This window comes from Hypanus sabinus, chromosome 5 (genome assembly GCF_030144855.1).
Source record: "Hypanus sabinus isolate sHypSab1 chromosome 5, sHypSab1.hap1, whole genome shotgun sequence".
In the NCBI taxonomy this organism is placed as follows: Eukaryota; Metazoa; Chordata; class Chondrichthyes; order Myliobatiformes; family Dasyatidae; genus Hypanus; species Hypanus sabinus.
Window position 1 is genome coordinate 71,542,257 of NC_082710.1, and position 72,089 is coordinate 71,614,345.

General features: G+C 42.3%; 1 protein-coding gene across 1 annotated transcript; it reads right to left on the bottom strand.

Annotated features, from left to right (window-relative positions):
- Positions 1 to 8,723: 8,723 nt before the first annotated feature.
- On the bottom strand, positions 8,724 to 57,548 carry npffr2a (neuropeptide FF receptor 2a). The gene is made up of 3 exons (XM_059971168.1): positions 57,218 to 57,548; positions 35,540 to 35,639; positions 8,724 to 9,582 (listed from the first exon to the last, which is right to left on the bottom strand). The coding sequence occupies exons 1-3, from the start codon at positions 57,546 to 57,548 to the stop codon at positions 8,724 to 8,726; spliced, it is 1,290 nt and encodes a 429-aa protein (XP_059827151.1).
- Positions 57,549 to 72,089: the final 14,541 nt, after the last annotated feature.

A 72,089-nucleotide genomic window follows, 5' to 3' on the forward strand; every position in this document is an offset into this window, starting at 1 on the left:
GCTATTTGCCTTTCCTAACTCTTGGCTTGCTAGCTCACATGGCTTAGTGTTTGTTCCTTTGATCTGTACTTGTTTAGCATGTTTTGGGCCCTTCTCAACAAAGGAGAGACTATATAACTCACTGAATTCTCTTTGTATACAATGTCACTGAACATAACACAATGGAATTTCTCCTCCCCATAGTTAACATGACACAAACTTTTAAGTATTAGCATTATTTAACAGACACTTCATCCATAAAAATTGACACTGCTTGCATGCATTGCAATTTGGTTTTGCTAACTGAAAGGCATTACAAGTGAAAAAACTTGCAGATAGGTTCACATCTTTTAAACACTCATAGAAACTATCACTAAGCACTAAGATCAAAATTAAGGTCCAGCTACTTCTCTAGAGTTAAACAGTGGAGATGTTTCTACATTGAGTACTAAGTATCACTTGGGAACAGCTGGGAAAGAGAAATACCTTAGGATGATTTGCACACCAACAATAACTTGTATTTGCATTTAGCTTTCAAACTGGGAAGGCATCCAAAGAAACGTCACAAGAGCAAATCAATGCAGATATATTAAGACACCATTAACAGCAAGATGCAAGGTGCAGAATATAACTCTTAGGTGTTTCAACCAGTTATTTTGAAGCTTCACAAGATGCCAGAAGAAGAGGAATGCAGAGTTCTAGGGTGATTGTAGGGACGAGAGGCATTACAGATAACAAAGTAGCAATGTCATGGATTTGTAGGGACATGAGAGTGAGAATTTAAAATCCATTGTGGTGATGGGTGACATAAGATCGTTTGTGCTAAGAATAGACAGCAAGAATAGAGATCATGGAAGGGGGGAAATAGAAAGCCAGGCCAGGTAAGCACTGGGACTGTTGAATATGGATGTCAGTGAAAGAGCCCATGTATGTCCCTGCCTAAATGAGCCCTTGGATTTTCTTTATTTGCTGATAAAGTAAATAACTGTCTCAAACTGCCATGTTCTGGATGGCATCCCTTGTGATATTAAGGAACAAATAAGAGCAAATATTACCAGTCAAAAATGAGTATTTTGGATTTTACTTTGTATTTTTCTGATCAAGGCAAGCAACATTTTGAAAAGTAGACATACAAGTAAGTACTTCCGTGTTGAAAATCTGGGTGAAGATTCATGTAAGAAATGATGTTAAAAACTTCATGGAAATAGAGAAGATTCCCGAGAGCAGGTATTTCAAGTGGCTCCCAATTAATGAGAAACATTGATCTCAGAAAGAGCTGGGAATATTCAGTAAAAAAAAATGGTGCAATGAATTCTCAGGCAAAGTACAGACAGGCAAACCTTTCATAGATTTTTAGATTATGCTTCCTCATAAACTATAAGTTATATTTAGAAATATTTTTAAAGCTGTGAAACTAATAATTTGTAAAATGTTGCACTCTATCTTTGTTTAATGAAGTAATATAATACAAAAATATGAAGTTGTATTGAAAAATTTTGCAGAAGTGAGGTAACTTTTTTGAGGAATAAGGAAGCCATCACTCATGGTTGTGCATTTCCGATATATGATGTTGGGACAGCTTCATGTAGTCAGTCTTTCTAAGCTGTAACAGGACACAATTCCGGACTTGGTGACCCTGTAACTTCAGGGTTTTCACTTGATTTATGATCAGAATTTTGGGCAAGGTGTAATTATGGACAGTTTATTTATAAAATAAGCATATTTTTCAATGAATGACATAAGGTGCATCAATTGTGAAATGTTATTTTATTTTATTGGGAAAAAGCACAGAGTGAGCCTTCCAGTCATTTGAGCCAAGCCACCCAGCAATCCTCCAATTTAACCCAAGCCTAATCACGGGACAATTTACAATGATCAATTATCCTATCAACCAGTACCCCTTTGGACTGTGGGGAAAACCAGAGCACCCAGAGGAAATCTCGGGGGAAACAGGGAGAACGTACAAACTCCTTGACAGGCAGCTGAGGGAAATGAACTGGTTTTGTAAAGCGTTGTGCTAACCACTACACTACCGTGTGATGGGAATTGAACCCGGGTCACTGGTTTTGTAAAGCGTTGTGCTAACCACTACACTACCGTGTGATGGGAATTGAACCCGGGTCACTGGTACTGTAAATCATTGTGCTAACCACTACACTACTGTGTGATGGGAATTGAACCTGGGTCACTGGTACTGTAAATCATTGTGCTAACCACTACACTACTGTGTGATGGGAATTGAACCCGAGTCACTGGTACTGTAAATCATTGTGCTAACCACTACACTACCGTGTGATGGGAATTGAACCCGGGTCACTGGTACTGTAAATCATTGTGCTAACCACTACACTACTGTGTGATGGGAATTGAACCTGGGTCACTGGTACTGTAGATCATTGTGCTAACCACTACACTACTGTGTGATGGGAACTGAACCCGAGTCACTGGTACTGTAAATCATTGTGCTAACCACTACACTACCGTGTGATGGGAATTGAACCCGGGTCACTGGTACTGTAAATCATTGTGCTAACCACTACACTACCGTGTGATGGGAATTGAACCCGGGTCACTGGTACTGTAAATTATTGTGCTAACCACTACACTACCGTGTGATGGGAATTGAACCCGGGTCACTGGTACTGTAAATCATTGTGCTAACCACTACACTACCGTGTGATGGGAATTGAACCCGAGACACTGGTACTGTAAATCATTGTGCTAACCACTACACTACTGTGCGATGGGAATTGAACCCGGGTCACTGGTTTTGTAAAGCGTTGTGCTAACCACTACACTACCGTGTGATGGGAATTGAACCCGGGTCACTGGTACTGTAAATCATTGTGCTAACCACTACACTACCGTGTGATGGGAATTGAACCCGGGTCACTGGTACTGTAAATCATTGTGCTAACCACTACACTACCGTGTGATGGGAATTGAACCCGGGTCACTGGTACTGTAAATCATTGTGCTAACCACTACACTACCGTGTGATGGGAATTGAACCCGGGTCACTGGTACTGTAAATCATTGTGCTAACCACTACACTACTGTGTGATGGGAATTGAACCCGGGTCACTGGTATTGTAAAGCATTGTGCTAACCACTACACTGGAAATAAACCCAGAAAATTATTTTAAATTAAGTTTATAAATTTTAAGCAGGTGATATTATTTCAAATTATAGAAATATTGATTTGAAAAATTGTATTAATAAGGTACTGCAGGAAGCAGAGTGATTTTTAAAATAAGCCAGTTATGATTAAGTAGGACATATTAGAGGAATGAACTTTGCAGTGAGATTCAAAATATTAGTTGGGCTGTTTACACAGAGTAATGCAGTTTGATGGATGACAGAATGCATACTTCAAACAGGAAGTGTAAATTAACCCTCCACTATCATTTGTGGTGTTGTCCACAGAATTAGCCATTCTCCCAGATCAAGCCATCCTATAGTACATAGCTGCCCAAAAGGGACAACGCAACTAGACAAGTTGTTGAACAAGACATATGGCATGCTTGTTTTCATTGGCTGTGGTATTGAGTATAAGAATTGATATATGATGGTACAGCTGCACAAAACTTTGGTTAGACTGCACCTGGAGTACTGAGTGCAGTTCTGTACAGAACTTTGGTTAGTCTGCACCTGGAGTACTGTGTGCAGTTCTGTACAGAACTTTGGTTAGTCTGCACCTGGAGTACTGTGTGCAGTTCTGTACAGAACTTTGGTTAGTCTGCACCTGGAGTACTGAGTGCAGTTCTGTACAGAACTTTGGTTAGTCTGCACCTGGAGTACTGTGTGCAGTTCTGTACAGAATATTGGTTAGTCTGCACCTGGAGTACTGTGTGCAGTTCTGTACAGAATATTGGTTAGTCTGCACCTGGAGTACTGTGTGCAGTTCTGTACAGAATATTGGTTAGTCTGCACCTGGAGTACTGTGTGCAGTTCTGTACAGACTATTGGTTAGTCTGCACCTGGAGTACTGTGTGCAGTTCTGTACAGAATATTGGTTAGTCTGCACCTGGAGTACTGTGTGCAGTTCTGTACTGAATATTGGTTAGACTGCACCTGGAGTACTGTGTTCAGTTCTGTACAGAACTTTGGTTAGTCTGCACCTGGAGTACTGTGTGCAGTTCTGTACAGAACTTTGGTTAGTCTGCACCTGGAGTACTGTGTGCAGTTCTGTTTGCCACCATATAGGAATTGTAGCATTACGACAAAGAGGGTGAGGAAAAGTTTCACAAGGATGTGACTGGGACTGGAGAGCTTGAGTTATAAGGAGAGTTTGAAGAGGCTAAGACTGTTTTCTCTTGTACAAAGGAGAATGAGGGATGCTTATATTGAGCAGGGCTTACCAACCAGGGGTCCATGAACCTCTTGCTCAATGGTATGGTCCCTGGTTGGGAAGCCCCGATCCAGAGATTTATAAAGTTATGAATGACATAGATAGAATCGAGTCACGGTATTTTTTTCCATGAGTATGTGAGTCTAAAGCTAGAAAGCACAGGTTTAAAGTGAAGGAAGGAGGACTCAAAGGGAAGCTGATGAGCAAGTATTTTACACTTGTGATGGTGGGGCGATGCAATGTCCTGCCGAAAGGGCTGGTAGATTCAACATTTAAAACACTTTGGAAGGTTCATGGATAGAAATGTTTTCAAATAGTCACTCAGAAAGATTTCTGCTCAGCATGGATGAACTGAACCAAAGGGCTTGTTTATGTGCTGTCTGCATCCATGAAAACCATGAACTGGACCAAAGGCAAACACGAGGAAATCTGCAGATGCTGTAAATTCAAGCAACACACACAAAATGCTGGTGGAACACAGCAGGCCAGGCAGCATCTATAGGAATAAGTACAGACGACATTTCGGGCCAAGACCCTTTGTCAGGACTAACTGAAAGAAGAGATAGTAAGAGATTGAAAAGTGGGAGTGGGAGGGGTGATCCAAAATGATAGGAGAAGACAGGAAGGGAGGAATGAAGCTATGATCTGGAAAGTTGATTGGCAAAAGGGATACACAGCTGGAGAAAAAGGGGATCATGGGATGGGGTATGAAGGGGAGGGGGACATTAATGGAAGTTAGAGAAGTCAATGTTCATGCCATCAGGTTGGAGGTACCGAGATGGAATATAAGGTGTTGTTCCTCCAACCTGAGTGTGGCTTTATCTTGACAGTAGAGGAGGCTGTGGATTGACATATCAGAATGGAAATGAGACGTGGAATTAAAATGTGTGGCCAAAAGGAGATCCTGCTTTCTCTGGCGGACAGAGCATAGGTGTTCAGTGAAATGGTCCCCCAGTCTGCGTTGAGCCTCACCAATATATAAAAGGCCACACCGGGAGCACCAGATGCAGTATACCACACCAGCTGACTCACAGGTGAAGTGTTGCCTCACCTGGAAGGACTGTCTGGGGCCCTGAATGGTGGTAAAGGAGAAAATGTAAGGGCAGGTGTAGCACTTGTTCCGCTTACAAGGATAAGTGCCAGGAGGGAGATCGGTGTGAAGGGATGGGGGGGACAAATGGACAAGGGAGTCGCATAGGATCCCTGCGGACCCGAAGGCTGGTGGGGTGATAGGTGAGGACAAGTGGAACCCTATCCTGAGTGGGGTGGCGGGCAGATGGGGTGAGCGCAGAGGTACGTGAAATGGGAGAGATGCGTTTGAGAGCAGCGTTGATGGTGGAGGAAGGGAAGCCCCTTTCTTTAAAAAGGGAAGACATCTCCTTCGTCCTGGAATGAAAAGCCTCATCCTGAGAGCAGATGCAGTGGAGATGGAGGAATTGTGAGAAGGGGATGGCGTTTTTGTAAGAGACAGGGTGGGAAGAGGAATAGTCCAGGTAGCTGTGAGACTCTGTAGGCTTATAGTAGATATTAGTAGATAGGCCGTCTCCAGAGGTGGAGTCAGAAGGATCAAGAAAGGGGAGGGAGGTGTCAGAAATGGACCAGGTAAATTTAAGGGCAGGGTGAAAGTTGGAGACAAAGTTAATGAAGTCAATGAGCTCAGCATGCGTGCAGGAAGCAGCACCAATGCAGTCGTCGATGTAGCAAAGGAAAAGTAGGGGACGGATACCAGCATAGGCTTGGAACATGGACTGTTCCACAAAGCCAACAAAAAGGCAGGCAGAGCTGGGACCCATACAGGTGCCCATGGCTACACCTTTGGTTTGGAGGAAGTGGGAGGAGCCAAAGGAGAAATTATTAAGAGTAAGAACTAATTCCACTAGACAGAGGAGAGCGGTGGTAGAGGGGAACTGGTTAGGTCTGGAATCCAAAACAAAGCAGAGAACTTTGAGACCTTCCTGGTGAGGGATGGATGAATTTAGAGACTGGACGTCCATGGTGAAGATAAGGTGGTGGGGACCAGGGAACAAAATCATTGAAAAAATTCAAAGCATGAGAAGTGTCATGAACATAGGTGTGAAGGGATTGAAGAAGTGGGTGTAAGACAGTGTCAAGATATGCAGAAATGAGTTCGGTGTGGCAGGAGCAAGCTGAGACAATAGGTCTATGTGGACAGGCAGGTTTGTGGATCTTGGGCAGGGGGTAGAAATGCAAAGTGTGGGTTGTGGGAACAATGAGGTTGCTGGCAGTGGATGGGAGATCCCCAGAGCTGATAAGGTAGGTGATGGTGTGGAAGACAATGGCCTGGTTAAGTGGGGTCATGGTCGAAGACCAAAATGCCTGTTTCTGTACTGTCTGACTCCATGGATACCGTGAACTGGACCAAAGGGCCTATTTCTGTGCCGTCTTACTCCACGGAAACCATGAACTGGACCAAAGGGCCTGTTTCTGTGCTGTCTGACTCTTTGGTAACCGTGAACTGGACCAAAGGGCCTGTTTCTGTGCCATCTGACTCCATGGTAACCATGAACTGGACCAAAGGGCCTGTTTCTGTGCCATCTGACTCCATGGTAACCATGAACTGGACCAAAGGGCCTGTTTCTGTACTGTCTGACTCCATGGTAACCATGAACTGGACCAAAGGGCCTGTTTCTGTACTGTCTGACTCCATGGATACTGTGAACTGGACCAAAGGGCCTGTTTCTGTGCCGTCTGACTCCATGGTAACGGTGAACGGGACCAAAGGGCCTGTTTCTGTGCCGTCTGACTCCATGGATACTGTGAACTGGAGCAAAGGGCCTGTTTCTGTGCTGTCTGACTCCATGGATACTGTGAACTGGACCAAAGGGCCTGTTTCTATGCCGTCTGACTCCATGGATACTGTGAACTGGACCAAAGGGCCTGTTTCTGTGCTGGCTGACTCCGTGGTAACCATGAACTGGACCAAAGGGCCTGTTTCTGTGCTGTCTGACTCCATGGATACTGTGAACTGGACCAAAGGGCCTGTTTCTGTACTGTCTGACTCCATGGATACTGTGAACTGGACCAAAGGGCCTGTTTCTGTGCTGTCTGACTCCATGGATACTGTGAACTGGACCAAAGGGCCTGTTTCTGTGCTGTCTGACTCTATGGTAACCATGAACTGGACCAAAGGGCCTGTTTCTGTGCCGTCTGACTCCATGGTAACCGTGAACTGGACTAAAGGGCCTGTTTCTGTGCCGTCTGACTCCATGGTAACCGTGAACTGGACCAAAGGGCCTGTTTCTGTGCTGTCTGACTCCATCAAAACAGAACAGCACAGGAACCAGCTCTTCAGCCCTCAGTGCTGTACTGAACCAATTAAACTAGCACAGTTTAAATTAAACCAGTTGGCCTCTGACCCCATTATGCCCATATCTAAACATGAGAAAATCTGCAAATGCTGGAAATCCAAAGCAACACACACAAAATACCTGAGCGATTCAGGAGGCTAGGTACTCAGAGTTAGTAGTCGATGCTTTGGGCAGAGACCCTTCTTCAGGACTGGGTCAGAACAATGAGTCTACCTGGACAGACAGGTTTATGGATCTTGGGTAGGAGGTAGAAAGGGGAGGTATGGAGTAGAGGAACTGTGAGTTGGTGGCAGTGGATGGGAGGTTAATAAGGTGGGTGATGGTACAGGAGATAAGGGCCTGGTGGTGCTTACTGAGGTCCTGTTCAAAGGTTAAGTAAGAGAAGGTGTCTGAGAGTTGTTGCCTGGCCAAGCTCAGTTCCTCAGACTACGATGGCATCTGCGGGTTTGATGGTGAGGTTAGGATTAGTGTGAAGACAGTGGAGAGCAACATTTTCAGAAGGACAGAGGTCAGAATTGGAGAGACAAGTGTTAAACTCAAGCTGGTTGATATCTTGTCAGCAGTTAGTAATAAAAAGATCCAGAGCAGGCAGAAGACCAGAGTGCAGTGCCCAGGAGAAGGATGAGGGTTGAATATGGGAGAAGGGGGTCATCAGTGTGGGTAATCACTGTCCATATTTTTCCATTTTCCTCCCATTCATGTGCCTAGGCAGTGCATTCCAGGCACCCACCACATTCTGTACATAAAAACTTGCTCCTCACATCTCGGTTGAAGTTATTCCTCCTCACCTTAAATACACATCCTCCGGTATTAGACTTTTTAGCCCTTGGAAAAAGATACCATCTGGCCACTTTGCCTATACTTCTGGAATCCGCTGATTGTAGACCAGCTTCTGTTTGAAAAAGGCCTCAAACGAATCTTTTAATCAGCAGATTGCACTAACAGTGAGACCTTTATAAATCTAGTAGTGATATAAATTAATACTGGTATTTTTTGCTTGGCCGGGCTTACTTTGTTCAGTGCGATTGAAAAACATAACTTCTGAATAATAACTGTTCTGTGCTTTACAATGAAACATTGTGATCACTGTAATTTATTCTATTGTCCAACTCTTCAAGAACCAGGTTTACATTCCATTTACCGACGTTTTTCACTGCCCGACTGGTGCTGCAGTCATCTATTACTTCCGAGTTACTTGTTGCAGGGTCCTGTCCGATCTTATTCTGGGCCGTTAAAATGAACTTGTTAGAAATTGGATGTGTGTTGATGTCTCTCTGCTTGACTTTTGAAGAGCACATCTGAAATTGAAAGGCAGCTTGAAAGCTTCGGCGAAAGTTCTTGTTGAAGTAACCGTAAATGATGGGGTTGACGCTGCTGTTGCAGAATGCCAGCCAGTGGGCAAAGGGATAAATGTAGAAATTGATTATTCTGAATTTGTTGTACGAAAGGTTGGTGTAGTCAGTCAACATTGTTACGGCCCAGAGTGGCAGCCATGACAGGGTGAACATCAGAGCTACTATTCCTAACATCTTGATGACTCGCCGCTTCTTTTGAGACACAGCGTTGCGATTTTCCTGTTGAACTGCTTCTCCAACAGGTGCGCTCATTTTATAAAGAGTCATCCCCATCCTTGCATACATAATCACAAGAAGGGACAAAGGAGCCAAGTAAATGTTGGAAAACAAAATGGTTGTGTAAATTTTTCTCATTTTCTGACTTGGCCATGCCTCGTAACACTGATAGCAAGCGTACGTAGTCTTGCTGCTGTGGACGATCCTTACATTGTCAGGCAACTTGGTCACCTTCAGCATGACTGCAGAAGGACACATGATGGAGATTGCAAGAAGCCAAATCACAGCAATGATGATGGTTGCAACAGTCATGTTCAGTTTTTGTTTGAAAGGATAAACAATACATCTGAATCTGTAAAAGAATTATATGAAGCAAATGCTAGTTTAATTATTTCCACAATGTATATAGTTGCTGTACATATGTTCACAGTCATATGGGATGTATTGAATTGGCAAAGCAACTTCTCAGCTGACTGTTGGATTCCTAGAAAAAGTGAAGAGCATTATATAACACTGCAGAGGTACCCCACCACTAATGTCAAGGGGATATTTTAGCACAGTTGAACAAAACTGATAGAAGTTCTTTGTTAATTTGTGCATATAGGAATATCTGGATTAGGTACAATGGTAGGATATCCAGCCTTTTCTGCATAAATTATCAAGATCAATCTAAATTTTCCTGCAATGTCTTGATATTCTTGATTCCCTTAATATCTGGAAATCCATCAATTTCCATTGTGAATGATCATAACGACCAGGTCTCTATTGTCCTTGGAACAGAGGATTCTGTGGAACAAGATTGACCAGAACGATGAACAAGGTATAGGTATAGGCATCCGTCAGTCTCAAGAGACCATGGAGTTGCACCCTTGAAAAATCTAACCACAGTAGTCTGCAGCGTTGATTGTCACTGAAGAGGCCCAGCAGGGAGTGACAGTCCTGTGATGAGTGGCCTGTAGGTCCACCTCTTGACGTTTCTGCTTTAGTGAACAGGGAAGGTGACGGATTGGAGAAACTGATAATATTGGTATTGAATATTTGAAAATGGTTTGTTTCAGGATTACAGATTCAAACACTGTGGGGCATCTGGGGGGAGGATAGTCAGTAAAATATTGCTTTTCGTACAGATGTTTTGGAATTCCCCACCTATAAAAGTGCTGGAAACAGTCAAACAGAACTTTCAAAGGGATGGGCACTTGTGGGAAGTGGTATTGAACAGATGGACCAAAAAACCTCCTTCTTTGCTATAACAATTCCATAACTCTACGGTTTTTATTTTATTACTAATAATGATAATGATTTCATCATAAGCACAACAGACTGGCCATTGCATCATTAATATGTTCAGGTCAAATTGAAATGAGTTACACCAAGAGTGACTTTTCCCTCAGATAATTGAGCCAGGAAATGGAATGATGGCAATATTTGATTTCAAGTTGCTGGCAGATAAGATTGAACTCAGACAAGAATGAAAAGATGTATATTGGGAAATGAAACCAGGCTGCAGTGAATGGCGGGCCCTGTGGAGTGTTGTTGAACAGGGTGACTGAGAGGTTCAAGGACATGCAGTACCTTGCAGTACATAGTGAAATTCTGTTCAATTCCTTTGGCGACACCAGTTTCATTGACATTAAATAACTCAGCATTGCCCATAATAAATAACTCACTTGTTCTGGACTCATTTTGCAACCCTACATTTTTATTCCCTCCACCACTGACTGACACAAAGTCTGCCAGACTGAAAAGGTATCACAACAATTGTCAAGGTGAAGACATCTTTGACAGTAATTTCTGAATTCATATCAACCACTAGGAAGAACAAAACATTAAATACCTTGGAGCTCATCAGGACTTGCACCATTCTGATGCATGTGGATCTCAATTCTGGAAATGCCTGGTCAGATACTTTGTAGGAATGACTTTTTCAGTTATACCATTGCAGTTCATAAGGCTTCTCACCATTTTGAGAGTAATAAATACTGTCCTTGCATCTCATAAGTTGTGATAATTCTGTGATTCATTGCATTTGTCAGAGGTGGGGAAAGTGTGCATTATTCCACTCCCTAAGGCTGCTGAAACTCTGCTAAAGATGCTTGAGTTAGAACGTCAAACTTTTGTTGGTTTGTGACAAGCCTCCAATCCAGTGACATCTTATCTGCAGAGTTTCACTTTAACACCACCAGATTGAAAGTGCATTTATCATTCAAGAATGTATAACTTATATAAGCTTGAAATTTGTTTGCTCACAGGTAGCCACAAAGCAAGAAACACGAAAGAAAAACAAAACTAAAAGACCAATACTTGATGTGCAAGAGAAAGAAAAAAAACACAAATCATACAAAGAATTGAAGTGAACAACAACATTCCGAAACACATTGAGTCCTCAGATCTGAACCCTGTAGCAGCCCACAATAGGCATAAAGCCACATATATCATACATTATTACTGTATTGATGTAAAAATGTTGTTATTTGTACAAATCACCTCCAAATTTTCATCTTTGCATGCTGCCTGATTCATGAATTTTTTTGGACTACCTTTGCTAGGAACTTGATGGTAGAAGGTTTCCAAACAGGTCATCCAAAAGGAACACAAAATGCTTTCAGATGTGATGTGTGCTTGTGAAGACTCACTTGCCAAAACCCAACATGGTCATTGATCACTGGAACCTGTGCAGACTTTAGCATGTCTTGTATGTTGTCATTCTCAACAGTTAATAGAGAATCGTCCCCCTGTTTATAGTAAAGTCCAGAATTTGAATCTATGCAGATATAGAAAGAAGTACACATTTTGGAAATGTGAGCCTAATTCACAAGGCCACATGAATCGTTTGATGAGCTTTTGCTTCTGTATTCTTTTGAATCATATGTGTGCTAGCTTTTGTTAAAGCTCCATTGCAAGTCAATAACATTTTCAATCTCTTAAAAATCTCCTCAAATTTCCTGTGCGTGTGGGCTGAACTACTGAGAGCCAGAGATGTACCACCTCACCTCATTTTGCAATGGCTTTAGTTTTTGAGTGGTGCTTAAAACCATACCAGTTACAGAACTGGCCAACACATCATGTTCTTACATCTTTCAATGTCAGGTGTATTTGTGAATTGCCTGAAAGAGTGAGGATTAAATATTAATTCACACTACTCTCCAGAAAATAATGCTTTGCTGTCTAAAATTGTGTTCACCTAGAACTGAACATTTTTACACAAATTACACTCTGCATTAGTGTCTTTTGGAAAAATTTGTCCCCCTGTCTTTTTGTTTTTCCTAGTAATTTTTCCCAAAATAATGTGACACTGGCATAACATACAGTATAAAAATATTATCTCCAGTAAGATTTTCAAGTTCACAGGTCTAAAAAAATCATGATTCTTATTTGCTTAAAGAATAACTAGGCCCCATCAGTACTATTTCCTGGAAATTTAACATGCCTCAGCTACCCGGTCTCAGTGTGCTTTGAACCTGTTGCTGTGATCTTTGCAATATTTCACAGCTGCTGAGAGATGACTGTGTAGATTGTGGTACTGTGCTGTGTGCTGACACTTTGCCATACATCTGGAGGGAACACAGTGCTAAACAGCACAATATGAATGTTTGTACATGGTTTTTCAGGGAAACATGCAAATTCTACAGTGAAGCCCACACCCAAGCTCCTGAAAATCATTTACATAAGCTTTCTAAATTGCTTCTTTGATCTGACTTTTCTAGTATTAAGATAACCCATAATGTCCTTTCTCTGACAAATGCTGAGAGATTTCTAAGATTCCATGTTTTAATCACATTTGAGGAGTGTGATTATAATATCTGCAGAAACTGTGAAAAACACATAGTGGGAAGAGGAAGGGAGGGAGAGAGAGAGCAGAAAGGAGAGAGACAGAAGAGAGAGAGAAAGGTAATGAGAGAGAGAGAGAGAGAAGACGGAATGAAAGGAGAGAAAAGAGAGCAAGGAGAGAGAGAAAGGTAATGAGAGAGAGGGGGAGAGACAGAGAGGGAGAGGGGGGAGAAAGGAGAGAAAGCAGGAGAGAAGAGGAGAGAGAAGAGGAGAGAGAGAAAGGTAATGGGAGAGAGGGAGAGAGGCAGAGAGAGAGGGATAGTGAGAGAGGGGAGAAAGGAGAGAGAGCAAGAGAGAAGAGGAGACAGAGAAAGGTAATGAGAGAGAGGTAGAGAAAGAGAGAAGGGGAGAAAGGGGTGAGAGAGGTGGAGAAAGGGGAGAGAGAGCAGGAGTAAACTTTCATAGTGTGATGACAGCAGCTGTGAATGGTTACACCTGTTACATTTAAGGATGTACACGCTTAGAAGGAAAGGAATGCAAGTGGAAATAAAAATATTGGAGCTTTCTGATCACGAGTGGGCATCAGGTAAGGAAACATTTTTCTATTCCCAAACTCATATCTATTATCAATCTGCTGTCACTTTTAATTCCCTGTCACATATTTCCAGGCAATTGGGCATCTCCAGAGCTGAATGAATATGACCCACAGTGGTTTAAGATGCAAATTCTGTTTAATGGCTTGATTTAAGAGTAATATTAGGAACATAAGTACTGGAAGTAAGAGTAAACTGTCTGGGAGTTCAAGGCCATTCTGTCATTCATCTAGAACCTGGCAAACCTTTTACCTTGCAATCATTTTTCAGCACTATTTCCACATCTGTTGATTCCCTTAAATTCAATCTCTTTGAAAGAACCCATTGGCAGTGTAGCATCTGGGGTGCAGAATTCCAAATGTTCATCAGTCTCTAAGTAAAGAAAAGTTTCCTCGTCACAGTATTGAACAACTTTGATGTTGTTTTTCAGGGACTGTGCCAGCATTTATCTCTCATCTCTGGTTGCTCCTTGAGAAGATGGTGCTGAGTTGCAGTTCATTCTTGAAAGGTTGCAGCCCTTCGAATGATGGCGTTCCCACAATGTTGCTGGGTGGGAATTCCAAGATACGGACCCGACTGTGCTGAAACACCAGAGATACTTTCCAGCTCATGTTTCCCCCATAGTCCAAAGACGTACTGGTTAATTGGCTATTGTAAATTGTCCTGTTATCAGGTTAAATAGGTGGGTTGCTGGGCAGTGCAGCTTGTTAGGCCAGAAGGACCTATTCTGCTTTGTATCTCTGATTAATATTGAATGTAGGCATTTTGAATGTTGAAAAGGTGTAGTAGAGTCAAGGTGGAGAAGCTGTTTCCTGTAGTCTAGGATGATAGGGCACAACCAAAGAATAGAGGGACATATTTTTAGAACGGAGATGAGGGGGAATTTCTTAAGTCAGAGGGTGGTGGATCTAAGGAATTCTTTGCCATAGGCAGCTCTGGAGGCCAAGTCATTGAGTTTATTTAAAGCAGAGGTTGATAGATTTTTGATAAGTCGGTTTGTGAAAGGTTATGGAGAGAAAGGAGGAGAATGCTGTTGAGAAGGAAATAGATCGGCCAAGATGGAATGATGGAGCAGACTTGATGGGCTGAATGTCCTAATTGTGCACCAGTGTCTTATGGTCTAAATAAATAGGAAGTGCATGACTTGAAGGGAGGTCATTCTTCGCATTTCATGAAGATAGAGGTAGTTGCTTTGGAAGGTGAGTAATTGCAGTACATTATTAGATGATACATACTTCATCTCCTGTGCCCCATGGTGGAGGGAATGAATATTTATAGGTGGTTAATGGGATATTGCTTTGTCATGGATGGTGTTGAGCATCTTGAGAATTGTTGGACTTGTATGCATCCCAGCAAGTGCAGAAGGTACCCGAGTCCTGATGGGAAGGCTCATTTCAAGCATTGCTAACCCCATGTACTGCCTTGAAGTTCCAAAAGAAGCCAGCTAGGCTCCATGTATCAGATGTTACAATAGCTGTGCCGCTGGGCCAGAGGACCAGTAGCCAAAAGAACCCCAAAGACAAGAACTTGCCAAATAATTTATTTGATTTTTACTGCCTGAAATCATAAGTGATTGCTATCTGTTATATGTTTTGGATAATCTGTGCAACCATTTTCCAAGTACAGAACACTAACACTCCTAACATTTTTATCCATCTTATTTATGAATATGCTTTGCATACTAACCAGTGGAGCTACTGCGCTTGTTCCAGAGTGCTTACACATTCAGGAGGCGGGTTGCCAATGCAACTCTGAGTTCAGTTCTATTTTTCTGAGAGAGGTTGACCAAGCTAGGCCTTTACTCTTTGGAGTATAAGGAAAAGATGGGCAACCTTATACAAGTTTTCATAATTATTGAGAGGTATAAAGTCTTTTCCCCAGAGTAGGGGAACCCATAACCAGGGGCCATAATTTGAAGGTGAGAAGGGGTAAAATTAAAAGGGATCTGAACTGTAACGTTCTTATGCAGAGGGTGGTGAGTATGGAGAAGTGCACGAGAGAGTGATTGAGGCAGGTAAATAGTATTATTTAAGAAGTACTAGCTGGGTGGACACTGTGGTCGGCAAGGACCTGTAGGACCCAGAGGCCTGTATTCAGGCTGTACTGCTTTATGACTCTGATGTTACAGCCATTATCAGCCCATCCCTGAATGTTGTCCAAGCATGCAGATATCGGCTGCTTCACATGCTTGGGTATGTAGCAAATGGAAATGATCATTGTGCAATTGACACAGAAGTTCACAGTTCTGTTTTAATATAGAACAGAATGCCATTAATAAAGCAGCTGGAGATGGTTGGGATTAGGACAGGGCCCTGAGAACCACCTGTAGAGATGTCTTGGGGCAGGAATGATTGACCTCCAACAAGCACAACTACAAACTCTTCTCAGACTTCCAGCCAGGTACAGGTATCGACTATAACTGATGTTTCAATGACAAACTCTGCATCTTCTTCAGGGATGATGCAAAGAATGCAAGAAGATGGCAGAGTTTGTCATTGAAACATCAGTTATAATGGATACCTGTATCTGGCTAGAATCCCAAGAAAAGTTTATTCAACAGATACGCAAGGAAAGAACTAGCTCCTTTTTAACCACAATTACCTTCCTTTGTGATTCAGTTTTACCAGAGCTCCTTGAGTCAAATCCTGCTTTGATATCAAGGGCAGTTACTTTCAAATCTTGCTTCTAGAATTTGGCTCCTAAGTCCATGTTCAGACCAACGCTATGATGAGGACTTGAGTGAGTGATCCTATTGAGATCCAAGCCAGGCTTCAGTGAGTGTGTTATTGGTGATTAAGTGGCAGATGGTGATGCTGTTAACAGTAGCTGATGATGATTGAGAGTTAGCTGATTAGGGCACCATGAACCAGACTGGATTTGTAACTGATTTTTTGGTGAACCTGAGCAACTTCACACAGTGTCAGGTTGACGTGTTGTAAATGTGCTTGAACAGATGAAATTGGACTGTGGCTGATTCTGAACCCATGGTGTTGGTACTGGTATGTTGCCTGGCCCTGCAGTCTTTGTTATATGTAGTTCTCTCAGGCTTTACTTCATCTCACATGGAGTTAACTGAGCTGGCTTCTGTGATCGTGAGGACTTCAGAAGAAACTTGAATTGGTTCAGCCACTATTTGTAAAGCTGTGAATGCTTTAGTCCTTTTCTTAGCTCTCAAGTGCTGGGCTCCAGCATCACAGAAGATGGGGATGTTTTGTTGAGCTTCCTCCTCCATTTCAATTTTTAATTGTCCACCTCCATTCATGGCAGATGTGGTCAAATCAGAGCTTTGAACTGTTCATGATTATGAGGTTGCATTACTCTGCTGTTGCATGTTGTTTGTGCTGTTCAGTATGAAAGAGGCCCTGTACTCCAGCTTCAATATGCTGCCTCCACATCACTTTGAGGTATGCCTTTAATGCTCACAGTGTAGCCTTCTTTGTTCTTCATTATTGACATACTCCGCAGACCAGGCCATTCCCACCCTTTGAGCTGCACAGCCCAGCAATCCCCCAGTTTTATCCTAGCCTGATCATGGGAAAATTTACAAAGACTAGTTAACCTACAGACTGGCATGAGTTACAGGGAAGTAGTCACCCCTAAGTTGCAGGAGGTGAATAGCTGGGAGACTGCCAGGAGGAATGGAAATGTGAATAGGCAGTTAGCACAGAGCACCCTGTGGCCATTCCCCTCAAAAATAAGTGTACCACTTTTGATACATTTGTGGGGGTTGACTGCCCGGGGGATTGCCATGGCGACCAGGTTTCAGGCACAGAGCATGGGACTGGTAGCGATAGTGATAGGGGACTCGATAGTGAGGAGAACAGACAGGAGATTTTCTGGATGTGAACGGGGCACCCAGAGGTCTGTTGTCTTCCAGGTGCCATAGTCAGGGGCATCTCAGATCACACCCACAATATTTTGGAGAGGGAGGAAGAACAGCCAGATGTCTTGGTACATATTGGTACCAATGACATAGGAAGGAAAAGCAAAAGAGATTTTAGAGAGCTAGGTAGAAAGCTGAGAAGATGGACCTCCCAGATAGTAATTTCTGGATTTCTGCCTGTGCCAAGCACCAGTGGGGGTAGAAACAGGACAATTTGGCAGATAAACGCGTGGCTGAGAAGCTGGTGAGTAAGCAGGGCTTCAGATTCTTTGATCATTAGAATCTCTTCTGCGGGAAATATGGCCTGTTCAAAAGTGATGGTTGCACCTGAACCCAAGGGGGACCATTGTAAGAGCTGTTGGGGAGGATTTAAACTAATTTGGCAGGAGGGTGGGAACCAGAGTGATGGGACTCAGGATATGATGGATGGATGGTAAAAAAGTAAGGATAGCATTCAGTCAGACTGTCAGAAAGGGCAGGCAGGTGATGGGACATTGTTGCAGTACAGGACAGTACATTAGGGATGCAAAATCAAAAAGGGTAGCAGATATGTTACTCAAGGTGTTGTATCTCAATACGGATTGTCAGGTATGATGTTGTGGCCATCACCGAATCGTGGCTGAAGGATGGTTGTAGTTGGGAGTTGAATGTCCAAGGTATCGTTGGTATGGAGGGATACGAAAATAGGCAGAAGGGGTGGTATGGTTCCACTGGTAAAGAATGACATCAAATCAGTAGAAAGGTGTGACATAGGATTGTGGTTTGAATTAAGAAACTGTAGGGGTAAAAGGACCCTGATGGCAGTTATAGACAGGCCTCCCACAGTGTCTGGGAGATGGACCACAGATTACAACAGGAAATAGAAAAGGCGAGTCAAAAGGGCAATGTTATGGTAGTCATGTGAAATTTTAACAAGCAGGTCAATTGGGAAAATCAAGTTGGTAATGGATCTCAAGAGAGTGAGTTTGTTGAATGCCTAAGAGATAGCTTTTTAGAGCAGTTTGTCGTTGAGCCTGCTAGGAGATCAGCTATACTGGATTGGGTGTTATGTAAGAACCAGACGTGATTAGGGAGTTTAAGATAAAAGAACCTTTAGGAACCAGTGATCACAATATGATTGAGTTCAGCTTGAAATTTGATAGGGAGAAAGTAACATCTGACGTAACAGTATTTCAGTGGAGTAAAGGAAATTACAGTCATATGAGAGAGGAGCTGGCCAAAGTAAATTGGAAGGAGCTGCTGGCAGAAATGCTAGCAGAGCAGCAGTGGCATCTGCTTCTGGGAAAAATGAGGAAGGTGCAGGACACGTGTATTCCAAAAATGAGGAAATACTCAAATGGCAAAATAGTACAACTATGGCAGACAAGGGATGTCAAAGCTAATGTAAAAACAAAAGGGAGGACATACAACAAAGCAAAAATTAGTGGGAAGACAGAGAATTGGAAAGTTTTTAAAAACCTACAGAGAGCAACTAAAAGAATCATTATGAGAGAAAAGATGAAATATGAAAGCAAGCTAGCAAATAATATCAAAGTGGATAGTAAAAGTTTTTTCAAATATGTAAAAAATAAGAGGGATGAGAGTGGACATAGGACAGCTAGAAAATGAGGCAGGAGATGGCCGATAAACAAAATGAGTATTTTAGATCAGTCTTCACTGTGGAAGACACTAGCAGTATGCCTGATGTTGTAGTGTGTGAAGAAAGAGAAGTGGGTGCAGTTACTATTACAAGGGAGAATGTGCTCAAAAAGCTAAAAGACCTAAAAGTATATAAGTCACCTGGACCAGATGAACTGCACCCTGGGTTCTGAAAGAGGTAGCATTAGAGATTGTGGTGGCATTAGCAATGATCATTCAAAAATCTTTGGACTCTGGCATGGTGCCAGAGGACTGGAAAATTGCAAAAGCTAATCCACTCCTAAAGAAAGGAGGAAGGCAGCAGAAAGGAAATTATTGACCATATAGACTGACCTCAGTGGTTGGGAAGATGTTAGAGCAAATTGTTAAGGATGATGTGTTGGAGTACTTGGTGACACAGGACAAGATAGGACAAAGTCAACATGGTTTCCTTAAAGGAAAATCTTGCCTGACAAACCTTTTGGAATTCTTTGAGGAAATTACAAGCAGGATAGATAAAGGGGACACAGTGGATGTTGTGTAGTTGGACTTTCAGAAGGCCTTGGACAAGGTGCAGCTTACCAAGTTAAGGGCCTGTGGTATTACAGGAAAGTTACAGATATGGTTAAAGCCTTGGTTGATTGGAAGAAGGCAGCAAGTGAGACTAAAGTGATCCTTATCCGGTAGGCTGCCAGCGACTAGTGGTGTTCTGCAGGGGTTGGTGCTGGGACCACTTCTTTTTAAGCTGTATATCAATGATGTAGATGATGGAATAGATGGCTATGTTGCCAGGTTTGCAGAAGATAAAAAAGATCAGTAGAAGCGCAGGTAGTGATGAGGAAACAGAGGCTGCAGAAGGACTCAGACAGATTTGGGGAATGGGCAAGAAAGTGGCAAATGAAATACAATGTTGCAAAATGCATGGCCATGCACTTTGGTAGTAAAAATAAATGGGCAGACTATTTTCTAAATGGGCGAAAACCCAGGAATCTGAGATGCAGAGAGACTTAGGAATTCTTGTGTAGAACAGCCTAAAGGTTAACTTGCAAGTTGATTTGGTAGTGAGGAAGGCAAATGTAATGTTAACATTTATTTCAAGAGGTCTAGAATACAAGAGCAGGGATGTGATGCTGAGTCCTTTGTAAGGCACTGGTGAGGCCTCACCTTGAATATTGTGAACAGGTTTGGGCTTCTCACCTTAGAAAAGATGTGCTGGAATTGGAGAGGGCCCAGAGGTGGTTCACAAGGGTGATTCCAGGGATGAAAGAGTTATCATACCAGGAACGTTTGATGGCTCTGAGTCTGAACTTGCTGGAATTTAAAAGGATGAGGGGGGACCTCATTGAAACCTTTTGAATGTTGAAAGGTCTAGACAGAGTAGATGTGAAAAGGATATTTCCCATAGAGAGAGAGTCTAGGACAAGAGGACACAGCCTCAAGGTAGAGGAGCATCCATTCAAAACAGAGATGCAGAGATACGTCTTTAGCTAAAGGGTAGTGAATTTGTGGAATTTGTTGCCACAGGCAACTGTGGAGGCCAGGTCATTGGGTGTATTTAAGGCAGAGATTGATAGGTTCTTGATTGGACATGGCATCAAAGGTTATGGGGAGAAGGCTGAGAAATGGGGTTGAGGAGGAGAAAATAAAGGATCAGCCATGATTGAATGGCAGAGCAGACTTGATGGGCCAAATTGCCTCATTCTGTTCCTATGTCTTATGGTACATATTTGTGAGGAAACTGGAGCACCCAGAGGAAATCCACGCAGACACAGAGAGAATTAGAGGCAGTGGTGAGAATCGAACCCGGATCGTTGGTACTGGAAAGTGTTTGCTAACCACGACGTTACCATGTTGTCCTTTAAAGAAGAGTTCATTCATAATTGTAGAGAGAGCCATGGGTTGTAGCCAGAGGAACCATCCTCCATGCATCTAGCCTGTTAAGCCTTGTTAGAATCTTGTAAGTTTCAAGGAGAACTATATGTACTTAGTCTTCTAAACACTGAAGAACACAGCTCCAGGTTACACAATCCCTCCTTGCACAACCAGCCTGCTCTTCCTGCTACCATCCACTGAACCTTTTCTGTAGTTCCTCAATGGTAAATATGTGAGAATGAGTGAAGACTGCACACAATTTGAATTATATGCATTCTTGATACAGGAGTAGAATTAGGCCATTTGTTCCATTGAGTCTGCTCCACCATTTCATCATGGCTGATCCAATTTTCTGCTCAGCCCCAATCTCCTGCGTTCTTCCTGTATCTCTTTGTCCACTGACCAATCAAGAATCTATCAGCCTCTGCCTTAAATATACATAAAGATGTGGCCTCACAGCTGCTTGTGTCAAAGAATTCCACAGATTCGCCACTCTCTGGCTAAAGAAATTCCTCCTCATCTCCATTCTAAAAGGATGCCCCTCTATTCTGAGGCTGTGTCCTCTGGTCTTAGACTCTCTGTGGAAGAAATTTTGTTACTTGCTAGATACTAAGGGGTATTAGAGTTTTTTTTCTTCACAGCAGTGTTCTGTACTTGAACTGTGGAAGAAAATACCCAGAGCTGACACTGTATTGAGCAAGGAAGGGTTAATGATCTTCATATGTAAAATCAAAGTCTACTGTGACTAATGTACTCTGTACTGCTGACAATGTGCCTTTCAGTCAGGCTGATTAAAACAGCTATGTTCCAAGAATCATCACATGTCTGATATACTCTTTTAGCCTGTCTGATATACTCCTGAGAAATTAACACTGAAGTAAATGTGTAACTGCTCAAGAAGACTACAGGGAGTTATGAAGGAAGTTGAAAAGCAGGACCTCAAAGGTAGCTATCTCAGGATTACTGCCTGTGCCACACGACAGTGAGAATAGGAATAGAATGAGGTGGAGGATAAATGCGTGGCTGAGGGATTGGAGCAGGGGGCAGAGATTCAGATTTCTGGATCACTGGGACCTCTTTTGGGGCGGGTGTGACCTGTACAAAAAGGACTGGTTGCACTTGAATCCCAGGGGGACCAATATCCTGGTGGGCAGGTTTGATAGAGCTGTTGGGGACAGTTTAAAGAGCAAACACGAGGAAATCGGCAGATGCTGGAAATTCAAACAACACACATAAAATACTGGTGGAACACAGCAGGCCAGGTGGCATCTATAGGGAGAAACACTGTCGATGTTTCGGTCTCAGCCCGAACCGTCGACTGCTTCACCCTATAGATGCCGCCTGGCCTGATGTGTTCCACCAGCATTTTGTGTGGGGGGACGGTTTAAACTAGTTTGGCAGGGGGGTGGGAATCAGAATGTGAATGCAGGAATTAAGGTAGAAGGACAAGGGCATGATGCTAAGAGTTCTGAGTTGATGAGGAAGGACCGGCAGGGGACAGAACATAATTGTAGCCAGTTAAAGGGGTTGAAATGTGTCTATTTCAATGCTAGGAGAATTAGGAACAAGGAGGATGAACTTAGAGCATGGATTAGTACATGGAATTATGATGTTGTAGCCATTACTGAAGCTTGGTTGGAGGAAGGGCAGGATTGGATGATGCAGTTCCCGGGCTTCAGGTGTTTTAAAAGGAATAGGTTGGGAGGTAGAAAAGGGTGGGAGCAGTGGCATTGCTGGTCAGGGATAGTATCACGGCTATAGAAAGGGATGACGCTGCAGAAGGCGTGTCCACGGAGTCAGTCTGGGTGGAAGTCAGAAATAGGAAGGGATCAATCACTGTGCTGGGAGTAGTCTATAGGCCCCCAAATAGCCCTCAGGACACCGAGGAGCAGATAAGCAGGCAGATTTTAGAATGGTGCAGGAAATACAGGGTAGTAGTTATGGGTGATTTCAACTTCCCTCATATTGACTGGCACCTCCTGAGTGCAAGGGGGATAGATGGGGCTGAATTTGTCAGGTGTGTTCAAGAAGGATTCCTGACACAGTATGTGGACTGGCCGATGAGAGGAGAGGCTATACTGGATCTAGTTCTGGGTATTGAACCTGGTCAGGTGACAGATCTTCTGGTGGGGGAGCATTTTGGTGAGAGTGACCACAACTCCCTTAGCTTCAGCATAGCTATGGAAAGGGAGAAAATCAGACAAAATGGTAAAGTGCTTAACTGGGGAAGGGCTAACTTTGAAGGGATGAGGCAGGAATTAGCGAGAGTAAATTGGAAACAGATGTTCAAAGGGGAAAGTACAGAAGTAATGTGGGAGAAGTTTAGGGACCATTTGAGCTGGGTTCAGGATAGGTTTGTCCCACTGAGGCAAGGAAAAAATGGTAGGAAAAGGGAACCTTGGCTGACGAAACATGTGAGGCAACTCGTCGAGAGGAAAAAGGAAGCATATGCTAGATATAAGAAGCAGGAAGCAGGAGGGGCTTATGAGAAATATAGGGTAGCCAGGAAGGAGCTAAAGAAAGGACTTAGGAGAGCTAGAAGGGGACATGAGAAGGCCTTGGCACGTAGAATTAAGGAGAACACCAAGGCGTTCGATGCTTATGTGAAGAATAGGAGGATGACGAGAATGAAGATAAGACCACTAAAGGATAAAGAGGGCAACATGTGCCTGGAGGCGGAGGAGGTTGGGGAGGTCCTAAATGAATACTTTGCTTCAGTATTCACAAGTGAAAAGGATCTTGATCAGGATGAGGTTGGAGTAGAGCAGGCCTGTGTACTGGACAATGTGGAGATTAGGGAAGAAGAAGTGTTGGATCTTCTTAAAAACATTAAAATTGCTAAATCCCCAGGGACGGATATGATACACCCCAGGTTGTTGTAGGAATTGAGAGAAGAGATCGCAGGAGCAGTAGCTATGATCTTTGAATCCTCTTTGGCTGCAGGGGAAGTGCTGGAGGACTGGAGAATGGCAAATGTAGTTCCCTTGTTTAAAAAAGGTAATAGGGAGAAACCTGGGAACTATAGACCGGTGAGTTTTACGTCAGTGGTCTGCAAACTACTGGAAAGGATTCTTAAGGATAGGATCTACGAGCATTTGGAGAAGTACAGTCTACTCCTGGATAGTCAACATGGTTTTGTGAAAGGAAGATCGTGCCTCACGAGCCTGATTGAGTTTTTGAAGAGGTAACAAAAGAAATTGATGAGGGTAGGGCAGTGGATGTGGTCTACATAGACTTCAGCAAAGCATTTGACAAGGTCCCTCATGAGAGACTCATCCAGAAAGTCATGAGGCATGGGATCAGTGGAACCTTGGCCGTCTGGATAAAAAATTGGCTTAAAGGAAGAAAGCAGAGGGTAGTTGTTTGGAAAGTATTCTGCCTGGAGGTTGGTGACTAGTGGAGTGCCGCAGGGATCTGTCCCCGGATTCCTGCTATTTGTGACTTTTATAAATGACCTGGATGTAGAGGCGGAAGGATGGGTGAGTAAGTTTGAGGATGACACGAAGATTGGAGGAGTTGTGGATGGAGCCGTAGGTTGTTGAAGGTTACAAGAGGATATAGACAGGCTGCAGAGTTGGGCTGAAAAATGGCAGATGGAGTTCAATCCGGACAAGTGTGAGGTGATATATTTTGGAAGGACAAACCAGAAGACTGAATGTAGGATTAATGGTCAGTTACTTATGAGTGTGGATGAACAAAGGGACCTTGGGGTTCAAATCCATACATCCATCAAGGTCGCTGCGCAGGTTGATAGGGTAGTTAAGAAGGTCTATGGGATGCTAGGCTTCATTAACAGGGGGATTGAGCTCAAGAGTAGAGAGGTCATGTTGCATCTCTACAAATCTCTGGTGAGACCACACTTAGAGTATTGTGTTCAATTCTGGTCACCTCATTATAGGAAGGATGTGGAAGCTATGGAGAGGGTGCAGAGGAGATATACCAGGATGTTGCCTGGATTGGAGAACAAGTCATATGAGGCAAGGTTAGCAGAGCTGGGACTTTTCTCTTTGGAGCATAGAAGAACGAGAGGGGACTTGATAGAGGTCTACAAGATTATGAGAGGCATAGATAGGGTGGATAGTCAGTACCTGTTTCCCAGGGCACCAATAGCAAACTCTAGAGGGCATATGTACAAAATTAAGGGAGGGAAGTTTAGGGGAGACATCAGGGGGTAAGGTTTTTACACAGAGGTTTGTGAGTGCCTGGAATGACTTGCCAGCGATGGTAGTGGAGGCTAAAACATTAGGGGTATTTAAGAGCCTCTTGGACAGGCACATGGATGAAAGAAAAATGGAGGGTTATGGGGTAGTGTGGGTTTAGTACTTTTTTTAAAGGATTATATGGGTTGGCACAACATGGAGGGCTGAAGGGCCTGTACTGTACTGTAGTGTTCTATGGTTCTATGGACATATCCTACAACTTTGCTACTCAGCAGAACTGCCATTGAAGTTCCTTCTTCTGATTTATGTGTTTTTCTCTTGTATGCTTGGGATATAAATAAGAGTGTGACCCATTGTCAGACAGAGTCTCTGAACTCTGCTTTCTGGAGGATGAGCTCTCCATGATATCATGTTACAATGAAGCATTTCTAAGGCGATCTCCTTTCGTGTCTGAATAATACCTTTTCTACAACAATCTGGCGATGAGGATGGAATCCTCATAGTGCTCTCCCACCCTTCAAGTTGGAAGGGAATTAGTGGAACGAGCAATTTAGCAGGATTAAAAAAAAGAACCCAAGTGGAATGAGGGAACTTTCCAAGTTAGGAAAGACACTGGCATCCCAGCTGTAAGGGGGAACGGCTGTAATTTTTCTGATGCCCTAGCTGAAAGTGGAGCTGACAATAGAGGTCCTAGCTGTAAGGGGGACTAAAAAGTAAGAAAAGGTAGCTACTGCACTGAAGATAAAGGAACGAAGGGACTGCTGATGAACTTCTGACACCGGTCAGTGCTGTAAATAGATTACCAGAAAACGTGTGGTGTAACTGTGCTCTTTTGCAAACAATGGGAAATTCTAGCAGTCAAATGGCTTCTGCTGCTCCTGCAACCCCGTCCCAACAAGCAAGATCGAAAGGGGCCTTGAAAGTAAGTAAGAAAACGGAGAAGCGAATGAGAATTGTGAAGATGGCTCAATAGAAGGTAGGAGACCCTCTGGTGCCTCCGGGATCAACTGCCAATATGGTGATCTGGGAAACTGGGGACGACCGATATGCAGTAACCTTTAGCAGTGATCTCTGTGGGTGGTCACAGGGAGACTGGCCGTACGGGGGATGTTTTAAAATTCCATTAATACAAACCTGGTGGGATGAGGTGGTGAATGGAAATGGAAACCCAAATTGGGATTTTGAATACATGATGGGGTGCTTTGGAAAATGGATGGAGGTAGCAAAAGACACCAACCTCTGAAAGAAAAAAGGAAGGAGAAGTCTTCTGAAACACAAGGTTCTCCTAAAAATCAGGGCCTCTGCAACACCTACCACTCCACCACCCGATCCCACCACGCCCGCTCCTGTGCTGCTATATCCCCAGATACCCCAAATGTGTGTCCCAGGCTAGGAGAGATTACGGTTCCAACATAGGACCAGACGGAATGATGGATGAGGTAATAGAAATGGTGGCTGCCTGGCATTAGCAGAATAATCGTGCACCAGGACAAGCAGCGCCACCCGCCTCAGTGGAGGAACAACCTCCTGAACCACAAGAGGGGACAGTGGGGGGAGGTCAGGTAGAAGAACAATTAGGAACTGCTATGTGAACTAGAAGCCAAACCTGACATCACTCACCTTCTCCTGTCCTTCTCGATTCTTCCTCTCACCCAGTTCAGCAAGCTCCAAAAATAATGACTGGGGAGACAGCAATATTAAAGCCGTGGACACTGCAGAGGCACGGGCCATGGTAGCAGAGGCACCTAACCCAGTTGCATTTCTTCATTGGCTGGAACAAGTGTGTGAGATTTATAAACCTCTCCCAGGTGATTTGTAAACCCTCCTGAAGTGTGCCTGTGGTAGTTCCCGGGCTGCGTTGAAGCATACAGTGCAGGCCCCACTTGGGAAAAATGGGGACCTAATGATGATCAGGAGGGCAATGAGTCTCTCGCACACTGGTTGCAACAGAGAGGAAAAGAAGCCATTATGAGGGCAGCACAGTGGCACGGGGATTGAGGAGAAGTTTCTAGATGTCTGCACAGAAAGGATGAGGGAGCCCCTGATTTTATAGTCTGATTCAGGAATGCTTGGGAAGAGTATGTCAGGGTCCCGTTGGAAGGAAATGGACCGCTGGCCATTCAGACCCTCCTCAATTGCATGCTGCCACAGCAGGCTCAGACTTTTAAAATGTGAAATTTGAAGTGGTAGACTGTCCTGGCCTGAGATAGTTACCACACTGGTAAACATGGATAGGGAGGGACTTTTTGTTGGGCCACGAGATGGCCCTAAGGCACATAAAGCACAGCTATATAGGCAGGACTGGGGAGAAGGAAATGAAAGAAAAAGTAGAAGGGGACAGAGAAGGGAACAGAGAAGGGATAAGTCCCAGGATATGATGTTGAAAGTGTGGGATGAAGGGGCATTGGACTAGGGAGTGTTGAAGCATCCCTTATAGAGAACCTACGCAGGCTGCCGAGTCAAATGAAAGGGTAAGTCCCTTCTTTACTTACAATCACCCTTTTCCATCAAAATAGGGGGGCCCAGGGGAGGTGGTGGTGGGGTGTCACTTTCCCAAGACTCCGAAGCACAACCCATGGTAACCCTTAGAATAGGAACCACTATTTACTGCACCCCACAGGGCATGTATGTGGACGTACCCTCACCCCAGACACACCAGTCCCTGCTCCTTACTTCTGAAGCTAAATCCGAGCCAATATTATACTGCTGGCTGCTCGGGGCAACCCCTATACTGTTAAGATGTGCTGCCTAAGGCAACAACTTAACAAACTGATGCCATCAGCTCACACTGAAGCTTTGTGGGGCCTATTGCAAGTGGTACAGTATCACTCCCGCTTGCACTGTGTTGCGTGGTATACAACAGAAGATAATCCTGAATATCGGGAAAAGATGCACACTCGTGAGGGGCAGGGAAGTAAAATACACCCAGAACCTTATCTCTACTTTGGGAAAGAAGGATTGGGTGTCCCGGTACGCCTGTCTGCGGAGAAACAATCCCTGTTTTGCCTTGACTCCATACCTCATTTGACTTTTGTCATGCGGACCCCCTAACAGGCAAAGTAGATGGGCCCGGTGATCAAGCAGTTACAATCTTCCCCCATTATTGACTGTATTGGGGATTTTGAGTGGTACAGGCCTGATGAAGGAAGAGTATATCTGCTGGTAATTTCCCATCAGTTGGAAGACCCCCTAACTGAGTTCCAGTGACAGCAACCGCCTGAGCCATTAGGTTCTACAGGTCCTTTAGCATTGGAAACAGTAGATGCTGACCTGTGGGCCCCCCACAAGACACACGTAGGCCGAGTACTCACTTCAAAAGACCACTGTGTCAAGCTAAAAAAGAATGCTGTGTTACCATGTGTCAGACCCCGTTTCGCCCCTGAGGCAGAAGAAGGTATAGCCCCTGTCATAGACTCTCTGCTACAACAAGGGGTTCTCAGATCTACTGTTAGCCCTTGTAACACATTGATACTGCCTATGCCCAAGGTAGGATGGCCTAATGAGTGGCACTTTGTGCAAGATCTAAGGGCTGTAAATAATATTGTAATTCCCATAGCCCCAGTGGTACCTGACATTAACATGGCTCTTTCATCTATTTCATTTGATGCTATTGACTACACTGCTGTTGACTTGTGTTCTGCCTTCTTTTCTGTTCCCCTCCACCCGGACAGCCAGCACCTATTTGCTTTCACCTACAAGGGGCAGCAGTACACCTGGACTCGGCTGCCCCAGGGATATACTGAAAGTCCAGCTGTGTGCGCCACTGCTATTAAACATGACTTGGATGAGTGCCACATGGAGGGAAATTCTATATTAATACAATATGCCGATGACCTTTTAGTGCATCATCTACCCTGACAGACTGTGTGAAAGACTCCTTGGCTCTGCTTCAATTCTTAGCTGCTCGGGGTCACAGAGTGTCCTGAACTAAGCTACAATTTTGTCAGCCCCAAGTACAGCATCTTGGGTTTACCCTGAAGGATGGAACTCAGGAGACAGGACCAGACCGGATCCAAGCCAACCTTCAGAAACCACCACCTAAAACAAAGAAAGAGGTCCTGTACTTTCTGGGGATGGTCAACTATTGTTGACAATGGATATACAAATATCGCCTGTATGGTGCAGTCCTCCGGAAAGGAAAGGAAAGACCCTTCCCCAATTGATATGAACCCCCTTATGAGGAAGAGGAGGAACTACCATGTGAGGAATCAAAATAGGACATACATGGTAAATGGAAGGGCATTGAGGAATGCAGTAGAACAGAATGATCTAGAAATGGTGCATAGTTCCCTAAAGGTGGAATCTCATGTGGATAGGGTGGTGAAGAAAGCTTTTGGTATGCTGGCCTTTATAAAGCAGAGCATTGAGTTTAGGAGTTGGGATGTAATGTTAAACTTGTTCAAGGCACTGGTGAGGCTAAATTTGGAGTATTGTGTACAGTTCTGGTCACCGAATTATAGGAAAGATGTCAACAAAATAGAGAGAGTACAAAGGAGATTTACTAGAATGTTACCTGGGTTTCAGCACCTAAGTTTCAGGGAAAGGTTGAACAAGTTAGGTCTTTATTCTTTTGAGTGTTGAAGGTTGAGGGGGGACTTGATAGAGGTATTTAAAATTATGAGGGGGATAGATAGAGTTGACGTGGATAGGCTTTTTCCATTGAGAGTAGGGGAGATTCAAACAAGAAGACATGAGTTGAGAGTTAGGTGGTGAAAGTTTAGGGGTAACATAAGGGGGAATTTCTTTACTCAGAGAGTGGTAGCTGGGTGGAACGAGCTTCCAGTTGAAGTGGTAGAGGCAGGTTCGATATTGTCATTTAAAGTAAAATTGGATAGATATATGGACAGAAAAGGAATGGAGAGTTATGGGCTGAGTGCAGGTAGGTGGGACTAGGTGAGAGTAAGCATTAGGCACGGACTAGAAGGGCTGAGATAGCCTGTTTCTGTACTGTAATTGTTATATGGTTATGTGGTTATATGGTCTTACCAACATCTACCTCCACGACCTCTCCATGAACTGTTCTGGTACTTTGATTCCCATCCCCCTGCAACTCTAGTTTAACCCCCCATGCCACATTAACAAACCTTCCCACTGGGATATTGGTCTCCCTTCAGTTCATGTGTAAACGGTCCCTTCTGTATGGGTCCCACCTTCCCTGGAAGAGAGCCCAATGATCCAAATTCTTATACCCTCCCTCCGACACCAACTCCTTAGCCAAGTATTAAACTGTATAACATTCCTGGTTCTGGCCTCACTAGCATGTGACACAGGTAGCAATCCTGAGATCACAACCCTGGAGGTCCTGTCCTTTAACTTAGCACCTAACTCTCTGAAGTCCCTGTGCAGAAGCTTGTCCCTTGTTCTACCCATGTCATTGCTACCTACATGGATCATGACCTCTGGCTGTTGCCCTCCCACGTAAGAATGCTGAGGACTCAGTCTGAGATGTCCCAGGCCCTGGCACCTGGGAGGCAATATACCATCAGTTATCTCGTTCTTGCTCACAGAACCTCCTGTCCATTCCCCTAACAAATCCCCAGTCACTACAGCATGCCTCCTCTGCCCCCTTTCCTTCTGCGTCAGAGAGGCAGACACAGTGCCAGAGACCCGACCATTGTTAGGTCACCACCCCCCACCACCCCACCGCCTCAACAGTATCCAGAGTGATTTACCTGTTGTTGAGGGGTACTCTGCACTGGCTCCTTAACCCCTTCCCCTTCCTTCCAGTCACCCTGTTTCCTGTGCCCTGTACCTTGGGTGTAACTATCTATCTGCCCTATCTATCATCCCTTCAACTTCCTGAATGATCTGGAGTGCATTCACTTCCCGCTCCAACCCCTTAACACGATTTGTTAGAAGCTGCAGCTGGATGCACCTCATAGCTGTGGTCATCAGGGATGCTGGAGGCCTTCCCACAACCTGAAAGAGGAGCATTGCACTGTCCTGCCTAACATCACTTCTGTCCTGCCTGAGCAGATAGGAAGAAGGTCTTTAGGTTTTCTTTCTTCTGCTTTCTCTGAGTGAAGCCTCTCCTCATTGAAGCCTCGAAGAGCTAAAGCCTTAAGATCACCACTCTGTCCACTCAGATGATGGCTGCTGGACTTGCCCCTGCCTTCCTTTAACTTGCCCTTACTAATCAATCCCAAATGCCAACTGGCCGCTGGTCAAAACTCTATTATGCTGCCAAGAACTGCTTTGTCTTTGGGCAGTGGACCTATTTGAAATCCCTTCTTCTCCAAACTTCTGATGTCTGATGTTCAATTGGCCTCTGGTTAAACCTCTATTACTTTGTTCATTCCATTTCAATACCAACACAGCAGCACATAGCTTGCCAGGTTGTGAGTAAGAGATGGCAACATTGATTAGCACAGTGTCAACATAAGAGCAGCAAGTGATGGGGGAATATGGTAGCAAGATGGCCACGTGTTGCCACCTACAATATCCTGCACTCTTACAATCCCAGCATACACTCTGTCCTGATCATTTTTTTTAAAGGAAAACCAACAAATTCATTGGTCCTTATGTGTAAAACACTAATCACATTCTTGAGTCATCTGAGGATAGGTAATTACTGTAATTAGCAGCCTGGAATTGAGTGGGGATTTGGAAGGATCCAATTATATTTGAACTTCAGAGCCAGAAGAGCACATAAGCCTCGAGCATTGGCCAGGTGTTGTGATAGCTACACTCTGATGTGAGTACAGGTACTTGGATTTTCAGAAGGCCTTTGACAAGATGCCATACAGGACTGCTTAACAAGTTAGGAGCCCATTGTGCTACAGGAGAGATCCTAGCATAGATAAAGCAGCAGCCAATTGGCAGGAAGCAAAGAATGGAAATAAAGGGAGCCTTTTCTTTTTTGCTACCGGTGATTTGTGGTATTCCACAGGGGTGTGTTGGGACCGATTCTTCTTATGTTAAACTGCAATAAATTGATAAGTTTGCTGATGGTACAAAGGCAGGTGGAGGGACAGGTAGTGTTGAGGAAGCATAGAGGCCGCAGAAAGGCTTAGACAGATTAGGAAAATGAGCAAAGAAGTGGCAGATGGAATACAAAGTTGGGTTATGAGTTTGGTCACAAAAATAAAAATGTAGACTATTTTCTAAATGGAAAGAAAATTCAAAAATTTGAGGTGCAAAGGCACTTGGGAGTTCTTATGCAGGATTCCCTAAAGGTTTATTTGTAGGTTGAGTTGGTGGTGAGGAAGGCAAATGAAATGTTAGCATTCATTTCAAGAGGACTAGAATATAAAATCAAGGATGTAATGTTGAGACTTTATAAAGCGCTGGTGAGGTGTCACTTGGACTATTGTGAGCAGTTCTGGGGCCCCTTATCTAAAAAAGGATGTGGTGACTTTGAAGAGGGTTCAGAGGACATTCGCAAGAATGAATCCAGGAATGAAAGGATTATCTTGCGAGGAACGTTTGATAGCTCTGGGTCTGAACTCACTGGAATTCAGAAGAACAAAGGAGTATCTCATTTAAACCTATGGAAGGTTGAAAGTCTTTGATAGGGTGGAAGTAGATAGGATTTTTCCTATAGTGAGGGAGTCCAGGACCAGAGGGCATAGCCTCAGAACAAAGGGACATCCATTTAGAATAGAGATGAGGAGGAATTTCTTTTGCCAGAGAGTGGTGAATCTGTGGAATTTGTGGCCATGGGTGGATGTAGAGGCCAAGTCATTGGGTATATTTATGGCAGAGGTTGATAGATTCTTGATTAGCCAGGATATGAAGAGATACAGGGAGAAGGCAGGAGATTGGGGCTGAGAGGGAAATGGATCAATCATGATGAAATGTCAGAGCAGACTCGATAGGCCAAATGGCCTAATTCTGTTCTTATGCCTTCTGGTCTTATGGTGATTCTGCAGACCTTTTGAGATGCCCTGGAATAATGATCTGGACATTTAAATACATGCTTGAAGTTAAGATCAAATAAAGAAAGGAAAGATGTATTTACGTACCTGCTAATGTCAGACCATTACAATTTTGCAGACAATAAATTGCTTTTATTTTTTTATTTTAAGGCCCATAGACATCAATGAAGCAATCAGCAATGATATTGTGGTTGTGGATTTAAATCCCAGTTTTGAACCCAAGTATTGTGCTGATGCTCCAATGTAGCAGTTGACAAAGACACTGCATTTTGACTCAGCTTTTTTTCAGGTAGTCATTTATAGGATGCATTCTGGTGTTGGGTTATCTGGCAAATATTAATTCCACCAGCAAACAATCTTCAGATCTGAACGTGGATTGCAGATTGGATTTAAAAAGCAGCTCAGAACAATTAGAATTCAGATGCCTGCATATGCCTGAATGCAGTCTAGAGTCAGTGGAGATTAACGTTCATTTTGGGTGTGAAGAAAGACGTGTGTAAAAGCTATAAGTAATTCAAAGGAAGCATTGTAGATACATTATAACCATAGAATTGTCCTACTATTATCTTTGATCTTTAGCAAATAAAAATGTCATGTAATGTCAAATCAAATCAAACAAGTTTAATTATCATTCAAACCATACATTGATACAGCTGAATGAGATACCGTTCCTCTGGTGCCAAGGTGTAAATGATTCAAAATAGCAAGCAAACCTTCAAAAGTAGTGAGTAATATAATTCAAAATGTCGAACAAAGAAGCACTCGAAGAGCGAACATATATAGTCCAAAATCCTGAGCGACAATGCCCAGCAAATGATGGTATGAGCTTGCAGCAGTGTACAGACACACACAATCCAGCATGTCATTCCACCACTCGAACACAGGAGGGCAGCACTGACAGGTGCCCCAGCCGAGCTCAAACACGCTGTAGTGCTTCTGCATCTCTCACCTGGTCTGCATCAGTAGGCAAGCCTGAGGCTTGAGCCTGTTCTTGCTACAACTGAGGCTACACAACTCCCATATCAGCTGTCCTACCACCAGGCACAGGTGAGACCTCACATATTGTGAGCAAGTTTGGGCCCCTTATTGTAGAAAGGATGTGCTGAAACTGGAGGAAGTCCAAAGGAAGTTCACAAGAATGATTCCAGGATTGAATGGCTTGCCAAATGAAAAACATCTGATGGCTCTGGGCTTGCATTCACTAGAGTTCACAAGAATGAGGGGTGACCTCACTGAAACCTAATGAATGGTGAAAGGCCTTGATAGAGAGGATGTGGAGAGGATGGTTCCTGTGGTGGGTGTGTCTAAGACCAGAATATAGGTGTATTTTTAGAATGGAGATGACGAGCAATTTCTTAATCTGTGGAATTTGTTGCCACAAGCAGCTGTGGAGACCAAGTCTTTATGTATATTTAAGGCAGAGGATAGATTCTTGATTGGTCAGGGCATGAAGAGATACGGAGAGAAGGAAGGAGATTGGGGCTGGGAGGAAAGTTGGAGCAACCATGATGAAATGGTGGAGCAAACTTAATGGGCCCAATGGCTTTACTCTGCTCCTATATCTTATGGTCTTCTGGTAACAAACCTGAGTCAATATACATTATCACAGTCCAACAGAGTCTTGTGATCACAAGTGAAACATCCAAGACAATCTCCCACAGCTATTCTACCCCAACCTCGATGCTTCTAAGTAGTGGGCAGCAGCAGCATGGTCTGCAGCCAGGTCAGCTCCCCCATAACCAAACTGGCTCCTCCGACACATCGGCAGGCTCCTCCATATCCAAAATGGCTCTTCCAATATCAAAAAGGGCTCCTCCATATCCCGACTGGCACTTCTGATATCCCGACTGTCTCTTCCGATATCCCAATGGGCTCCTCCATATCCCAAATGGCTCTTCCGATATCCCGACTGGCTCTTCAATATCCTAACCAGATCCTTCAACACCTCAGCTGGCCCCACCACTCACACCAGTCCAGCTACGAGCACCTCACTGATGGAGGAGCCCTGCTGTACCCAATGCTCTTGGAGTAAAATTGTCTTCCGATGATAAAAAAAATTACATTGAAAAACGTATCTTTGGTTGGCCCCCAAGTGGCCGCTGTTTTTGCAAGTACCACCATCTTACCAGAAATAAGAGACACTCTTCTTACAGGAGTGTCTCAACGTGATGCCTATTGCTTGTTTTGGCAGAATAAAACACTTCTATATCCACTCTTCAATGTCTCTCCGGTGAACATGCTGTTCATGTTACAGTAGTCATGAAGAGGCAAAAGAATTGTCTGAGTCAACGTATTTTTTTCCTTAACAGAGCAAAATTACTTTTGGGGAGAAGGGAGTAATATGTTTCCCATATTACAACAGTGACCAAAGGTTAAAGAGATTTCATTGGCTGGAAAGATCTGTGGGTCATTGTCATGCTATGAAAATGCAAACACAATGCAAATTGTCTTTCTTTAGGATCCAAACTGACATTGTACCAATGACTCCATGATGGCCAATCTCTGTCAAGTGTTTATAAATTCTCTCTGTCCATCTTACCTGTCAACAGCTATTGCAACAAGAGTAAAAACAGAGGCAGACACAGAGATTCCTTGAACCAAGCCACTCATCTTGCACACAAAGTTTCCGAAGGGCCACCCTGTAAAACAGAGTAAAACAGTTTGTTGTGTGTTGAACATCTGCACTGGGAAGTAGGTGGACAGATGATAAGCTTTGAAACATCAACCAAAGATCATCATTGATTCTAATTACAGATCAGCATAGGATGCAGTCTTATTTTACAGTGAAAAAGAGAATGATTCCATGGAATTCCATTACCCTAAACAGTAGTAGTATTAATTCTACATTCATTCTTTTCATCCTTCTCTCTGCTCATTTTTAAGGTAAAATGTGTGATATATTCCAATGACATTTACAGTTTCCCTCCTGTGTATTTGTCATTAATATTCCATAATCTTGCTCCACTGTTTATCAGTAATTGGTAGATTGTGTGAAGTTCTAGGAATTGTGTCAAGTGCCATGTAATCATGTTAGGGTGAGTAAACTGATCAGTCCTTCACTCCGAACTTTATTCTCCTTTGGAGTAGTTACAAAAATGTGTTTTTATTCATACATCTTCCTGTTCATACTTGTGAGTTTTGCACAGACACTGCAACCTATTAGTTCAATATAAACAATCCCACCCCACCCTTTTCTCATCAATGTTCGTGTTTGGTTATTAGCAAAGTGGATGTAATTTATAACCATATAACCATATAACAATCACAGCACGGAAACAGGCCATCTCGGCCCTCCTAGTCCGTGCCGAACTCTTAATCTCACCTAGTCCCACCTACCCGCACTCAGCCCATAACCCTCCACTCCTTTCCTGTCCATATACCTATCCAATTTTACCTTAAATGACACAACTGAACTGGCCTCTACTACTTCTACAGGAAGCTCATTCCACACAGCTATCACTCTCTGAGTAAAGAAATACCCCCTCGTGTTTCCCTTAAACTTCTGCCCCCTAACTCTCAAATCATGTCCTCTCGTTTGAATCTCCCCTACTCTCAATGGAAACAGCCTATTCACGTCAACTCTATCTATCCCTCTCAAAATTTTAAATACCTCGATCAAATCCCCCCTCAACCTTCTACGCTCCAATGAATAGAGACCTAACTTGTTCAACCTTTCTCTGTAACTTAAGTGCTGAAACCCAGGTAACATCCCAGTAAATCGTCTCTGCACTCTCTCTAATTTATTGATATCTTTCCTATAATTCGGTGACCAGAACTGTACACAATATTCCAAATTTGGCCTTACCAATGCCTTGTACAATTTTAACATTACATCCCAACTTCTGTACTCAATGCTCTGATTTATAAAGGCCAGTGTTCCAAAAGCCTTCTTCACCACCCTATCTACATGAGACTCCACCTTCAGGGAACTATGCACTGTTATTCCCAGATCTCTCTGTTCCACTGCATTCCTCAATGCCCTACCATTTACCCTGTATGTTCTATTTGGATTATTCCTGCCAAAATGTAGAACCTCACACTTCTCAGCATTAAACTCCATCTGCCAATGTTCAGCCCATTCTTCTAACTGGCATAAATCTCCCTGCAAGCTTTGAAAACCCACCTCATTATCCACAACACCTCCTACCTTAGTATCATCAGCATACTTACTAATCTAATTTACCACCCCATCATCCAGATCATTTATGTATATTACAAACAACATTGGGCCCAAAACAGATCCCTGAGGCACCCCGCTAGTCACCGGCCTCCATCCCGATAAACAATTATCCACCACTACTCTCTGGCATCTCCCATCTAGCCACTGTTGAATCTATTTTATTACTCCAGCATTAATACCTAACGACTGAACCTTCTTAACTAACCTTCCATGTGGAACTTTGTCAAAAGCCTTGTTGAAGTCCATATAGACTACATCCACTGCCTTACCCTCGTCAACATTCCTCGTAACTTCTTCAAAAAATTCAATAAGGTTTGTCAAACATGACCTTCCATGCACAAATCCATGCTGGCTACTCCTAATCAGATCCTGTCTATCCAGATAATTATAAATACTATCTCTAAGAATACTTTCCACTAATTTACACACCACTGATGTCCAACTGACAGGTCTATAATTGCTAGGCTTACTTCTAGAACCCGTTTTAAACAATGGAACCACATGAGCAATACGCCAATCCTCCAGCACAATCCCCGTTTCTAATGACATCTGAAAGATCTCCGTCAGAGCTCCTGCTATCTCTACACAAACTTCCCTCAAGGTCCTGGGGAATATCCTGTCAGGACCCGGAGATTTATCCACTTTTAAATTTCTTAAAAGTGCCAGTACTTCCACCTCTTTAATTGTCATAGGTTCCATAACTTCCTTACTTGTTTCCCACACCTTACACAATTCAATATCCTTCTCCTTAGTGAATACCGAAGAGAAGAAATCATTCAAAATCTCTCCCATCTCCCTCGGCTCCACACATAGCTGACCACCCTGATTCTCTAAGGGACCAATTTTATCCCTCACTATCCTCTTGCTTTTAATACAACTGTAGAAATCTTTCAGATTTACTTTCACCTTATTTGCCAAACCAACCTCATATCTTCTTTTAGCTTTTCTAATCTCTTTCTTAAGATTCCTTTTACATTCTTTATATTCCTCGAGCAATTCCTTTACTCCATGCTGCCTATATCTATTGTAGACATCCCTCTTTTTCCGAACCAAGTTTCTAATATCCCTTGAAAACCAAGGTGCTTTCAAACCTTTAACCTTTCCTTTCAACCTAACAGGAACATAAAGATTCTGTACCCTCATAATTTCACCCTTAAATGACCTCCATTTCTCTATTGCATCCTTCCCATAAAACAACTTGACCCAATCCACTCTCTCTAAATCCCTTCGCATCTCCTCAAAGTTAGCCTTTCTCCAATCAAAAATCTCAACTCTAGGTCCTATCCTGTCCTTCTCCATAATTATATTGAAGCTAAATCTATTGTGATCACTGGACCCAAAGTGCTCCCCAACAGATACATCTGTCAGCTGACCTATCGCATTCCCTAATAGGAGATCCAACACTGCCCCATCTCTAGTCAGTACTTCTATGTATTGTTGCAAAAAACTATCCTGCACACATTTCACAAACTCTAAACCATCCAGCCCTTTTACAGAATGAGCTTCCCAATCTACGTGTGGAAAATTAAAATCTCCCACAATCACCACCTTGTGTTTACTACAAATATCTGCTATCTCCTTACACATTTGCTCTTCCAACTCACGCTCCCCATTAGGTGGCCTAAAAACACTCCTATCAGTGTCACTACACCTTTCCCATTCCTCAATTCCACCCAAATAGCCTCCCTAGAGGAGCTCTCTAATCTATCCTTCCAAAGCACCGCCATAAGATTTTCTCGGACAAGCAATGCAACACCTCCTCCTCTGGCCCCTCCTACTCTATCACACCTGAAGCAACTAAATCCAGGAATATTTAGTTAATTTGTTGATCATTGTTCTGGTCAAAGTGGAAACAGCCATTTTTTGTTCTCTAACTCTTGCCTCTGCTGTAATAGCAAAAGAACTTGGAAACTCAATGTACAATTATATGGAAACACAGCAGCTAATTTGTGTTTAATAAGGTCCTGCAAATATTGAAAAATTTCAAATAATTAACTTTTATTTTTACTAGTTGAGGAATAAATTTGTTCAGCATAGTTCATCCTCAAGGTTTTCTGACTGAATAATATCTAAGCATTTTTCCTCCTTGTAGGAAAGGACTTCTAATTTCTGAGTCATCAGCTCTGGGTCTGGGTCTGGGTCTGAAAATGCAAAATAACAACTTGTAAGTAGCATACATCGGAGAGCTCAACTGTGCTTCTATGTACATAAGTTTTCCCTTGCTACTACAGTACTGGCAGATTTATAGATTTAAGTTATTAGCAAGGATCTTGAGCTGAGAATCTTCTGTCAGATCCTGTGCCACTGCACTACGAGTTCCTGGTATATGGCCTTCTTGCATTTGAATGCCTCCTCAGTCTGGTCTTCCCAAGGGCTGTCAGAACTGTCAGTTCTACCATGTCACCTGCTTTAATGTTTTGGACAGAATGACCATGTCAGGCCTCAGTGATGATGATGCAATGAAAACTGGCAATTTTAATTGCTTAAAAAACACAAAATGCTGGCAGAACTCAGCAGGCCAGACAGCATCTATGGGAGGAGGTAGTGATGACGTTTCGGGCTGAAACCCTTCATCAGGGGGGTTATTTATTTATTTCCAGCATCTGCAGATTCACTGGCGTTAATTTTAATTGCTTGCCCATATTGACTTTCAGTTGCCAGTCAGACATCACGGTGAACAGGCCTGCTGGTGATCTGGGCTGAGCTGGAGATTGGTCTCCAGCTTTGACAAAAGCTATGGGGTGTATTTAAAGTGGATGTTGATAGGTTCATGATTAGTCAGAGGGACTGTTTCTACTGACAAGAGAAGGGGCAAATACAGGTTACTGGAACTTTAAAACTAGACACTTCAGGTAGATGGGGTTCATCAGCACCTCATCTAGGAGAAGAGGAAAATCTCTGATCTATAACCTCTGCCGCCTTGCAGCTATACTCACTCATGGGGAAGGTTTTGAAAGTAAAACTTGATGGAAAAATCTGGAGCTGGACTCCCTAAGGCAGTCCTATATTGAGTTTAATGCTGATTGGCAACTTCTGTGATGCTGCTGGAACCAAACTGTATCGGTCACTGCCCTTCCTTGGGTTGATCAGATGCGTGGGGAGGGGGAGCTTGCTACATGGGCAGCAGCTTGCTCTCCAGATCGTACTGCCAGGCTTGTGAACCTAGACGGCCTCAGCAGCAGCAGCAGCAGGGTTCAATTGCTAATCAGAGAGACCAAGTCCCTAGTTCTCTGAAAGTGGCAACCAGGTTTGGCTGGGGAGGGGTAGGGTAAAGGTGGCAAATGGCATGCTAGCCTTTGTCAATCAGGGCACAGAATGTGAAAGTAAAGCTGGTGGTGCAGTGCACAGTTGAACACCTCTCAGCTTTTAATTCCTATGGACTTTGCGACAATGCTGGGGAGCTCTCCCATAAAGGAACTGATTTCATCAAGAGCTCTACTGTTCTGTAGCACTGATATTCTGGTTTACGTAATATGAAAAGGATACATAAAAAAATAGATTTTTCTCTTCAGTTCCCAGTCAGAATGACACTTCTCATAAATAAACCAGGAAATAGTGGAATTTCCTGACCACATCATCACTCTTGTAACAGCAATATATTTACCAAGCTAAGCCATACATCTACTATTTATTAAACCACACAGCACAATCACATTTTTGATTAGTAAGCCTTATTGTGATGAGAGACCTAGGTGAGGATGGTTCTGACCCAAGTACTGGAGTATCTGAGACTAGAATTGAGACACGAAACAGGACTGAAACGAAGACAGTGTTCTAAACTAGACACAAGACAATATTCCAAAACTGAGCTGATGTTTGATGACTGACCCTTAGTTCAGGTGCTCTTTAAATATTAAATTCTGGTGCCAAAAAATGGCTGCCAATTAGCAGGGCAGCCTGAATCTTTAAAGGGGCCATGCCAGCCATCCATATTCCGGAGGGTTAGAGCGTTTAAATCCCAGAAGCTGCTGCAGTTGGGCGTGTGTCATAACAGGATTGCTTCCCCCATGGCCAACTCCTGACAGCCCTGGCTGCTTGGAGAGATAATGATTATAGTGCTGTACGAGAGCCACATCCAAGATGTCCCTTTCAGGAACACAGCACTGTTCTGTGGGTCCAAATCCTTCCCAGTCTACAAAGAACTGCTGAACACCCCAAACAGTCTGTGAATCCGAAATTCTTCTGACGGTGAAGACCTCTTCCCCATCGACAAACCTGGGTGGCAGCCGGGCTGATGGTGTTGGGGCTAATGGGCTGGTGTTCACAGGCTTTAACTTGGAAACTGGAAAGTCCGATTGATCTTGAGAGTCTCGGGGAGTTGCAAGGTATAAGCCATCGGGTTTACCTTCTTGAGAAGGTGAAAGGTCCAATGAACTTGGGTGCCAATTTCCAAGACTCCGCCCAGAGAGTCGACAGCCAGACCTGTTGCCCAGGCTGCAAAGCTGACCCCTGTCTTCTCTTGTGGTTAGCCCTTATTTCAGCCTTCCAGGTAGAGGCTAACAAAATCTCCCTTGCCTGATCCATCACTCCTTGCAGTGTTGGATGAGATATTCAGCCCACAGGAACCCCAGCCACGAACTCCTGCTCAGGAAAGAGTGGTGGAGAATACCCAAATTGGTATTCAAAAGGAGATACCTCATGTGCTGAATGCTGTAAAGAGTTGTGGGCAACCTCTGACCACATCAAATGGTCACACCACTCGTCTGGTCTTTAAGAGGCCAGACATCTGAGGGAATGTTCCATATCTTGGTTCACTCATTCCGTCTTGCTGATGGATTGCAGAGGAATCTCAGAGGAAAGACTCACTGTTGCCTCAGTCAGCTTACAGAATGTCCTCCAAAAGCATGACAAGAATTGCAGAACAAGATCTGGCACAATATCCATTGGAAAACCATGGATCCTGAAGACCTGGGCTGTCTCTGCAACAGATGGTAATCTGTCCAAAGCATTGAATTTGCAGTCCTTCGAAAAATGATCCATAATTACCATGATAACCGTCTTCCCTTTGGAAGGAGGAAGACCCGTGACAAAGTCCATGGGGATGTGAGCCCATGGGCAGAGGGTAAAGGAGCCCTTGAGGGTGGGTGTTCTGGGTGCACACTTCGCATGCCTGTCTGTATTGATGGACCTTTCTTGCCATTCCAGGCCACCTGTCACCAGGTTCGGGTATGGCACAAGTGCGGAGTGAGAGACATTGAAGCAGGTCGATAGTTCACAGACTTTAATGTGAATAGTGTTAAAGGGAAAAGAAAACAATAAACACTAGGCCAAACAGGGCTGTCAATTAAAATGCACAATTGAAAATGAAGCCTACACTGCGGCTGAAAAGAACCAGTAAAAATAAAACGAATACCACTGGTCTTCAGAGTCAGTGACTCGACAGTCCAATTTCTCAGGCAAGGCCGAATGCAGGCAGGCAGCGAAGCATTGCTGTGTCCTGGGTTCAAGTCTTGACAAACACTATGACGGAACGAATGGAATTTAAATACCACTACAATGAAATAATAACTAGCTGGCATGTGCATATTCACAAGCGCAATTGCTGAATCTGCTGCTCTGCTGAATCTGTGGTTGTGGCACAACCAGTATTTCCTCTTAATGAACTCGAGGGTCTAGGCAACCCCTGGGTGAGCTGTCATTCTCGATGCATATCCTCATTGAAGAACCCAAGACCAGACAGAGCTAGGAATGAACAGCCAACCCAAAGAGCTGTTCTGAGGAATCTCCCCTTGCAAACAAGTGTGTCAAGTCCTCAACAAACTGGTGCTATCAATCTGCTTTGGGGCAAAGTGATAGATAGATAGATAGATAGATAGATAGATAGATAGATACTTTATTCATCCCCAAGTGGAAATTCAACATTTTTCCAGTGTCCCATACACTTATTGTAGCAAAACTAATTACATACAGTATTTAACTCAGTATAAATATGATATGCAGTGGTGTAGGCTGCTCCCTTTGTTCGGGTTTGTTGAACTGATGGGTGGGACAAGTCATCTGGTTTCTGGTCCTTTTACCCTGGTCAATAGGTCAAGATGAAATTAAAGTAGTTAAAGAAAAGAGCCCACCTGGCTTGCCTGCAATTCAGTCTTTTGGCCTTCTGAATACAAGCCATGTTCTTGTGGACTGTCCAACACTAAAATGATTCAAGCCTGTGACACCATTCCTCCAGAGCCAGCTTGATCACGAGCAGCTCTCTATTTCTGATGTCTTAGTTCACCTCTGCTGGGGATAGTCGCCTGGATACAGTTATTGCCTGAAAGTGTTCATCGAGACAAAACTGCACCCACTCCAAGGCAAGGCATCCACCTCTGTGATGTAACTATATAACCATATAACAATTACAGCACGGAAACAGGCCATCTCGGCCCTCCTAGTCCATGCCGTACACTTACTCTCACCTAGTCCCACCGACCTGCACTCAGCCCATAACCCTCCATTCCTTTCCTGTCCATATACCTATCCAATTTTACTTTAAATGACAATATCGAACCTGATGAAGGTAAGGTCAGGCTTAGGTGAGACCAAAATGGGAGCTGTTGTGAACCACTGTTTGAGTTCTGCAAAAACAAAAGGGTAGTCCAAACAAAAGCCCCGTGGATCTCTTGGTTAGTGCTGTCAGCCATGCCGCCACTGAGCCGAAGTTCCTGATAAACTTTTGGTAAAAGTTGGCAAACTACAGGAATTGTTGGACCTGTTTCACACTGGATGGTTGTGGCCAATCTCTGACTACCTGTGTCCGTCCTGAGATTGCCATTAGAGATGATGGAACATAGAAACATAGAGAATAGGTGCAGGAGTAGGCCATTCGGCCCTTCGAGCCTGCACCGCCATTCAATATGATCATGGCTGATCATCCAACTCAGAACCCTGTACCTACTTTCTCTCCATGCCCCCTGATCCCTTTAGCCACAAGGGTCATATCTAACTTCCTCTTAAGTATAGCCAATGAACCGGCCTCAAATGTTTCCTGTGGCAGAGAATTCCACAGATTCTCCACTCTCCGTGTGAAGTTTTTCCTCATCTTGGTCCTAAAAGGCTTCCCCTTTATCCTTAAACTGTGACCCCGCATTCTGGACTTCCCCAACATCGGAAACAATCTTCCTGCATCTAGCCTGTCCAATCCCTTTAGAATTTTATACATTGCAATAAGATCCCCCCTCAATCTTCTAAATTCCAGTGAGTATAAGCCTAGTCGATCCAGTCTTTCTTCATATGAAAGTCCTGCCATCCCAGGAATCAATCTGGTGAACCTTCTTTGTACTCCCTCTATGGCAAGAATGTCTTTCCTCAGATTAGGGGACCAAAACCGCACACAATATTCTAGGTGCGGTCTCACCAAGGCCTTGTACAACTGCAGTAGAACTTCCCTTCTCCTGTACTCAGATCCTTTTGCTATGAATGCCAACGTACCATTTGCCTTTTTCATCGCCTGCTGTACCTGCATGCCCACCTTCAATGACTGGTGTACAATGACACCCTGGTCTCGTTGCATCTCCCCTTTTCCTAATCGGCCACCATTCAGATAATAATCTGTTTTCCTGTTCTTGCAACCAAAGTGGATAACCTCACATTTATCCACATTAAATTGCATCTGCCATGAATCTGTCCACTCACCTAACCTATCCAAGTCACCCTGCATCCTCTTAGCATCCTCCTCACAGCTAACACCACCGCCCAGCTTCGTGTCATCTGCAAACTTGGAGATGCTGCATTTAATTCCCTTGTCTAAATCATTAATATATATTGTAAACAACTGGGGTCCCAGCACTGAGCCTTGCGGTACCCCACTAGTCACTGCCTGCCATTCTGAAAAGGTCAGTTTACTCCCACTCTTTGCTTCCTGTCTGCCAACCAATTCTCTATCCACATCAATACCATACATCCAATACCGTGTGCTTTAAGTTTGCACGCTAATCTCCTGTGTGGGACCTTGTCAAAAGCCTTTTGAAAATCTAAATATACCACATCCACTAGCTCTCCTCTATCCACTCTACTAGTTATATCTTCAAAAAATTCTATAAGATTCGTCAGACATGATTTTTGTTTCACAAATCCATGCTGACTTTGTCGGATGATTTCACCTCTTTCCAAATGTGCTGTTATCACATCTTTGATAACTGACTCTGTCGTTTCCCCACCACCGATGTCAGACTAATCGGTCTATAATTCCCTGGTTTCTCTCTCCCTCCTTTTTTAAAAAGTGGGGTTACATTAGCCACCCTCCAATCCTCAGGAACTAATCCAGAATCTAAGGAGTTTTGAAAAATTATCACTAATGCATCCACTATTTCTTGGGCTACTTCCTTAAGCACTCTGGGATGCAGACCAACTGGCCCTGGGGATTTATCTGCCTTTAATCTCTTCAATTTACCTAACACCACTTCTCTACTAACATGTATTTCCCTCAGTTCCTCCATCTCACTAGACCCTCGGTCCCTTACTATTTCCGGAAGATTATTTATGTCCTCCTTAGTGAAGACAGAACCAAAGTAGTTATTCAATTGGTCTGCCATGTCTTTGTTCCCTATGATCAATTCACTTGTTTCTGACTGTAAAGGACCTATATTTGTCTTTACCAATCTTTTTCTTTTCACGTATCTATAAAAGCTTTTACAGTCAGTTTTTATGTTCCCTGCCAGCTTTCTCTCATAATCTTTTTTCCCTTTCCTAATTAAGCCCTTTGTCCCCCTATGCTGGTCTCTGAATTTCTCCCAGTTCTCAGGTGTGCCGCTTTTTTTTGCTAATTTATATGTTTCTTCTTTGGACTTGATACTATCCCTAATTTCCCTTGTCAGCCAAGGGTGCACTACCTTCCCCGGTTTATTCTTTTGCCAAACTGGGATGAACAATTGTAGTTCATCCATGCGATCTTTAAATGCTTGCCATTGCATATCCACCGTCAACTCTTTAAGTATCATTTGCCAGTCTATTTTAACTAATTCACGTCTCATACCTTCAAAGTTACCCTTCTTTAAGTTCAGAACCTTTGTTTCTGAATTAACTATGTCACTCTCCATCTTAATGAAGAATTCCACCCAAGGGGCCTCGCACGACAAGATTGCTAACTAACCCTTCCTCATTGCTCAATACTCAATCTAGAACCCAAAAATGAAATGGCAGTACAAGAAATTTGGACTTCTCCAATGATGATCAAGAAGCCCCTTTACGGTATCTCTGACGTGAACAACATGCTCCTTCAGATGAAAGCATACCTATGGAGAGCATCCCGAAGAATATCACGCCATTTCTAGCCCTGGAAAACTGCTGGAGTGTTTGTGAGGCCGAAGGACATGACTAGACTCTTAGTGGCTTGTTGGTGTGTTTTGTTTTGCTTTTTTAAAAAAAATATATTTATTTATTAAATTTTAGAAATTACAAAGAATAAATGTGACGATAAAATAGTAAGAAAAATATCAACCCTCCCCCCCTTAACCCTTATCTAAAGAAAGAAAAAAAGGAAAGAAGAAAAAGATTGCCTGGATATCGGAGAATCCCCACATGCTCCATGGAGTTCAAAATAATTTTAATATTTATTTTTACTTTCCCCAATTACTTTATAATTTTATCTTCAAAGGACCTATGTATTTAATCCTATCTTTTGTAAGTATGGGAACCAAATTTTCGAAAATATATCATATTCATTTCTTAGATTAGACGTAATTTTTTCAAGTGGAATACAACTATGTATTTCATTATTCCAACGATCCATAGTTAAATATAAATCAGATTTCCAAGTAACTGCGATAACTTTTTTGGCTACTGCCAATGCAATTTTTATAAATTTTTTCTGATACTTATTCAATTTAAGTTTCAGTTTTGCCCCTTCAACGTCTCCTAATAAAAATAATAGTGGACTATGTGGGAGTTGTACTCCAGTAATTTGTTCCAATAAAAGTCTTAAATTTATCCAAAATGGTTGAATTTTAAAACAAGACCAAGTAGAATGTAAAAAAGTACCAATTTCTTGATTACATCGAAAACATTGGTCAGACATATTTGAATTTAATCTATTTATTTTCTGTGGTGTTATATATAATTGATGTAAAAAATTATATTGTATTAATCTAAGTCAAACATTTATTGTATTTCTCATACTATCAGAACATAATCTTGACCTGTTTTTTCCATCAATTTTAACATTCAAATCAGATTCCCATTTTTGTCTTGATTTATTAATTCCTAATTTAATTGTCTGTTTTTGAATCAAAGTATACATACAAGATGTAATTTTTTAAATTTTTCCTTTCTGAATTAATATTTCTATTTCACTAGGTTTTGGTATCAACATTGTTTGACCCAGCTTTTCTCGTAAATAGGCTTTTAATTGAAAATAACAGAAAAGAGTGTGATTTGATATTTTATATATTTTTTAAATTGATCAAACGACATCAATATACCTCCTTCAAAACAATCACCTATATATTTAATTCCCTTTTGGAACCAATTATGTAAAAGTTTATTATCCATTGTAAAAGGAATAAGCCTATTTTGAATTAAAGTTCTTTTTGCTAATAAAGATTTCTTTATCTCATCGTCCATATTTACTTTATTCCATAAATCAATCAAGTGTCTTAATAGAGGAGATTCTTTTTTTTCCCGTATCCATTTGGATTCCCATTTATATATAAACTCTTCTGGTATGTTTTCTCCTATCTTATCTAATTCTATTCTAATCATTGCCAGTTTTTCTTCATCAATAAATCTAACTTGATTTACTTTATAATAATTCTTAAAATTTGGAAGTTGTAACCCTCCTAAATCAAATTTACATGTCAATTTTTCCAATGATATTCTTGACATCTTTCCTTTCCAAAGAAATTTCCTTGCTTATTTATTCAGTTCTTGATAAAACTTCTGAGGTAATTGTATTGGTAAAGTTTGGAATAAATATTGCAACCTAGGAAATATATTCATTTTTACAGTATTAACTCTACCTATTAATGTTATTGGTAACATCATCCATTTATCAAGATCCTCTTTTATTTATTGTCCATCGAAATTGAGTTACTAATTGACATTGATTATAATTTCCTTTGGTAAGGGGTAAAATTTCACTTTTATCCCAATTTACTTTATACCCTGATACTTCTCCATATTCTTCCAATCTAAAAGATAATCTTTGCAAAGATTGCAATGGGTTTGTTAAATAAATCAAAAAATCATCAGCAAATAAATTAATCTTATATTCTTCTTGATTAACTCTAAACCCCCAATATCCAAATTTGTTCTAATTAATTCAGCTAATGGTTCTATTGCCATTACAAATAAAGCAGGTGATAGTGGGCAGCCTTGTCTAGTTGACCTCGTTAAACAAAATGGTGTTGAAATCTGACCATTTGTAACTTTAGCTTGAGGATTCGTATTTAAAGTTTTAATCCATTGTATAAAAGATTTTCCTAACTCATATTTTTCCAATACCTTAAATAAAAAATCCCATTCCAATCTATCAAATGATTTTTCTGCATCCAAAGCAACTGCCACACTCGTTTCCTCTCTTTTTTGTGCCAAATGAATTATACTAAGTAACCGGGTTATATTATCCATTGATTGTCTGTTTTTAATAAAACCTGTTTGATCTATATGTTTTAATTTTGGTAAATATTTAGATATTCTATTAGATAAAATTTTTGCTAGTATTTTATAATCTGTATTCAACAAAGAAATAGGCCTATATGATGTTGGTTTTAAAGGATCTCTATCTTTTTTTGGCAATACAGTTATGATCGCTGTTAAAAAAGATTGTGGGAGTTTATGCATTCTTTCCACTTGGTATATTAATTCCATAAAAGGAGGAATTAATAAATCTTTAAATTTTTTATAAAATTCAGGAGGAAAACCATCTTCTCCTGGGGATTTATTACTCTGAAGTGATCCTAAAGCTTCTTCGACCTCTTTTAATGTAAAAGGCGTATCTGATCCTTTCTGTTCTTCCAAATTTAATTTCGGAAGGGTTATTTGTGATAAAAATTTATCTATCTCAGCAATCTTATTTTGTGATTCTGATTGATAGAGTTCAGTATAAAATTTTTTAGAAGTTTCATTAATTTCTAAAGGCTTATAAGTAACCTTATTTACACTTGTTCTAATTGCATTTATTGTTTTAGAAGCCTGTTCTGTTTTTAACTGCCAAGTAAGAATTTTATGTGATCTTTCACCTAATTCATAATATTTCTGTTTAGTTCTCATTATTACTTTTTCTGTATATGTCTGAAATGTATTATATTATAGTCTTTTATTAACAAGTTGTCTTCGTTTTTCTTCTGTCATATATCTTTGAGATTCTTTTTCTAACCTTATGATATCTTTTTCCAATTGATCTATTTCTGCTGCGTATTCCTTCTTAATTTTAGATGTATAACTCATAATCTTAACTATGCTTTCATCGCTTCCCATAATAAAATTTTATCCTCAACTGAATGTAGATTTATATCCAAAAAAAATTGAATTTGTTTTTTCATAAAATCACAAAAATCTTGACATTTTAATAAAATTGAATTAAATCTCCATCTATAGATCGATTCCTCCTTATCCATCATTATCATTGTAATTATCAAGGGGGAATGATCTGACAGTATTCTTGCTTTATATTCCACACTTTTCACTCTATCTTGAATATTTTTTGATAATAAAAAAAATCAATCCTTGAGTAAGTTTTATGTCTATTTGAATAAAATGAATACTCTCTTTCTCTTGGATTAATTTTTCTCTATATATCAATCAGGTTTAAATCTTTCATTAATGATAAAGTTAGTTTTGCTACTTTTGATTTTGTAGCAACTTTAGTTGACCTATCCAAAACTGGATCTAAACAAAAATTAAAATCTCCACCTATTAATATTTTATCATGTGCATCAGCCAACTTCAAAAAACTTCTTGTATGAATTTTGCATGATTTTCATTTGGTGCATAAATGTTCATAAAAGTCCATAATGTATAATCACGTATCTCCCCCCAGAATCAATTATTACATTTTGTATTTTAATTGGTAAAGATTTATTAACCAAAATTGCAACTCCTCTCGATTTTGAATTAAATGAAGCTGCAATGACATTTCCAACCCAATCTCTCTTTAATTTCTTTTGTTCTGTTTCTGTTAAATGTGTATCTTGTAAAAAGCTATATCTCCTTTTATTTTCTTAATATATGTTAAAACTCTTTTTCTTTTCACAGGTCCATTAATTCCATTAACATTAAAACTTAAAAAATTAAGTAAATTAATCATTCATAATACCTGGGGAACTCTTTAAAATTCTCCATGTTGCTATGAGTCTCTCCCCAACCATCCAGACAAAAAAGAAGAAAAATAGAAGAAAGATAATTAATATATAAGAAAAAAAAACAAAATACCCCCCCACTAATGTTGCGAATAAAAAGAACACAACATTACCCCCCCCCCCCATTTTACGGGTCATGGCAATCGCCATGATTGTACACGTGAAACTCGCAGCCATCGATCAGGAGCTCCTCCAGCAACCCCGCAAAAAAAAAATATTAGTGAAGAAAAAAAAGAAAATAATTAATATCTCTACTCCCAATTAATACTCCTCGGCTACTTTCTTTTCCTTATAAATGTCCATCAAGTCCAACCTTGTTCCAGTCTTCATTATTAGTCCATTTCATTTCTATAATTCTTTACTCCTCTTCATGAACATCAGGTAATTCTTGTACAAATTTCTCCGCTTTCCGGTAGTCAATGAAAAATCTTCTTTCTTCGTTATCCAGGAAAACTATCAATTTTGCTGGGTAGCTCAATAAAAATTCATAGCCCTTTTCCCATAAAGATTTTTTCACTGGATTAAATTCCTTCTGCCTCTTCAGAAGATCATAACTTATGTCTGGATTAAAAAAAAACTCTTTTCCCTTCTATTATCAATGGCCCATTTCTCTTTTTAGCACCTTGAGTAGCTGCCTTCAAGATCATTTCTTTATCTTGGTACCTTAAGCATTTTATCAAAATTGATCTTGGATTTTGATCTTGTTGAGGTCTTGGTCTTAAAGCTCTGTGTGCTCTTTCAATTTTAATTACTTGGCTTCCTTCTTTCATTTCCAAAATTTTCGGAATCCATTCTTGAAAGAATTTTATTGGATTTTCTCCCTCTATACCTTCCATAAGACCAACAATTTTAATATTATTTTGTTTACTAGAGTTCTCAAGCGCATCCATTTTTTCCAACATCCATTTTCTTTCTATTGTCCAGGCAAGATTATTGTCTTCTATCTTATCTATTCTTTCAGTGTTTTCTTCCACTTTTACTTCCATCTCTTTAACTTTGTTATCCATCTTCTTTTGTTTTTCCACCACATTATCGAGTGTATTCTGCATCCTTCTTATATCTGTTCTTATAGCTTTTAATTCATTCGTCATATGTATCAGGATATCTCTTATGTCTCCTTTAATCTCTTCCTTCTTTTCCTCTTCTTCTTCCTCTGAATTTCCCAAAGAGTCTGTTTCTACTTCCGATCCACTTCCAATTTCACTTCCAGCCATAGTTGGGATTTGTAGTTTTCTTAATATCTGTTCATGCATACTTGTTCCTTCACGCATGCGTTGTTCTTGCTGTTTCTTCTTAGAGACCGTCAACATTGCTGCAACTTCCTGTCCCGCATCATCAGAAGGGTCATGCACTTCGCCGGGAGGAGATCCAACTTGAGTCCGAGGCTTCGCCGAGACGGCTAGGCCTTTTTCCCCGCCGAGTTGCACAGTCTTTGAAGTAGTAGCTTTCTTCTGTTTCGGTTTAGGAGCCATATCTAAAAATAATCCTGAGTTGCTTATAAATAGTTTCTAGTAGGTATTTGCTAACTTTTCTTCATTTAAACCCTATTTCATTACTTTTTACGAGTGAGCTGGTTTCCCAACGTCTCGATCCTACGTCATCACGTGACCCCCCCCCCCCCCCCGTTGGTGTGTTGAATGCCCTCTTCCACTTGTCACCCTCCTTTATGTGGGCCAGATTGTATGCAAACTGCAACTCTAGCTTCGAGAATATACTTCACCCTTGGAGAATCTTGAAGGCAGTGCTCATGAGTGGAAGAGGGTAACAATTTTTGGCTATTATGTGATTCAGCCCTCTATAATCAATGCATATCAGCAAGCTCCAGTCCTTTTCCTGTATGAAGAAGAAGCCAGCACTAGCTGGTGAGGTGGAGGGCCAAATGAACCCCAGGGTAGGACCCTCCTTTATACACTCCTCCATAGCATCTCTCCCCAGGCCTATGAGTATGCATAATTGACCCCACAGAGGAGAAGTACCAGATAGTCTATCTGCAGCACAGTTGTTGGGCCTGTGTACTGGAAGAGTCGAGGCTTTTCGCTTGCTGATGACCTCTTGCAAATCCTGTAAATGGAAGGGACTTCTGCCAGCTTGGGTGCTGCAATTACCCCCATACCTTCCTCTGAGGATGACTCCTGAGGCTCCTTAGATAGCGGGGGTGATTTAACAGACCCCAGTGTCTCCTCCTTAGCTTCATAAGAGTCTTTAGTGAAAACAGAGGGTAAATTAAAATTGAATAAAAAAGCCAGGGTCACCGCTGAATCTCTCTAGGATCAGAAGATGGAACTACAGCCTCACTTGACTGACTCTGGCTTCCTTGCTGTGATTGTTGGCACACAGTGACCGGGAGGGTGTATAACTCCCAGGACAGTCTGGACATTTTCTTGCAGTGTCTGGCCAAAGCTGATGAAAGGCTCTGATACCCTGCTGGCTCATTTCTACTGTGATGAGAGACCTAGGTGAAGACAGTTTGGACCCAAGTGCTGCAGTATCCAAGACTAGATTCAAGGCATGATACAAGACTGAAATGAAGACAGGTTTCTGAACTAGATATTAGATGAGAACCCAAAACTGTGCCGGTGATTAAGCACCAAACCTCAGTTCAGGTTCTCTTTAAATATCAAATCCGGACACCAAATCATCATTTTAAAATGCAAAGACGTGGAAATCTGCAGATGCTGGAAATTCAAGCAACACACACAAATACTGGTGGAACACAGCAGGCCAGGCAGCACCTATAGGGAGAAGCAATGTCAACATTTTGGGCCAAGACCCTTCGTCAGGACTAACTGAAATAAAAGATAGTAAGAGATTTTAAAGTTGTAGGAGGAGGGGGGAATCCGAAATGATAGGAGAAGATAGGAAGGGGAGGGGTGAAGCTAAGAGCTGGAAAGTTGACTGGCAAAAAGGATACAGAGCTGGAGAAGGGAAAGGATCATGGGACGGGAGGCCTAGAGAGAAAGAAAGGGGGAGGGGAGCACCAGAGGGAGATGGAGAGCAGGCAAGGAGTGATTGTGAGAGGGGCAGAGAGAGAAAAAAAGGAGGAAATAAATAAATAAAGGATGGGGTACGAAAGAGAGGAGGGGCACTGACTGAAGTCAGAGAAATCAATGTTCACGCCATCAGGTTGAATGCTACCCAGATGGAATATAAGGTGTTGTCCCTCCAACCTGAGTGTGGCTTCATCTTGACAGTAGAGGAGGTCATGGATAGACATATCAGAATGGGAATGGGAAGTGGAATTAAAATGTGTGGCCACTGGGAGATCCTGCTTTCTCTGGCGGACCAAACGCAGGTGTTCAGTGAAATGTTCTCCCAGTCTGCGTTGGGTCTCACCAATATATAAAAGGCCACACTGGGAGCACTGGACACAGTATACCACACCAGCCGACTCACAGGTGAAGTGTCACCTCCTGGTGGGACTGTCTGGGGCCTTGAATGGTGGTGAGGGAGGAAGTGTAAGGGCAGGTGTAGAACTTGTTCCACTTACAAGGATAAGTGCCAGGAGGGAGAACGGTGGGAAGGGATGGGGTGGGGGGGAAACGAATGGACAAGGGAGTCACGTAGGGAGTGATCAATGCGGAAAACAGAAGGGGGGGGGGGGGAAGGAAAGAAGGGTTTGGTAGTGGAATCCCGTTGGAGGTGGTGGAAGTTACGGAGAATTATTTGTTGGACCTGCTCTTAGGATGAGGCTTTTCGTTCCAGAACAAAGGAGATGTCTTCCTTTTTTAAAGAAAGGGGCTTCCCTTCCTCCACTAACTCTGCTCTCAAATGCATCTTCTCCATTTCACGCACATCTTCTCTCACCCCATCCTCCCCCCCCCCCCCCCCCCCCAATGTCCTCACCTATCACCCCACCAGCCTCCGGGTTCAACGTATAATTCTCTGTAACTTCTGAACACCTACACTCTGTCCGCCAAAGAAAGCAGGATCTCCCAGTGGCCACACATTTTAATTCCATGTCCCATTCCCATTCTGATATGTCTATCCATGGCCTCCTCTGCTGTCAAGATGAAGCCCACTCAAATCGGAAGAACCACACCTTATATTCCGTCTGTGTAGCCTCCAACCTGATGGCATGAACATTGATTTCTCTAACTTCCATTAATGCCCATCTTACCCCATCCCTTATTTATTTATTCCCCCCTTTTCCCCTCTTTTTTACTCTCTCTGCCCCTCTCACAATCACTGTTTGCCTGTTCTCCATCTCTCTCTGGTGCTCCCCTCCCCCTTTCTTTCTCCCTAGGCCTCCCGTCCCATGATCCTCTTTCTTCTCCATCTCTGTATCCCTTTTGCCAATCACAGCTCTTAGCTTCATCCCTCCCCCTCCTACCTAGTCCTATCATTTCAGATTTCCCCCTCCCCTCCTACTTTCAAATCTCTTACTATCTTTTCTTTCAGTTAGTCCTGATGAAGGGTCTCGGCCCAAAACATCTTCTGTACTTCTTCCTATAGATGCTGCCTGGCCTGCTGCATTCCACCAGCATTTTGTGTGAGTTGACCAAATCATGGTTGTCAGTTAGCGGGGCAGCCTCAAGGGCTGCTAGCTCACCATATTCTGGAGAGTTAGAGTGTCTAAACCTCTGAAACTGGTGGGGTTTGGTTCATTCCGTAATACTTATGATTTAATTCAGCAGGTTAACTCTGCATTCGTCCTCTGGGTTCAAATTAAATATCACAATTCAATCCAGAAATAATCTAGCCTCTGAGAGAGATAGTTCAGGGTTTTGTGCAGGACTACAAGAATTAACTTCCTGAGGTTTTATAGAATAGTACAGCACAGAAACAGGATTTTCTAGCCCACCTTGGTCTTGTTGACAATGATACCTATTTACACTACTGTTGCCCTGTATTCATCTACACATTTCCTCTCCAAGTGCAGGTCAAAATGCCTATTAACACTGTCTCTACCTCCTCCTTTTGCAGTTCATTCTGGATAATCACCACTCTTCTATTTGGAAAATCCTACCCCTCAAATCTGTTTTCAATTTCTTCCTTCTCATCTTAAATCCGTGAGGTAATATACCTTGGAAAGGGCATATTCTCACAGCTCTAGTTCTAGATAGCTCTCTCTGGGAATAAAGCTTCTATCAAAACTATTTCTGCTCTTTGAAATGTTATAAACCTCTATAATGTCACCAAAGATCCTTCAGTGTTCCAGTGAGAATATTGTTATAACCAAAGAAAATATCCTGGTAAATCTCTTCTCTCTATTGCTAGCACAGCCTTCTTGTAGTCTGACAAACAGAACTGTCTGCTGTACATTATGTGGTTTTAACCCATTGTTTTGGGCAATTTTACACAATACCTTGACTTATAAAGACAAGCATAAAAAATGCTTTTACACTGCAATATTCCCATTTGTCACACCTTTAGAGAAGCAAAGAAATTCACCCCGGGGTCTCGCTGTACAAGACTGCCCCAAGGTCCCTCTCATTTACTCTCTATTACTCTGTATTGACTTCCTCTGGAGTATCATGTCACACTTGTTTGGATTTTATTTATCATTGTCGAGCTGATCTTACTGTATCCTTAAACAAGCTTCTTCACTAATTTGGAGTTGCTTACAGACCTGTTAATTATACCACCTACATTCTCAACCATTCACAAGTAACAAAGGACCCAGTAAATGATCTGTGTGTGCTCCTCTGGTAATAGTTCCCCAGTCAGAAGAACAGATACAGAATCCTGTAGTTCGTAAGAGACAAGCATTAAGATGCCACAGTGCAATTCAAAGCAGAGCAATGATAATCGCTCAGAGTCCACACAAATTAACATTACTGCTCTCTGTAGCTTGTTTGCCACTCCGGTTCTTTTGTTTAAGCAGCATATGATCAAAAAGAAACATGCCTACCTAAAAGAATTATTATTGGATGTTTTCATAAAGCCTGTTCCTAACATTTGTTTATATTAGACCATAACCAGTTATCAATTTACCTGTGAGCAAATTACCCTGGGTTTCTCTGGAAATATATAGTTTGAAATCATACATACAAGTGTACGATTAAAATAAAGTAACAGAAACATTCAGTTGATCAGGCCACATCATTGGAGAGAAAAAGTGAGTAAGCATTTCAGATCAGAAAGATGGGGATAATTTGAGCTGAAATGCCTACTTGTTTTTTCTCTCTCTCTGAATTATGTCTGACTTGCTGATGTTTTAGCAACATTTTTAGCTTTTATTTTTGTGTAAACCCCATCTTGGTGTTTTGCTTTTGGATTCCCATTAACATATGGAGTCCATTTGAGAACATTGCTTCAATGATTGAAGTTTACATTCATCCCAGAATCAGATAGTTATGTTGCTCTTTCCAATTGCTGTAATCGATCAGCAGCCAGACTTGCTGATTGTAACACACACAACATACTGGAGGAACTCGGCGAGCCAAGCTGCATTTTTGGAAGGCAGTTTGGGCCGAGACCCTTCATCAGGTCCAGATTACTGACACACCCCGGATTCTGCTCCACAGACACTGCCTGACTTGTTGTGTTCCTCCAGCACTTTTTGTGTGCTGCTCAGGCTTTCCAGTGACTGCAGAGCCTCTTGTGTAATGTTTCACTGAATTTCACTTATTTTCTTGCTTAAAAATAAATAAAGCAGACATTATGGAGTTTTATTCCAAAAGTTGAACTAACACAGTATTTATTTTCTGAATCATGCTTGAGGGTTGATCTCATTCATAACATCCATATTCTTCCCTGAAAGCTTTGGATGATGCATACAATAAAGTCATTGAAAAATAATGTTTGTCTCTGCACTTACCTGTAAGAATATTGTCCACAAGAGTGGTAGGCATGCAGAATATTCCAACAAGGAGGTCACTAATAGCAAGGTTAAGGATGAAGAGGTTGGTTACTGTCCACATGTGTCGATTCCTCACCACAATAAAACATACCAAACTATTACCCAACATGCAGAGCAGGAAGATTAGAAGGTACGAGATTATGAAGATTGTGGCTACTGAAGTTGTGTGCTGATAAAATGGAAGATACGTAACGTTGTTTTGAAGATAAAAATATGAGGTTGATCCATTTATTAAGAATGAATGATTTTCCTTCTCAGCTGTACCATTTTGATCCAGTTCCTCATTCATTGTGATTCTGCCTTGAGTAAGAAAACAACAGAACTAATGAGATCAATTATTAAGACATAGTACATCACATTAATACATCAATACTTTCATCAGTTTCTCTTTATATACTTGTGTAATTCCTGTCTATAACGTCAGACTTCTTCTCTCACACCTTGTTATGTTAGTTGACTTTTACAAAAGATTTGGAGTTAATTGACTCAAATTTCAAAGATTAGAAATGTCAGATCAAGACAACCTACCAATTAGAGAGCAGAAACTGCTAAAAATCAAAATCTTGTTTCATGATTTTAGAGTCACTATTCTTCATCCAGTTTCCAGATAAGAGCAGTAAAAATAGCAGCGGAGGCATCCACTGTCACATTTCTCAGGAATCCTTCAGGATTTCACTGTGTAAATGCGGTAGGATATTCTTGTGAAAGGGAGGAAAAAAGTCATAAATTAAAGCTCTGTATGGAACAATGACGTAAATGAAGATGGTGAGATGGTTCAGGAGGAAGTACTCCCAGAGCAAACAGTGCCCGAATAATTTAAATTATTTCTTTCAGAACAGGAGTGGTTGTGGTGAAAGATGTTGTTAAGCTTGCATACAAAGTCAGAAAGCAAAAGGTTTAGCACGCTGTGGCTAATGTCCTGAGTTCTGTGTACTTCAATGCAAGGAGCTTTGTAGGACGTTAAGAATCTAGAGTATGGATCAGCATGGGGAGTTATGACATTGGAGCCATTAGTGACAGCTTGTCTACTGAAGGTAGATGAGTGGAACTGAGGAATAAGAAAAGGGTGATCTTTTAATTTATATTATATTATTTTATAATTATATCATAGACCATCCAATAGTCAGCTGAGTTTAGAGAAGCAAACTCTAGAGAGATTGCACACAGTTGCAAGAAACATAAAGCAGATGAGTTTAACTTTTCACACACAGTATCATCTGGAGCTTCTATACTGTAATAAGTACTGGATGGGATCGAGTTTGTCAAATGCGTTCAGAAAAATTTCCCTAATCAATGTATATCATGCCAAACAGAAGGATCTCCTATTAAGGAATGAGACAGGCCAAATGCAGAAGTCTGTGTGGGAGGACACTTTGGGTCTAGTTATCACAACACTAATAGTTTCAAGATAATTACCAAGGAGGATAGGTCTGGACCTCAAATTGAGATTTTGATGGTATGTTAAAGGGTCTGGTAAGTATGGATTGAAACAGGTTATTTTCTGGCAAAAGCGTGCTTGGTAAATGGGAAGCCTTTAAAAGTGAAATTTTGAGTGTACAGAGTTTATACTTCTGGTAAGATGGAGGTGTGCACAGATGCAGCAGTGTCTCTGGGACCAGCTAAACGTGTTTTTGTCTTTTTTACAATCAATCACAAGACAATGCTGGACATTAAGAACTTCAAGTACTGCAGATCTATCCCATCAAAGAGCTGCTCATTGGCAGAGGAGCTAGACTTGGTGTGGACTGTGGCACTGCCTGCTACAGAAGACCATGAGAGGGAGTCAGGATTTCCTTCTGTGGTGCTGGTGAGGCCCGAGCTGCAGAAGCCCTTGGTTGTACAGGTGAGCCGGATAGCAATGATTGTCAGGAACACTACGAAGAGGGAGGTCACCTTCAAGTGGGGTATGCCCCTGGCTCACCTGTTCCTGGTGACGGTAAATGTCTTACTGTCCCTGGGAGATAAGCCAGGAAGAAACTATTGGAAAAAGGAGGAAAGTTGACCACTGAGTCATTCAACTTCAGGGACTCCCTGGTTCCTGTGGGTTGGAAGAGGGGGTTGATAGAGAAGATGTTGAAGCTGCAAGGTGTCTTTTCCACTGATGAGTTTGACGTGGGTTGTTCCAAGAGCACTCGTCCAGGTGACCCAGGACACCTGTTCAGAGAGTAGTACAGACTATTATCTAAGTGGGGAGAAAATTCAAACATCAGAGTTGCAGAGGGACTTGGGAGTCCTCGTGAAGACTTCCAGAAGGTTAATTTACAGGCTAAGTCTGTAGTAAAGAAGGCAAATGCAATACTGGCATTTATTTCAAGGGGAATAGAATTTTAAAGCAAGGAGATAACGCTGAGGCTTTATAAGACACTAGTCAGGCTGCACTTGCAGTTTTGTCAACATTTCACTGCCCCTTATCTCAGAAAGAATGTGCAGTCATTCGAGAGAGTCCAGAGCAGGTTCACGAGGATGAATCCAGTAATGAAGGGGTTAACATATGAGGAGAATTTTAAAAATCTGTTCAGTATATATATACTGTAATTGATTTATTTATTATTATTACTTAAATTTTTTCTGTTCTATATTATGTATTGCATTGAACTGCTGCTGCTAAGTTAACAAATTTCACGTCACATGTCGGTGATAATAAACCTGATTCTGATTCTGAATGTTCTGCCACAGACTGTGGGTATATTTAAAGTGGAAGTTGATAGTTTCCTGATTGGTCAAGGCATCAAAGCAAGAGAGAAGGTAGGTGTATGGGGTTGAGTGGGATCTGGGATCAGCCATGATGGAATGGCAAAGCATACTTGATGGGCTGAATGGCCTAATTCTGCTCCCATGTTTTATGGCTTTATGATCTGGCCCTCAGCCATTTTCAGATCTCTTGGTTCTTCTAAGGCTTCTGACTGGTGAAGATTCACAAGGTTCAACAGTTAACAGGAAGGAAATGCAATGAAATAAGGTGTTGGCTCAGATGTATCTATATTTATTTGCTAAGAATAAAGGTCATTAAATCAATTCAGAACGGGAACATTTCCTTGAAGTATTTGCTTGTTAGACATCAGCTCAACTTTGAATTCAATAGGGTATTAATACATCTCTAACTAATCCCCTGTATGAATGGAATTGAATAAAGGCTGTTTGTAATAAATCATTCAATAACTGCAGACAAGAATCACATCTTCTCTTCAGACATCTCTGTTCTGAACAATATTAAGTGCAGTGGAGAATGAAGTACATGAACGTGCCTCATATGAACACAAGAATATGTGAACAAAACCAGGAGTCGGTCATTCTGCTGATTGTGCCTGCCCAGTATTCAGTAAGATCATGACTGCTCTCTCACCTCAGCGGTAGTTTGCCTCACTAAACCTATATATTCTGATTACTTTGCAATATCTGCAGCTATAATTCCCAGAACACCTGAGCCTCCAAAGCTCTCTCAGGAAGAATAAAGTGAGGATACACTATCTGTTGAAGAAATTTCTTCTTATCTCTGTGCTGAATGGTTGCTTCCTTGTTTTTTGTTTGCAAACCTGTGACTGGACCCCAAGCTGGGAGAAAAACCACCCTTACATCTACTCTTTCAAGATCTGTGGAAACCATGTCTGTTTCAATTCAATTATGACAAATTTCTTCTATATTTTAAAAGATTAAGATGCTAATTTTTCAGAGCTAATTTGTGGCTGGAATTTGAGTCCTCCACTGAAATAGATATGCTTCCTTAAAGTGCTTTTCCTGGAACTAATACATGTAACTGAGTGTGAGGAAACCACTTTTAAACTGCATGTAAATAGAGATACCAATGACTACTTTGTTCTTTGACCAACTCTACATCATAGACTCATAGAATAGACCCATTTGCCCTATCTGGTCTGTGCTGACTCTCCACTAAACTCTTTTTGTAAAACAGGACTTGATGCACCATCAATAACTCTCTCTGAGACGTGAAGGCGAGATATCGGCTTTTATTGACTGGAAGAAGGAACAAGCAGAGGTTGACCACCATACTACATCCTGGAGACTGAGAGGCCGGGCTCAGGCCTTGATCGCCTTTATACCGGGGTCTGTGGGAGGAGCCACAGGAGTAGTCAGTGGGGGGGGGGGGGGCGTGTCCAGACAGGTATATGTAGTTCACCATCAATCACCTTTATACCAGGGTCTGTGGGAGGAACCACAGGAGCAGTCAGCAGGGGGCGTGTCCAGACAGGTATATGTAGTTCACCACAGGACTGATCTGCCATCTGGGCTACATGCAGCAAAATCCTCTTAAACACACAGCTATGAAGTTCATAATTATTTTATCCATCTTTGTGTTAGGAAGCCTGAGGTGCTGTATACCAATTTGTAGGTGCAAAGTCTGTGTAGCTCTGTACTTGGTCCACATGTTAGTCTTTGCTATTTTAGTTATTTCTAGCTGCCACAACAAATCAGTGTTGCATCAGTATATAGGTACGAGGGTGGGCTCTGAACCCATGGCAGTCCCAGCATACAAAACAGGAGATTATGAGAAGCGGGAGCTGGTGACCATCTTAAAACAGTAGCTAGAGACTTTGGAAACTTTTGAGGAAGCTTCAGTGTCATTTGCAGGTGCTAGCCTGCAATGTAACTCTGAATTGATTCACAGAAGCAGGTCCTTCAGCTTAACTTGTTTATGCTTAACAACATTCCTATCTAAGCTAATCTCGTTTGCCTGTGTTTGGTCCTTCAATCCATGCACCTGTCCAAATGCTTTTTATACGTTGCATTTGTACTCCTTCCACTTCATCTGACATCTCATTCCATACAGCCATCATTCAAACTGAACTCTCACATCCTCTTTAAATCTCTCCCCTCTCACCTTAACTTGTGCCTTCTAGTTTTAGACTCCCTTGTGTTGGGATGAAGACTGTAACAATAACCTTATCTATGTCCCTTATAAACTTATAAGCCTCCTTTTCTCCAGGGAAAACAGTCGCGACCTTACATATAACTCAAGCCTTACCAGGGCCTCAGGCCTTATAACTTATATCTCCCAAGCTCTCCAGTCCAGGCAAATTCCTTGTGAATTATTTCTGTGCCCATCACATCTTTCATATAGTGTGGTGACCAGATCTGCACAGAATGCTCCAACTGGTGATGTTCAATGAGGAGGAGATGTTGTTGCCAGTCTTCACTGATTAAGGTCTGCTGATGTCTAAGATGAGGACCTAGTGGCAAAGGGCGGACTTGAAGCTTGATGATGAGTTTGGGTGAGATAATTGTGTTGAAAACTGAGCTATGGTTGATGAACAGCAGCCTGATATATACATTCCCATCGTCCAGATGGCCCAGAGCAGAGTGGGGAGGCAGAAAAATTGCATCTATTGTTGACTTGTTGTGGTGGGAGGCAAATTGTAATAGACCTAGGTCACCTCTGAGGCAGGAGTTGATTTACGTCATAACCAACCTCACAAAGCACTTCGTTATGCTTGATGTAACTGACTCTAGATGGTAGTCAGTGAGGCAGGTCACCACGCTCTTTTTGTACAGTAGATGCCCTTTTGAACAAGGTGGGAATGTCAGACTCAGAAATAAGAATTTAAACATGTTCGTAAATCCTGCAGCAAGTCGGTCTGCATAGGTCCATAGTACTAGTCCAGATATGTCATCTAGTCTAGATACTTGTCAAGGATTCAGCTCTTGAAACTTGCCAAAATGTTGGCCTTAGAGACTGAAATTACAGGATTATATGCAAGCATGCATCTCTCCAATTAAAGTGTACACAGAATGCATTGAGCTCATCTGGGAGTGAGGGACCATTGCTATTTATGTTAATCAATCTTACCTTGCAGGAAGTTATTTTGCACAATCCCTGCCACAGCTGTCAAGCGTTCATCTGTGATTCCAGTTTCTCCTTTGTACTCACAGTGGCCTTCCTGAAGTCATACCTGGAACTTCTTATATGAATCTGCATCACCAGTCACCTCTGACTTGAAAACATCCTTCATGAGGATGAACCCATGAAAATCATTGGCCTAGAAGATATCCCAGGCTGGATACTGAGTGATCAGCTGGCTGGCATGTTTACTGACATCTTTAATCTCTCACGTTGGCAGTCTGAGGTAACCACCGGCTTCAAGCAGGCTTTAATCATACCAGTGTCCAAGAAAAATGTAATAACCCACCTCAAAGACTATAGTCCAGTAGTACCTACATCCACTGTGATGAAGTGCTCGGAGAGGTTGGTCAAGAAACATATCAACATAGTACCAGAGGAACCAACACACTGAACCACTGTTACACAACCATCAAGTGTGCTTGCTGTGCTATCAATCGCCCTCACTTCGGGAAGTCTGATCTCCTGGCTGTACTGCTATTCCCTGAGTATAGGCAGAGTCTGAAGACTGCAGCACCAGTAGTCAGGACCAAGAAGGTCTGGACAAGGGAGGTACAGAAGTGCTTACAGGAATGCTTTGAATTGGTGGACTGGACTGTATTCAGGCAGCTATCTTCGAGTTTCAAGTAGTGGAGTTTTGGACCTTGGCCAAAGAGCGTGGTAGGAATGGGGAGGCCTTGGTAACTCTGTTCTGCCATGGACTCCAAGGGGAACTAAAGGATGTTCTTGCCTTGGGAGAGCTGGTAATGGAATTAGAAGCTCAGATCAGTCAGTCCAACGGCTTCAATAATTGCCTGGTGAAACAGGAATGGGACTACCTCAAGAGGTCAAAGAGGGCAGCCCAAGCCCGGGCTCAACACATTATAGTTGCACTTCCCGACCTTGGATGATGATCAGCATGTCTCCTGCTCAGGGTCCTGTTATGCCCATGTAAATCAGCTGAACACGACTCTCTGTGAATGAGAGTCAAGGCTGCTGTTGGCCAGAACCGATTGGAAAGGAACACTTTTGAAGGCTGAGCAGCAAAGGCTGGAATTTCTGGAAGGAACAGGATATCTACATCCCAAAGAGGAAGGTGCATTCTAAAGGCAAGATGACACAACCGTGGCTGACGAGAGAAGTCAAAGCCAACATAAAAGCCAAGGGAGGGCAGATAATAGAGAAATTAGAGGATTGGGAAGTTTTTAAAAACCAACAGATGCAACCAAAAATGTAATCACCAAGGTAAAACGGACATACTGAAGTAAGCTAGTTTATCATATTAAAGAGGATACCAAAAGTTTCTTCAGTTACGTATGTAAAGGGGGTTTCTTCTTTTTTCTTTGTTACTGTGTATGTAATCAAAAGGGCTTCTTTGTTTGGTTAACTAGCAGGAATGCTTCTTTGTTGCGAGAGAGTGCTGGGTTAAAGTTAAGTTAAAGTTTACTGATAACGAGAATGGTATTCCTTTGTAAACCAAATGGGGATTAATGTTCTTTCTTCTGAGTCTGTAAGCTTTTGTTGACGGGCTTTTGGGCAGATCGGCACGAGGGGGTTGAGAGAGAGGACGCAATGCTGTAAGCTGGGCGAGGATCGGACCCCAAGCGGGGGTCCGAGGCCAGGAGGTACTCCGAGGAGGGGGGATGAAGCTAGATGTGCTTGGTTGACCACTTTGGAGGGTCCTGAGCTGCGAGTCGAGGAGTTTGGAGGGGATCGAATGGTGGCCAGAAGACTTCAGTAATTGAGCTCCAACGGTTGTGCACGAAGTGGTTTGGACTTTGATAAATTTGGCGCCTTTTTATTTTTTCTCTTCATATATACTGTATCATTATTAATCACTTAGTTATAGTAACCTTTATAAATTGTACTCATTTAATTGCTTATGGTGTACTGTCTGTTTTTGGACGAGGCGGTGACATCACACAGCATCCACACCAGCTGATTATCCAGTTTGGCGGGGCCGAAGGCTGCTTCCCCTAAACGAGAACGAGCTGAGCGAGCCTGAGGTGACCCAGGGGGTTACACATAAAGTGTAAAGGAGAGGCAAGAGTGGATATTGGACCACTGGAAAATAATGCTGGAGAGGTAGTAATGGGGGATAAGGAAACGGTGGATGAACTGAATAAGTATTTTGCATCAGTCTTGTGGAAATCAGTGGTCATGAAGTGTATGAGGTTACCATTATTAGGGAAAAGGTCTGAAGGCAGAGGAGTCACATGGATGAGATGCCCTATGCCCCAGAGTTCTGAAGGAAGTGAACAGATTGAACAGATTGTGGAGGCATTAGTAATCATCTTTCACGATTCACTAGATTCTGGGATGGTTCCAGAAGACTGGAAAATTGCAAATATCACTCCACTCTTCAAGAAGGAAGAGAGGCAGAAGAAAGGAAGTTATAGGCTACCTGGTCTGACATCAGTGATTGGGAAGATGTTGGAGTCGATTGTTAAGTATGAGGTCCCAAGGTAGTTGGAAGCACATGATAAAGTAGACTGTAGTCAGCATGGTTTCTTCAGGAGAAAATCTTGCCCAACAAATCTATTGGAATTCTTTGAAGAAATAACATGCAGGGTAGACAAAGGTGAATTGGTTCATGTAGTGTCCTTGAAATTTCAGAAGACCTTTGACACATAAGGCTGTTGAACAAGCTATGAGCCCATGGAATTACAGGAAAAATTCTAGCATTGATAAAGCAGTGGCTGATTGGTAGGACATAAGGAGTAGGAATGAAGGGCGCTTTTTCTGGTTGGCTGCTGATGACTATTGGTGTTTCACAGTGGTCTGTGTGCGACTTTATATGTTATATGTCAATGATTTGGAATTGATGGCTTTGTTGCAAAGTTTGCAGGCGACATGAAGAAAGGTGGAGGGACAGGCAGTTTTGAGGAAGTAGAGAGAATACAGAACAACTTAAATAGATTTGCAGAATGGATAATTAAATGGCAGATGGAATACAATGTTGGGAAGTGTGTGGTCATGCACTTTAGTGGAAAAAATGAAAGGGTTGTATATTTTCTAAATGGAGAGAAAATATGAAGAATCTGAGGTGCAAGGGACTTTGGAGTCCTTGTGCAGGATTCCCTAAAGGTTAATTTCCAGGTTGTCTGTGGTGATGAAGGCAAATGCGATATTAGCATTCATTTCAAGAGGATTAGAATATGAAAGAATGGATGTAATATTGAGATTTCATGAAGCACTGGTGACGCCTCACTTGGAGTACGGTAAGCAGTTTTGGGCCCCTTATCTTAGGGAGGATGTGCTGAAACTGGAGAGGGTTCAAAGGAGGTTCACAAAAATGATTCCAGGAATAAATGGAGTGCACTTGATAGCTTTGGGCCTGTGTTGACTAGATTTCACAAGAATGAGGGGTGACCTAATTGATATCTATCAAATGGTGAAATGCCTTGATGGGATGGGAGAGTCTAAGACTAGAAAACACAGCTTCAGAATAAAGGGGTGTCCTTTTAGAACGACGATGAGGGGGAATTTCTTTAGCCAGAGAGTGAATCTGTGGAATTCTTTGCTACAGGCAACTGTGGAGGCCAAGTCTTTATGTATATTTAAGGCAGAGGTTGATAGATTCTTGATTGGTCAGGGCATGAAGAGATACAGGGAGAAGGCAGGAGATTGGGTTGAGAGGAAAATTAGATCAGCCATGATGAAGTGGAATAGCAGACTCGATGGGTCAAATGGCCTAATTCTGCTCCAATATCTTATGGTGTTGTGGTCTAAGATCAATCCCACCTTCCATATTTTCAAATTAAAACATGTGAGCATCAGTGGAGAACAGATCTTCACCGTAAAAATAATTCTGGATTTATGAACTGTTTGGGGTGTCTAGTGGTTCCTCGTGGACTGGGAAGGATTCAGACCTGAGGAACGAAGCTTGACACATCCAGCACTTCTGCTTTGGGGAGATTGAAAATGTCTTTGTGGTTACCGACTTGTCCATGCAATATATGAATAACCAAACAAGATAACAACTTTCAGTTGTATTAGTCACAGATTTGTTTGCTCACAAAGCTTGACTAATTCATTGTGGAGCCTTCTTGCACCCATTTTGCAGCTCACGTTCTTCCCAGCCCCAAAAGTATCCTTTACCCTGCCTTTCCAAACTTCATGTCATTTGCAGACTTGGAGATGTAACATTTGGTTATCCCATTCAAATGTTTGACATACTGCACATTGTAAACAGCTGGAGTCCAAGCACTGCTCCAGACTGCTTTCTCACCTCCCCTCATCCCCCCACCCACGAGATACTGGTTGCCACTCAGAAACAATCATTTGTTGCTATAAAGTAGAACAATTCAATAACAAATAGGTTTCTAGGCTTTGTCATATGTAATAAAACAAATAATTTCATAATTCACATGAACATTCTAGTAATTTAACCAATGATGAGCAAATATGTTGTAGAATATAAACTGCACAATTTAAGAGGGAGGGGATAACTGGCTTAAATTATCATAGAATCATAGAGAAGTATGGCATAGAAACAGGCACTTTGGCCCATCTAGTCCACGCTGAGCCATTTAAACTACCTGCACAGAGACCATAGCCCTCCAAACCCCTACCATACATGTATCTATCTATCCAAACTTCTCAAGTGTTGAAACTGAGCTCGCATATACCACTTGTGCTGGCAGCTCGTTTCACACTCTCATGACCCTCGAGTAAGAAGCTTCTTCTCATGTTTCCCTTAAACTTCTCACCTTTCACCCTTAACCTATGACCACTAGTTGTAGTCTGACCCAACCTTAGTGGAAAAAGCCTGCTTGCATTTACCTTTCTATACCCCTCATAATATTGTATACCTCTATCAAGTCTCCCCTCAATCTGCTACGTTCTAAGGAAAACAGTTCTAACCTACTCAACCTTTCCTTACATCTCAGGTCCTCCAGTCCCGGCAACATCCTTGTCAATTTTCTCTGTATTTTTTCAACCTTATTTCCATCTTCCCATCTTCCCTGTAGGTAGGTGACCAAAATTTCACACAATACTCCTAATTAAACTTCACCAATGTCTTATACAACTTTAATATCCCATCTCCTCTACTCAGTACATTGATTTATGAAAGCCAATGTGCCAAAAGCTTTCTTTATGACCCTATCTACTTGTGATACCACTTTCAATGAATTATAGACCTGTATACCTAGATCCCTTTGTTCTACCACACTCTTCAGTTCAGTGGATAAGGCCTACCCTGGTTGGTCGAAGTGCAAAACGTTGCACTTGTCTGCACTAGATTCCATCTGCCAATTTTCTAGCTGATGCAGATCCCTCTGCAAGCCATGACAGCCTCCTCACTGTCCAATACAGTTCTGCCCTCACAGTTCCTAATCTTGGTGTCATCAGCAAACTTGCTGATCCAGTTTACAATTTTATCACCAGATTGTTGATACAGACGACTAATAATAAAGGACTTAGCACCAGTCCCTGCGGTACACCATGAGTCGCAACCCCCCTCTACAACCACTCTCCGGCTTCTCCCAGAAAGCCAATGTTCTAGTCCAATTTATTACATCATCCTGAATGCCGAGTGACTGACCTGTCTTGACCGGTGATGGACTGGTGATGCAGATTCATGTAAGAAGTTCCAGGTATGACTTCAGGAAGGCCACTGTGAGTACAAAGGAGAAACTGGAATCACAGATGGACGCTTGACAGCTGTGGCAGGGATTGCACAAAATAACTTACTGCAAGGTGAGATTCCGCAGATTTACCACACTCTAACTAAAGTAATTTCTCCGCATCTCAGTTCTAAATGGACATACTTCTATCCTGAAGTCATGGCCTCTTGTCCTAGAATCCCCTACCATGGGGAAATAACTTTGCCATATCTAATCTGTTCAGGCCTTTTAACATTCAGAATGTTCCAATGAACTCCCCTCTCATTCTCCTGAGCTCCAGGGAGTACAGCCCAAGAGCTGCCAGATGTTCCTCATACGGTAACCCTTTCATTCCTGGAATCATTCTCGTGAATCTTCTCTGAACCTTCTTTAATGTTAGTACGTCCCTTCTAAAGTAAGCAGCCCAAAACTGCACACAAATGAGTGCCTTATAGAGCCTCAACATCACATCCCTGCTTTTATATTCTACACCTCTAAAAATGAATGCCAACATTGCATTCGCCTTCTTCACAACTGACTCAAGCTGGAGGTTAACCTTTAGGGTATCCTGCACAAGGACTCCCAAGTCCCTTTACATCTCTGCATTTTGAATTCTCTCCACATCTAAATAATAGTCTGCCCATTTATTTCTTCCACCAAAGTGCATCACCATACACTTTCCACCATTGTATTTCATTTGCCACTTCTTTACCCATTCCCCTAAACTATCGAAGTCTCTCTGCAGGTTCTCAGCTTCCTCAACACTACCCGCTCCTCTACCTATTTTTGTAACATCGGCAAATTTAGCCACAAATCCATTAATCACATGTCCAGATCATTGACATACATCGTAAAAAGCAGCAGTCCCAACACTGACCCCAGTGGAACTCCACTGGTAACCGGCAGCCAGCCAGAATAGGATCCCTTTATTCCCACTTTCTGTTTTCTGCCAACCAGCCAATGCTGCACCCACGCTAGTAACTTCCCTGTAATTCCATGGGCTCATATCTTGCAAAGCAGCCTCTTGTGCGGCACCTTGTCAAAGGCCTTCTGAAAATCCAAGTACACCACATCTATTACATCTCCTTTGTCTACCCTCCTTGTAATTTTCTCAAAGAATTGCAGTAGGTTTGTCAGGCAGGATTTTCCTTTCAGGAAACCATGCTGGCTTTGGCCTATCTTGTCATGTGCCTCCAGGTACTCTATAATCTCATCCCTAACAATCGATTCCAGCAACTTCCCAACCACTGATGTCAGGCTAACAGATCTATAGTTTCCTTTCTGTTGCCTCTCATCCTTCTTAAATAGCCGAGTACATTTGCAATTTTCTAGTCATCCGGTACAATGCCAGAATCTAGCGATTCTTGAAAGATCATAGTTAACGCCTCTGCAATCTCTCCATCTGTTTCCTTCAGAACCCAAGGGTTCATTCCATCAGGTCCAGGAGATACATCCACCCTCAGACCATTCAGCTTCCTGAGCACCTTCTTAGTATAATTTTCACTGCACAAACTTCACTTCCCTGACAGTCTTGAATTTCCGGTTTACTGAAGACATCTTCCACTGTGAAGACTGATACAAAATACGCATTCAGTTCCTCTGCCATCTCTGCATCTCTCATTACAATATCTCCACTGTCATTGTCCTATATCTTCCCTCAACTATCTTTTACCCTTTATATACTAAAAAAGCTTTTAGTATCTTCTTTGATATTAGTCACCAGCTTCCTCTCATAATTCATCTTTTCCTTCCAAGTGACCTTCTTAATTTCCTTCTGCAAGTTTTTAAAAGGTCCCCAAATCCCAATCCTCTATCTTCCCACTAGCTCGGGCTTTTTTGCTTTTACTTTGACTCTGACTTCACTTGTCAGCCGTGGTAGTGTCCTTCTTCCCTTCGAAAATTTCTTCTTATTTGGAATATATCTGTCTTGCACTTCCCTCATTTTTCACAGAAGCTCCAGCCATTGCTGCTCTGCTGTCCTTCCTGCAAATATCCCTTTCCAGTCAGCCTTGGCCAGTTCCCCTCTCATGCCATTTTAATTTCCTTTATCCTACTGAATTACCAACAGATTGGTTTTATTTTTTCCCTCTCACATTTCAACGTGAACTTGATCGTACTGTGATCACTGTTCCCTAAGGGTTTCTTAACCTTAAGTTCTCTTGTCACCTCCGGATCATTGCACAACACCCAATCCAGCACAGCCAATCCCCGAGTGTGCTCAACAACAATCTGTTCCAGAAAGCCATTCCTTAGACATTCTACAAATTCTCTCTCTTAAGGTCCAGTACTGACCTGGTTTTCCCAATCCACTTTCATGTTAAAATCCCCAATGATTATCATGACATTGTCCTTCTGATAGGCCTTTTCTATCAGCTGCTGTTAATTTGTAATCCAAATCCATGTTGCTGTGTGGAGGCCTGTATACAACTGCCATTAGGGTCCTTTTACCCTTGCCATTTCTTAACTCAACCCATAGAGACTCTACACCTTCCAATCCTATGTCATCTCTTTCTTATGATTTAATATTATTTCTTACACACAGAACCACACCACCCCCTGCCTACTAACCTATCTTTCCGATACACTGTACATCCTTGAATGTTTAGCCTCCAATGGCAACCATCCTTTAGCCAAGTTTCAGAGATGGCCACAACATCACATTTTCCAGTCTGTAGCTGAATTTCAAAATCATCCATTTTATTCCTTATGCTGTGTGCATTCAAATACAACACTTTCAGTCCAGTATTTGTTGCTTTCTGTTTTAACTGCACCACACCTCTGTTGCCCTGTAACTCATGCTACTGGCTGTCATTAAGCCTCATCACCTGCCTGTTCTTTCTATATTTGATTTATTTCTATTTTCCCCTTCCACAACCCTATCATTCTGGTTCCCATCCCCCTGCCAATTAGTTTAAACCCTCCCTGATGGCTCTATTAAATGTGCCAGCAAGGATATTGGACCCCTTTGGGTTCAAGCGTAAACAATCCTTTTTATTACAGGTCTTGCTTCCCCCAGAAGAGGGACCAATAATCCAGGAATCTGAAGCCCTGTCCCCTCCACCAGTCTCTCAGCTACACATTATACACACAGCCTGACCATGCCATTCTTGCACTTGCTAGCATGTGGCACAGGCAGCAGTCCTGAGATTACTACCCTAGTCCTGCTTTTCAGTTTCCTACGAACTCCCCGAATTCTCTCTTCAGGACCTCCTCCCTTTTCCTACCTATGTCATAGGTACCAACATGTACCAAGCCATCTGGCTGTTCACCCTCTCCCTTTGGAAGACTCTGCACCTGCTCCAAGCCATCCAGTACTCTGGCACCTGGGTGGCAACACACCATGTGGGTATCTCTATCAGGCTGACAGAACCTCCTGTCCGTTCCCCTC

Excerpts from the sequence above, each read along its gene's own strand:
- npffr2a (XM_059971168.1), bottom strand. The coding sequence starts at position 57,548 with ATGAATGAGGAACTGGATCAAAATGGTACAGCTGAGAAGGAAAATCAT. Across the intron at positions 35,640-57,217 it reads TGTGGACAATATTCTTACAG|GGTGGCCCTTCGGAAACTTT; the intron begins GTAAGTGCAGAG and ends TCTGTTTTACAG. Across the intron at positions 9,583-35,539 it reads GTTGCAATAGCTGTTGACAG|ATTCAGATGTATTGTTTATC; the intron begins GTAAGATGGACA and ends ATTCTTTTACAG.